Genomic DNA, 72,089 nt, shown 5'->3' on the forward strand with positions numbered 1-72,089 from the left:
AATTTTTAGTAAATGCAGGGGTTATAAAATATTTAGTATTGCAGATTATTTGAATAGAATAGAAAATTTTCAATTATGTAGATTATTTGAATAGAATAGTTTTTTTAGTAATTTAGGGGCAAAAGAACCAAATACCTTTAAATATTTAGTTATGCTTGTTGTACAAATGAAATGTTAAGGTTATAAGATGTACTGAAAAAAAAATTAGGTATAGAATTTTTTTTTAGTATTGGACAATTTATTTACTTTTATGTCATTATCAATTTCGGGTTGACTTTAAGTCTGTCGGGGCTCCATACATGACATCCAAAAAACTAGTGAGCGAGAGTGTCTCCACCATATATGAGAGAAGAAGAATGCCGACTGTTGTGGTGGGGGTCGCTTCTCCTTCTTCTCCTTGTGCTAGACCTTAATTTTTTATGCACTAGGGGGAGGAGGAGTAGCGACCATCACCGACGGCAGAAAAATCAGTGAGGGAGTGTGTCCACCATATATGAGAGAGGATGAAGAATCCCGACTGTTGTCATGGGGGTAGATTCTTCTTGATTCCAAGGTGCTAGACATTTTGGTGTACTGCACTTTGGAATGAAAGGAGGAGCTACCGTCACCGACGGTCGCAAATGTCAATGAGGAAGAATCCCAACTATTGTCGTGGGGGTCGCTTCTCCTTCGTTCCCATGTGCTAGACATTTTAGTGTAATGCACTCGAGAACGAATGGAGGAGCGACCATCACCGACGGTCAAATATATTAGAGAGGGGGTGCTCACCATATACACCACGTGAGATGAGAGTTTTCAAGGAAGACTCGAAAGATCGAAAGTCAACCCGTGATGAATAATAATGATCTGTCACTACTAGAAAATACCTTATAGGTAGAGGCTTATCAGTAGCGCGGCTCCACTTAGATCGCAGACAATTAAATTTTTTATTTGCAATCAAATTGGATTTAGCCATTTGAAGATTTGGATAGCATGCCAAACATAGTTATTTTATTTGTGTGCAGGGAAGATCACCGACGTGCCGCTCGACGACACCCAGAAGATCACCGGCACCCTCGATAGTCACACAATGAGTAAATTAAGATGGTCTATTTGTTACTGTGATATGTGGAGCGGTGTTGTGTAGTGCTAGCTAGCATGTGTATGTGCTTGCCCAAGTGCTATCTTGGCTTTTATTGTTTGCAGCGAAACTCCAAGTGGCCTATGTTTTACCGGAGTGTTGATTAATTTCCATTCTGGTAAATTTTAGGCGCTCTATATGTCCTTTTTAGCAAAGGTCATGCCGGATTTTTTCGTGAATTTTGGCTTGACTTGTGCTAGAAAGTAGGAAATATCGAATGCTCCATTTTTATGTCATTGCTCCATATATGTAATGGGTTGACTTTCAATCTGTCGATGCTACTTGAGTGTCCATCATATACTCTCGAAATATCAGAGAGAAAGAATCATGACTGTTGTCATGGGGGTCGCTTCCTCTTCCTTCTACTCGTGATATACCTTGGTAATGCACGAGATAAGGAGAGGAAGCGACCATCACCGACGGTCAAAATAACTGTGAGGGAGTGTCCACCATATGCATTAGATGAGAGTCAAGAAAAGGCTCGACAGACCGACAGTCAACCCATGATGAATAATAATGATCTAATTTAGTTTTTGTAGTACATATATTGAATTTCAGAAGTTTAATCTTTGAATTATGAACATAGGAAATGTCTGACGACGATAGGATCCCTGAGTGCGAGTACTGCAGTGACGACCGGGGTCTGTGCGACAGGCCTCACCTGGAAGATGGTCGGCGCTTCAGTATTAAGCTCGACAAGACCTTCGATGTCTATACGGTAAGCAACGATGACAAGTCTTTTTTTTAATTAAGCATGACTTCTGCTTCTTCAACGTGTAATTTCTGCTTTCTACAATTTGACTAGTGCATCCCCTGCCATGCAAGACGTTATGTCCTGGAGAATCTGATTTTGAAGATCATGTGAATATGGAGATAAAGAGAGTTCACCTTAGGACCCATCTTGGTTATTGAAAGGATCGATATGGCTGATGATACATCTCCAACGTATCTACATTTCCAAACATTTTTGCCCTTGTTTTGCACTCTAACTTGAATGATTTGAATGAAACTAATCCGGACTGACACTGTTTTCAGCAGAACTGATGTTGTTTTATGTGTAGAAAACAAAAGTTGTCGGAATGACCTGAAAATCCACGGAGGCAAGTTTTAGAAAATATAAAAAATACTGGTGAGAGAATCAAGACCAGGGGGCCCACACCCTATCCACGAGGGTAGGGGGCGCGCCCACCCCCCCGGGCACGCCCCCTGTCTCGTGGGCCCCCTGAGGCTCCACCGACCTCAACTCCAACTCCATATATTCCGTTTCGCGGTGAAAAAAATCAGAGAGAAAGTTTCATCACGTTTTGTGATACGGAGCCGCCGCCAAGCCCTAATTTTTCTCGGGAGGGCTGATCTGGAGTCCGTTCGGGGCTCCGGAGAGGGGGATTCGTCGCCGTCGTCATCATCAACCATCCTCCATCACCAATTTCATGATGCTCACCGCCGTGCGTGAGTAATTTCATCGTAGGCTTGCTGGACGGTGATGGGTTGGATGAGATTTACCATGCAATCAAGTTAGTTTTGTTAGGGTTTGATCCCTAGTATCCACTATGTTCTGAGATTGATGTTGCTATGACTTTGCTATGCTTAATGCTTGTTACTAGGGCCCGAGTGCCATGATTTCAGATCTGAACCTATTATGTTTTCATGAATATATGTGTGTTCTTGATCCTATCTTGCAAGTCTATATTCATATATTATGTGTTATGATCCGACAACCCCAAAGTGACAATAATCGGGATACTTCTCGGTGATGACCGTAGTTTGAGGAGTTCATGTATTCACCATGTGTTAATGCTTTGGTTCGGTTCTCTATTAAAAAGAGGCCTTAATATCCCTTAGTTTCTGCTAGGACCCCACTGCCACGGGAGGGTAGGACAAAAGATGTCATGCAAGTTCTTTTCCATAAGCATGTATGACTATATTCGGAATACATACCTACATTACATTGATGAATTGGAGCTAGTTCTGTGTCACCCTATGTTATACCTATTACATGAGGAATCGCATCCGACATAATTATCCATCACTGATCCAATGCCTACAAGCTTTTCACATATTTTGCTTCGCTTATTTACTTTTCGGTTGCTACTGTTACAATTACTACAAAACTATTATCTTTACTTTTGCCACTGTTACCTTTATTATCATACTACTTTGCTACTAAATACTTTGCTGCAGATACTAAGTTATCTAGGTGTGGTTGAATTGACAACTCAACTGCTAATACTCAATAATATTCTTTGGCTTCCCTTGTGTCGAATCAATAAATTTGGGTTGAATACTTTACCCTCGAAAGCTGTTGCGATCCCCTACACTTGTGGGTTATCAAGACTAATTTTTGGCGCCGTTGCCGGGGAGCATAGCTCTATTATTTGAGTCACTTGGGATTTATATCTGTTGATCACTATGAGGAACTTGAAAGACGAAAGAACCAAGATTTTGCCCTCAACTACGAGGGGAGGTAAGGAACTGCCATCTAGCTCTGCACTAGATTCTCCTTCTGTTATTAGTAAGTTTGCGACACCTAAAACCTGCTACTGCTATGAATTCTGATATGTCGCATGTTATTGATGATGCCACTTCTGCTATGCATAATACTTATGATGAAACTACTTCTGTGCGTGATACCACTTTGTCATTAGGTGAATTTCTTGATGAGAACTTGCTAGGGTTAGAGAGAATGAAATTATTGAAGATGTTATTATTGATGATAGTGATGATGAAAGTTCTACCCTTGATTATGAATTACCTGTTGTTCCTGAGGATTATGTTATGGAAGAGGAAGCTGCTAGAGATATCTTTGCTTGTAAAGATAGATATTATCTTAAAAAGTTATTAGCTAAATGGAATCAACAGTCTCTTAATGCTAGAATGAAACCTGACCCTGCTTTTGCTACTTCACCTACCTGTGTTACTGATAAGGATTATGAATTCTCTGTTGATCCTGGGATTATTACTTTGGTTGAATCTGATCCTTTTTATGGCCTTGAATCTGAAACTGTTGTGGCACATCTTAGCAAGTTAAATGATATAGCCACCCTGTTTACTAATGATGATAAGTCCCGTTATTATTATATCCTTAAGATATTCCCGTTCTTATTAAAGGGTGATGTTAAGACTTGGTTTAATTCTCTTGATCCTGGTTGTGTGCGTAGTCCCCAGAATATGATTTATTACTTCTCTGCTAAATATTTCCCTGCTCATAAGAAACAAGCTGCCTTGCGGAAAATATATAATTTTGTGCAAATCAAAGAAGAGAGTCTCCCACAAGCTTGGGGGAGGCTTCTCCGATTACTTAATGCTTTGCCTGATCATCCTCTTAAGAAAAATGAAATACTTGATATCTTTTATAATGGACTAACCGATGCTTCCAAGGACTACTTGGATAGTTGTGCTGGTCGTGTTTTCAGGAAAAGAACAGTCAGACGAAGCTGAATTACTATTGAATAATATGTTGACTAATGAAAATAATTAGACTCTTCCTGGGCCAATTCCTGAGTCAATTTCTGAACCAATTGAGCCAACTCCTGAGCCTATTCCTAAACCCACTCCGAAGAAGAGAGGTGTTCTATTTCTCAGTCCTGAAGATATGCAAGAGGCAAGGAAATCAATGAAAGAAAAAGGTATAAAAGTTACAGATGTTAAGAATTTACCACCTATTAAAGAAATACATGGTCTTAATATACCACCTGTCGAAGAACCACATTGTCTTGATAACCCGACACATGTAGTAAAGGTAAATTCTCTCTATAGATATGATAAAGTTGAAATTCCCTCTACTAAATTTCATAGCCCATGCTTAGATGAATTTGATGACTTTATGGCTAGACAAGAAAGTTTTAATGCTTATGTTGGTAGAGAATTAAAGAACAATGCTTTCGAGATAGGACGTTTGAGTGCTTATATGGCTAGAGTTAAAGGTGAACTTAAACTCATTAGCAAATATGCTTCTATGGTTGCTACTCAAGCTGAGCAAGTACTTAAAGCTCAAAATGATTTGCTTGATGAATTAAATAATAAACCTGACTTTGCTGTTAGAGTGGCTACTAGAACTGGTAGAATGACTTAGAAACCTTTGTATCCTGAAGGCCACCCTAAGAGAATCGAGCAAGATTCTCAGAGAAATAATTTAGAGGCACCTAGTTCTTCTAAAAAGAAGAAAAAGGAAAATGACAGGACTTTGCATGCTTTTAGTGAACCCGTTGTAGACACTCCTGAGAATTCCAATGATATTTCTATTTCTGATGCTGAAACACAATCAGGTGATGAACATGAACCTAGTGATAATGTTAACGATAATATTCATGTTGATGCTCAACCTAGCAAAAATAATGAAGTAGAAGTTGAACCTGTTGTTGATCTTGATAACCCACAATCAAAGAATCGACGTTATGATAAGAGAGATTTTGTTGCTAGGAAGCACAGTAGAGAAATAGAACCATGGGTTCAGAAACCCATGCCCTTTCCTCCTAAACCATCCAAGACAAAGGATGATGGGGATTTTGAGCGCTTTGCTGAAATGATTAGACCTATCTTCTTACATATGCGCTTAACTGACATGCTTAAAGTAAATCCTTATGCTAAATATATGAAGGATATCATTACAAACAAAAGAAAGATACCGGAAGCTGAAATTTCCACCATGCTTGCTAATTACACTTTTAAGGGTGGAATACCAAAGAAACTTAGAGATCCGGGGGTACCAACTATACCATGCTCTATTAAAAGAAATTATGTCAAAACTGCTTTATGTGATCTTGGAGCCGGTGTTAGTGTTATGCCTCTCTCTTTATATCGTAGACTTGAATTGATTAAGTTGACACCTACTGAAATATCTTTGCAAAAGGCTGATAAATCAACTGCCGTACCTGTCGGTATTTGTGAGGATGTGCCTGTTGTGGTTGCAAATGTCACTATCTTAACGGACTTTGTTATTCTTGATATTCCCGAGGACGATAGTATGTCAATTATCCTTGGTAGACCCTTTTTGAATACTGCAGGGGCTATTATTGATTGCAACAAAGGCAATGTCACTTTTCATGTTAATGGTAATGAGCATACGGTACACTTTCCGAGGAAACAATCTCAAGTTCATAACATCAATTCTATTGAAAAAGTTCCAACTATCATTATTGGAGGTTTCGAAATTCCTCTCCCTACTGTCAAGAAAAAGTATGATATTCTTATTGTTGGAGATGTTCATATCCCTGTTGAGGTAACTTAGTGTTATTCGAAATTTCTCCGGTTCCATGTTATTTGGAATGAGCTTGTTAACAAGACTTGATCAACCTTGTTAGTGGATTCATTTTGATGATCATGAGATGGATGAAACTAGAAGGCACAACCTTCTGTACCCTCTTTTTACTTATTGTTATTTGGATTAAATAAAGCAAAAATAGTATTATTCGTCAGTTTTCTGAATTATCCGTGCATAAAAAAATATCTCGAAAATAAAAGTGCTCCAAATGCCCTGCAAATTTAGTATGATTTTTTATGGAATATTTGAGGATTTTAGGCACTGAAATCACTGTAGGAGGGGCAAGCACGAGGCCACGAGGGTGGAGGGTGCGCCCACACCCCCTGGGCGCCCCCCTGTCTCGTGGGCCTACGGTGGCCCACCTCCACTTATGCCAGCACCCACACACTCCATCTTCTTCCCAAAAAAATCCCCATCCAGCTCAAGCACGAGTTCTAGCTCATTTTGCTGCGATTTTCGATCTCCTTGCTCAAAGCTCCATTCACAAAACTGCTTTGGAAGATTGTTTCTTGGTATGTGACTCCTCCACTGGTCCAATTAGTTTTTGTTCTAGTGCTTTATTCATTGCAAATTTTTACTGCATAGATGACCCTGTTCTTGAGCTTGCATGTCAAATTTATGAGGTCCCAAGTAATTCTAATGCATGATATAGGCTCTAGGCATTTCTAGGAGTAGTTGCTACCAATCTTGTTTAGTTTTATTCACTTTTATTTTGAAATTACTAAAATTTTCAGAAATATGTCTAGGAGAATGTACCAAGGTGGTTCCTCAGTAAAGAAAGGACCCAGGATTGCTATACGTGAGCAAGACGATGAACTACCGAGGGACGCAGAAGTACGAGCTTGTGAGTAGCCATCCGACGATTTTATGGTCGAAGCAGGCTTTAAGGAGGAATTTGACGCGTATGTGCGTAATGCCGATCTGGAGGACTTCTTACAAGATAAGTGTCCTCAGTACTATCAATTGACTGATTCATTTGTGTGAATGTTTAAATATAAATGTACACGTAATTCTCTGAGTGTCCTATTTAATATCTATGATACATCTTATACCATGGACTTATAGAATTTTACAACTGCTTGCAAACTTCTGCAGTGGGGTAATATTAATGATCCCCACAAATCTGAATTTAGAGATTTTTGCTAGTATTACTGTGGGAGAATCTAGGGACATAGCACAAGCTACTATAGGGAGCATTTATTTTCCTGCTATACATTATTTTGCTCTTTTTATTGGTAGATGTATTAACGGTAAAGATAAAGCATGTCATATGTGTGTCCCTGATCTTTGTGTCCTCAAGAGTGCCGTGTTAGGTTATAAAGATTATAACTTGGGGGCAATAGTTGCACGTAGGTTGCATAATAATGGTAGGGCTGGAGATTTATTTGGAGGAATTTACGCGACCCGTGTGGCCAATTATCTTGGTATAGCCCCTCGAGAGGGTGATATGATGTTGCCTCCCACTTATTTAGATTAGGACGCTATGGTCAAACATCATTTTCTTAAGAGGAATGAACAATTCCTCCAGTATCGACTAATCTTTGACAGACATGGCTTTGTCCATGTTACTCTTCCTGCTCTTTTCCTTTTTGATTACCAGTCAAAAGGAAGATATGTTGTTACCAGGAAGGAAGCAGCTGAACATGAGGGGAGAGCGGAGGTGGCTCGCCAACATGCCGCAGCTCAGGAGGCATTTGCTGCTGCATCTCAGTACGACCCCAGTTACAACTACGAATATCAATCAGGCTACCCATGGCATTAGACCAACTTAGGCCAAAAGCCTAAGCTTGGGGGAGTACGTATTTCTCACCGACTTTACATTCATGTTCACACACCATTCTAGTCGTCGGTGCTCATACTCTTTCATTATATTATCCATGTTAGTTTAATTTTCTTTTTCTTGCCTTTTTCTTGTGTGTTTGTTAAACCTTGAGAAAAAACCAAAAAAATTAGTTAGTTTAATTTCATGCTTGTAGTAGTAATTAAATTGAAAACCCCAAAAATATTTCTCGTTCTTCTTCTTACTTGTTGGGAGCTTTCCCGTGTAAATAATTTTATTTTTCTTTGGGGGTCAAGAGTAGAAGACCATATTGAAAATGTTTAGTGGCTCTCATATGCATGATTGTTTATTTAACTTAAAGCCCATATTACCTTGTCTTATCTCTTGAGTTGAATGCTTGCAGATTCTAGCTTAGTCCAATGCACGTGCACTATTATTATTATACACATCGTTCGGTCGTGCAAGTGAAAGGCAATAATGACGATATATGATGGACTGGTTGAGATGAGAAAAACTGGTATGAACTCGACCTTTCTTGTTTTTGTAAATATGATGAGTTCATCGTTCCTGGTTTAGCTTATTATAAAGTAAACATATTTGCATTGACATTTAGAGATTATAGTTGCTTGTGCCATGCTTGATTAGTTATGAGTTATAATGGTTTTACCTTGCGTGCCAACATGCTATTAAAATGATTATGATGTGGTATGATGGGATGGTATCCTCCTTTGAATGAATTGAGTAACTCGACTTGGCACATGTTCACGCATGTAGTTTAAACAAATCAATATAGCCTTCATGATATTTATGTTCATGGTAGATTATATCCTACTCATGCTTGTACTCGGTGTGAATTAATTTTAATGCATGTTTATGACTGTTGTCGCTCTCTCAATTGGTCGCTTCCCAGTTTTCTGCTAGCCTTCACCTGTACTAAGCGAGAATACTGCTTGTGCATCCACAATCCTTAAACCCCAAAGTTATTCCAATGAGTCCATCATACCTTCCTATATGCGGTATTTACCTGCCGTTCCAAGTAAATTTTTATGTGCCAAACTCCAAATCTTCAAATGAAATTCTGTTTTGTATGCTTGAGCAGCTCATGTTTCGACTAGGGCTACCTATATCTTCCATGCTAGGTGGGTTATTCTCTAGAGGAGTGGACTGCGCTCCTCATTCACGAGAAAGGGTTGGTAACCGGGATGCCCAGTCCCATGATCCAAAAAGATCAAAGCAAATCGATATAATTAAACAAAACTCCCCCAGGGTTGTTGTTAGTTGGAGGCACTCGTTGTTTCGAACAAGCCATGGATTGATGCTTGTTGGTGGTGGGGGAGTATAAACTTTTACCATTCTGTTTGGGAACTGCCTATAATGCATGTAGTATGGAAGATACAGCCATCTCATAGTTGTTGCGTTGACAGTGAGAGTATGCCACTCAAAATGTTATTCAATCTCTATTTTAAAATCGAGCTCTGGCACCTCTATAAATCCCTGCTTCCCTCTGCGAAGGGCCTATCTATTCACTTTTATGTTGAGTCATCATCCCTCTTATTAAAAAGCACCCGCTGGAGAGCACACTGTCATTTGCATTCATTACTATTGGTTTATATTGGGTATGACTTCACTGGATCTCTTTTACCATGAATTACAATGTCCAGTCAGTCCTTGATCTTTAAAGGTGCTCTGCATTTATATTTTGCGGTCTCAGAAAGGGCTAGCGAGATGTCATTTTGTTATATCATGTTATGATTGTTTTGAGAAAGTGTTGTCATCCGAGTTTTATTATTATGGCTCGCTAGCTGATTATGCCATTGATATGAGTAATTGTGAGACTGAGGTGTTATTGTGAGTATGGTTAGTTCATAATATTTGTTGAAACCTAAATGCTGGCTTTGCATGTTTACAACAACAAGAGCAAACAGAGTTTGTAAAAGTTTTTCTTTATCACTTTCAGTTTATCAACTGAATTGCTTGATGACAAGCAAAGGTTTAAGCTTGGGGGAGTTGATAGGTCTCCAACGTATCTACTTTTCCAAACACTTTTGCCCTTATTTTTGACTCTAACTTGCATGATTTGAATGAAACTAACCCGGACTGACGATGTTTTCAGGAGAACTGCCATGGTGTTGTTTTATATGTAGAAAACAAAAGTTCTCGGAATGACTTGAAAATCCACAGAGGCAAGTTTTGGAAAATATAAAAAATACTGGCGAAAGAATCAAGACCAGGGGGCCCACACCCTTTCCACGAGGGTGGGGGGCGTGCCCACCCCCCTGGGCGCGCCCCCCTGTCTCATGGGCCCCCTGAGGCTCCACCGACCTCAACTCCAACTTCATATATTCCGTTTCGCGGAGAAAAAAATTAGAGAGAAAGTTTCATCGCGTTTTACGATACGGAGCCGCCGCCAAGCCCTAATCTCTCTCGGGAGGGCTGATCCGGAGTCCGTTCGGGGCTCCAGAGAGGGGGGTTCGTTGTCGTCGTCATCATCAACCATCCTCCATCACCAATTTCATGATGTTCACCACCGTGCGTGAGTAATTCCATCATAGGCTTGCTGGACGATGATGGGTTGGATGAGATTTACCATGTAATCAAGTTAGTTTTGTTAGGGTTTGATCCCTAGTATGCACTATGTTCTGAGATTGATGTTTCTATGACTTTGCTATGCTTAATGCTTGTGATTAGGGCCCGAGTGCCATGATTTCAGATCTGAACCTATTATGTTTTCATGAATATATGTGTGTTCTTGATCCTATCTGCAAGTCTATAGTCATCTATTATGTGTTATGATCTGACAACCCCGAAGTGACAATAATCGGGATACTTCTCGGTGATGACCATAGTTTGAGGAGTTCATGTATTCACTATGTGTTAATGCTTTGGTCCGGTTCTCTATTAAAAGGAGGCCTTAATATGAGTGAGGGCTTTTGGTGGCCAGGCTACAGGCAGGCCGCAATCTCGTCCCTTCGAATGGGCTTTGGGATTGGAGATTCGTCATTTCACTGCTGTGAGGTGGCAGGCCTAGTGGGTGAATTACGGTCCGTGATACAGCTAGGCTTCAATAGGCGTATTGTGTTCGGCCCATCACCCGTTCCTGTACCCCGGCCCGCGGCATGACTCGGTGGCCTGGACAGCAGTTTTGGTACAGAGCGATCTTTCGAAACAGCACATGTATATGGGCCCGGTGACATGTGTGGAGCAGGTGGATCCATGCGTGTGGGTTTCCTCGGCATTACCCTCTCCTCCACAGAAAGCTTGCGTCCGCGGCTGCTCTCTTTTTCCACATGGGCGCGCTGCGGCGGCTATTCCCCACCGGCGAGATGTCGACGAACGGACTGGAGGTCAACGGGCATGTTCTTGTTCCTCCATGTTCTCTCTCCCCCTAGTTCCTCCCTCCACTTTTCTTTGCAAATCCATTCATTGATGGCGCTAGGTTTGACTGCAGGAGCGGTGGAGCTAACATCACCGGATGGAAGAGTGTTGTGTTCCCGGTGGAATCCCAAGATTCCATGAGTGCTCCAGCCCTAGAGCTCGAGAAGGACGAAGAAGCAGCGGTGGTTGGAGATGGGCAGAGATACGAGGTGTGCTCTGAAGCTACAAGCGGCTGGACGAGGAGGTGCGATTTTTTCTGTCCCCCATCATGCTTCATTCGCATCTGTCCAGCTTAAGAGATGCATTCTCGACATACCCTGCTGGTACAATCCTGTGATGGATTATTTAGAAAGACCAAATAACAAACAGTTAAGTGTCTGATTTGTGCTGTTTGAGCCGTGTCCGTAGTAGGAGACACAGAGAGTAATGGTTTCAGGTTGTTCGTTTTAGATCTCTGAATAGCTTTCTGGTTCGTTTTTTGGATTCTATGATTAATAAGACCAACCTATCATTGACACACAGTATCTGTGATATTTGGATTCCTAGCATGCTCTGTTGGATCTTGAAATTATGGGTGTTTTTTGTGGATGTAGCAGGCTGCAAAAATAGATAGAATGAGTTATGCTAATCATGGGCGTGCATATTTGGATTACATAACTAGAGCTGCTTTCTAGTGGTGAAATACATAAATGCAAATTAGTAGGCGATACTGAACTATGTAGTTTTTTGATTTTAAGCGTGGCGTCTGACATTTAGGCAAGAGTAAGCGAGATAACTTTTTGTTGTGATTATGGCTGGAGTACTGAGACTCACCGTGCATGCAGACACAAAATCTGTTTTGTTTGGATTCTAGGATGAGTGTGCTGGACCTTAAAAAGATGGCTGATTGTGTATTCAAAAAATCTGAAAAAAAAAGGATGAGTTATACCAATTATGGTTGTGGATTTGGCTTCTGTAAGTAGAGCTGGTTTTCGATGGTGACAGGAGAAATGCATTTTTTTCAGCTAATAGTGAGCTGGATATGTGTATGTGATTTCTACCGTGGCGTTTGATATCTATGCAGTGGGGAGCCGTATTTCATTAGTTTTTTTGGGGTTTCTCTAGTCTCTTGTGGTAGTAGGTATCTTGATCATAGGAAGTTTTCCGGCGCATACAGATCATTTGCTGTTATTGATTTATGCTAGTGATATACCATGAATAGATCACTAATTGATGGTTGTTCTTTTTTATGCGGGCGCAGGGTGAGGCTCGGGAAAGCACCTGATGAGAGGGACATGAACCCCGACAAGAGAACAGCGCTTGAGCTGTCTGTCCGTGCTTATGCTGAAAAATGTCCAAAAAGACCTGGTTATCTGAACATAGCGTGGACTGTTCTTACTAGGTTATAAATTCTGCTGAAATCTGTCAGCATAAAAGTTCGAATTTGGTAGTTTTTCGTGTTTATGAGCCAAAAAACATTTTGTAAATTAGATGTGCGAGATCTGAATGTTAGGATATGTATGGAAGCTCATGGTGCATGTGTATTTGCATTGCATATGATGGTCGTTAAATCGGTTAGTGCAACCACGGTTTTGTTTCTTTTTAAATGCTATTGGCATAACTGATTGCATTTTTGGTTGTCATGTGCTTTGGACACATGTGCCATGTTGCCAAGCTCGGCGTCAGGAAGGCTGCTGATTTGATGTGTGCTCTGAAGCTGCCAATGGATGGTCAAGAAAAAAATTCAGATCAACCGCTTGTGTCTTGCAATGTGCTGCTGATTACCAAACAGAAATCTTGGTTTTGGCACGAGCTGCTGAAAGTTTCTTCCTGGTAAATTGTGAAATGTATCAACAGTTTTGGACTGAAATCTGCCATCATATAGATACGCATCTGATAAGTTCCCTGTCAGCGATCCATTTGACTCATTAGGGTGTATGTTTGTAAATACTGTAATGTATTTGTACCATTTGTGAACCATATCTAATTGCTAAGGTGGGTGATGGGTATTCCAATTATGCATTGTTCCTTGTTCTGTACGTAGAACATGATGTGTGTATTAGTAAAAATCAGCACATGTTGTGTGTTAGCTTAAGTTATTTTGTCAAAATGTGTCGATTTTCAATTCAGTTCTAGTGATAATGGTTTGTGTTGTCTCATCAGGGTGAGAGTGGGAAAAGCATATATGGAGAATTTGGAGAGGGAGGCCTGACCGAAAAAGTGCTCGCAAGCTAACTGCAAGCTGGTTGGTAAAGAGGGCTTGAGTGGGTAATTAAAAAGATGACTTAGCTGTCAATGTAAGGCAGTTGATATTTCAGTCATTTTCGAGTTCGAATCAGTTGTGGTCTACATGCTAATCTGTGCAAAATCAAATACATGTGATATATCCTGCATATGGTGATGGTACATTGGAGTTAGGAGGTGATCAAGGGTCCAAAATATTTCATGGCACAAATGTGTGACTATGCTTTCGATTGAAAAATGTTGTGCCAGCGATTGGTAATCACAAACAAGTTATGGAAATGGATAAGCAATGTGCATAGTCATCTGTGGAAGTTAATACTGAGTTTGAACTAACATTAGATATTTGTCAGTAAATACTACTCCCTCCGTAAAAATATATAAGAGCGTTTAGATTACTAAAGTAGTGATCTAAACACTTTTATATTTCTTTACAGAGGGAGTACCAGTTAACTACCTTGCTATCATTACATACACTCTGATGTGTAAGCCCTCGTCCTGTTTACTCTTTAATCCAATATTGTAATCGGGAGAGCGGTTAATTTTATTTGCCAGTACTCATGGCACAGTCGGCGCGCGTGTGGAGCAAAGAACTTGTGCCAGTCGCTTAGAGCGTACTGGTCAGTTCTGTACACGTGTTCATGAAACCTTGTAAACATGTTAGTGCGTGGCTGTTTATACAGGTTAAATAAGTTAACAGCATTGGGATTAATTTATCAAACTCGGGCCTACAGGTCATGGTTCATCCACGTGCACGTTCAAACTTCTGGTAGACTAACGAGTGTAGGATGTCAAATTGATTCCCAGATTAAACATAGAAGTTTTCACACTAACGGGCTGAACTTGAGGAGTTTTATTTGTGCAGCCGCAAAAAAGAATTAATCTGGATGCGCTTAATCAAGGGTGGCTAATGAAGAACAAATCTTTTTTTTAGAACGAAGGCTCAAGGAAAGCCCGACTTTGAATTAACAAAGCCATCAACCGGCCAGGGATTACACAAGGCCACCAATACAACCAACGGAAAACAGAAAGGAAAATAAACTGCAGGTACACGGTGATGCCGAAGCAGCTTACAAGCACCAAAGACTACATGCCCTATAGAAGTAAACAGAGAAGCACTAGCAAGTAGTCAACGGAGTCCTCCAAGCGGACTATAGGCAGTAGGACAAACAAGGGGAGCTTCGGGCAGCCATTGCCCAACGTCGATGGACCGAGCCCTCATCTACCCTGGAAGGTGCACATCGAAAACCAAGCCGCTCCTCTCCAAATCCGGAGGGGACCCCTGCCCCTCGCCTTGGCTCGAAAGGCGTCGGACCGCCGGAAGGTGGAATTGCCCTCCCTAGAGCAAGGAAAGGGCATGATTCTGTGCACCAAGGAGATACTCAGCTCGACACGCCGCTGCACGAAGGGAACCAGAAGAGTCCACACCGCAGCCCACTGCTACAAGCACGAAGAGGAAAAACTGCACAATGAAGCTGTCACTGAACAAACAAACAACAAGGAGAAATGGAGCCTCCATAACTGGATCAGATACAAAGCATCATGCTCCAAATCCCTCGCCGAAGACGCAGCCACCCAGCCACCACCGCCCAGCACCACAGCACACTCCCACCTTGCCCAAGCCGGCACCTTCAAGAAGGAGGCGGCGCACGCTGCACCGTTGTCGACCTGTCTCGGCAAGACATGGGATTTCTCCCGGGCATGGAGCGGGAGGGAGAGGGCACGAAACTCGACGGCGCCTCCAAGGAGGGGAGCGGCACCGGCCGGTGTCGCCGCCGTCGTGGTTAGAGCACCCCAGCCAAGGATTTCTCCCGATTCGAACCGCATCTCCGGGCAGCCCAACGCCGGATCCGGCGGCCAGAGGCTACCGACGACCAGATCCGGCGGGGCAAAGTGCTGCGTGGGGGAAGGGGCCGCCTTCAGATCCAGCCGCGGGCGAGGGGAGCGCCGCACCCGCCGCGACCGGCGACAACTCCCGCCGTCCCTCGCCACCCTCGCGGCCAAGGGAACGGAGGGTCACCACCTGCGGCGCCGCTTGCAGGGAGACAGCGCCGCCTCGCCACCCGAGGCCGCCGCCTCGGCGTCCGGAGCCCTCCGGTCGGGAGCAGCAAATCCTCGCCGCCGCCGTCCTTGACGACCCCGCGGGCGGCGCCGAAGATCCCCTCGGGTAGCGGCGAGGGGGGAGGGGGGAGGCGGGAGGGGAGGTTCGGCGGCTAGGGTTCGGCGCCCCCCGAGTCGCCCCAAGCGGAGCGACGCGGGGGCCGGGGATCATGAAGAACAAATCTTAAGAGTCAGCTGGCCGGCATTGCTCCACGATTCCTCTAGTCGGACTTGTGGCCAGCCATGGAATCCGGTCACGTACAGGTCTGCGTCCTACTGTGCATGGCTATGCACTGAGCTCGACGCGGTGTGCGTACATGTCAGACCAAGTGATGGAAGTCTAGATTCGTTTGCATGTGGTGGGACCTACCTGGCTGCAACCAAAGTGAAGTCGCAGACGTGAAGCGCTATTGCAAATCGGCCATTATAGATGAACATGGCGTAATTAGTCAAGACTAATACTGCTGGATCTATCGAATTCACCATTAGGATGCACATGTGGCTAAGCTGTTCCAATTTTGTAGCGTGTAAAACAGATAAAACTCAAGTCCAAGTTTAGTGGTACTGGCTTTTAAACACAAACGGCAGCGTAACCATGCTGCATTTGCTAGTCAAAACGGACAGACGAATTAACATCAAACAAAACAAACTTGCTTAGTTCGTGGAGAGCTAATGGTGAACGAACATGCGTGTTCGCTGGCCGCCAGTGCTCCACGTCCGCCCTTGACCAGCTAGTGGTCTCCGCTGGCCAACGATCCTCCACGGCATGCACGCACAGGTCTACAGCTCGCACAGTAGTGCGTACATGTCACTTGTCAGGGGCACGTCTGAGTCTAGATGGCTTTGCATGTGCGTGGGGCCTCTCTAGTTCTACACGGGCGCTCTCCTCTGGCCATCAATCGACCACGACGTGTATGCACGGGTCGTACAAGTCTGCACGCGCATGGGGCATCAGTACTAAAAAAAGCCCAACACTGTGCGTACATGTCAGTTGAGCGTAAGAGCCCTAGGTGCTTTTGCATGTGGGTGGGCCAGAGCTGGTTGAATACAAGCTAAAAATAAATGGGATACAGGCGGTATACACTGACAGCAGGAATCCCAATGCTGACCAGACGGTAGGGATAGCGGCCTGCCTGTAGCGCGGCCACCAAACGCATTTTCGGCCTTAATATCCCTTAGTTTCCGCTAGGACCCCGCTGCCATGGGAGGGTAGGACAAAATATGTCATGCAAGTTCTTTTCCATGAGCATGTATGACTATATTCGGAATACATGCCTACATTACATTGATGAATTGGAGCTAGTTCTGTGTCACCCTATGTTATAGCTATTACATGAGGAATCGCATCCGACATAATTATATACGAGCTTTTCAATGAGCTAGTTCACTATGTCACCCTATGTCACGAGGAATACATGAGCTAGTTCACTATGTCACCCTATGTCACCCTATGTCACGAGGAATACATGAGCTAGTTCACTATGTCACCCTATGTTATCACTGATCCAATGCCTACGAGCTTTTCACATATTGTGCTTCGCTTATTTAATTTTCCGTTGCTACTGTTACAATTACTACAAAACTATTATCTTTACTTTTGCCACTGTTACCTTTATTATCATACTACTTTGCTGCAGATACTTAGTTATCCAGGTGTGGTTGAATTGACAACTCAACTGCTAATACTCAATAATATTCTTTGGCTCCCCTTGTGTCGAATCAATAAATTTGGGTTGAATACTTTACCGTCGAAAGCTGTTGCGATCCCCTACACTTGTGGGTTATCAGTTGACTAGAGGGGGGTTGAATATGCAACTACCAATTTTTAATTTTTCTTAATAAATTAGGTTTAGCAACAAGTAGGTGGTCTTGATGTCAAACTAGGTGAGTGATACGTCACCAACATATCTATAATTTTTTATTGTTCCATGCTATTATATTATCCATCTTGGATGTTTTATATGCATTTATATGCTATTTTATATGATTTTTGGGACTAACCTATTAACCTAGAGCCCAGTGCCAGTTTCTATTTTTTCCTTGTTTTTGAGTTTTGCAGAAAAGGAATATCAAACGGAGTTCAATTGACCTGAAAATTTATGGAGATTATTTTTGGACCAGAAGAAGCCCATGGAGCATCGGAGATGGACCAGAAGAGTCCCGAGGCCACCATGAGGGTGGAGGGTGCGCCCTACCCCCTGGGAGGGTGCCCCTATCTCGTGCTTGACTCGGAGACCCTTCTGACTTGTTCCCAACGCCAACACCTCTTATATATCCCAAACTTTCAGAACAGAACCTAAATCGGGAGTTCCGCCATCGCAAGCCTCTGTAGCCGCCAAAAACCAATCGGGACCCTGTTCCGACACCCTGCCAGGGGGGAACCATCACTGGTGGTCATCTTCATCATCCCGACGCTCTCCATGACAAGGACGGAGTAGTTCACCCTCGGGGCTGAGGGTATGTACCAATAGCTATGTGTTTGATCTCTCTCTCTCTCTCTCTCTCTCTCTCTCTCTCTCTCTCGTGTTCTCCATATGGCACATTCTTGATGTACCACGACTTTGCTACTATAGTTGGATCTTATGATGTTTCTCCCCCTCTACCTTCTTGTAATGGATTGAGTTTTCCCTTTGAAGTTATCTTATCAGACTGCATCTTTAAGGATTTGAGAACACTTGATGTATGTCTTGCGTGGGATACCCGTGGTGACGATGGGGTATTCTATTGATCCACTTGATGTATGTTTTGGTGATCAACTTGTGGGTTTCGTGACCTTGTGAACTTATGCATCGGGGTTGGAACACATTTTCGTCCTTATTCTCCGGTAGAAACTTTGGGGCACTCTTTGAAGTTCTTTGTGTTGGTTTGAATAGATGAGTCTGAGATTGTGTGATGCATATCGTATAATCAAACCCGCGGATACTTGTGGTGACATTGAAGTATCTAGGTGACATTAGGGTTTTGGTCGATGTGTGTCTTAAGGTGTTATTTTACTAAGAACTCTAAGGCTGTTTGTGACACTTATAGGAATAGCCCAATGGATTGATTGGAAAGAATAACTTTGAGGTGGTTTCGTACCCTACAATAATCTCTTTGTTTGTTTTCCGCTATTAGTGACTTTGGAGTGACTCTTTGTTACATGTTGAGGGATTGTTATATGATCTAATTATGTTATCATTGTTGAGAGAATTTGCACTAGTGAAAGTATGAACCTTAGGCCTTGTTTCGAAGCATTGCAATACCGTTTTCGCTCACTTTTGTTACTAGTTACCTTGCTGTTTTTATATTTTCAGATTACAAAAACCTATATCTACCATCCATATTGCACTTGTATCACCATCTCTTCGCCGAACTAGTGCACCTATACTATTTATTGGGTGTGTTGGGGACACAAGAGACTCTTTGTTATTTGGTTGTAGGGTTGTTTGAGAGAGACCATCCTCATCCTATGCCTCCCACGGATTGATAAACCTTAGGTCATCCACTTGAGAGAAATTTGCTACTGTCCTACAAAACTCTGCGCTTGGAGGCCCAACACGAGTCTACCAGGATAAAGTTGCATAGTAGACATCAGTGAGCAACCTAGATGATGCTAACAACCACAACAATAAGTGCAAACAAAGGATATAACACAATAATAGCTTTGCACCAAGTAAGAGATAACCACAAGTGTTGCCGGTGGAGACAAGGATGTTTTACCGAAGTTCCTTCCCTTTGAGGGGAAGTACATCTCCGTTGGAGCGGTGTGGAGGCACAATGCTCCCCAAGAAGTCACTAGAGCCACCGTATTCTCCTCATGCCCTCACACAATATGAGATGACATGATTCCACTAGTGGTGCCCTTGAAGGCGATGACCGAACCTTTACAAACAAGGTTGGGGTAATCTCCACAACTTGATTGGAGGCTCCCAACAACACCACGAAACTTCATCACAATGGAATGTGGCTCCAAGATGACCTCAACAGTCTAGGGTACTCAAACACCCAAGAGTAATAAGATCCGCAAGGGATTAGTGAGGGGAATCAAATTTCTCTTAGTGAAAGTGTAGATCGGGGCCTTTTCAACCAATCCCTAGAAGATCAACAAGTTTAATTGGCCAGGGAGAGAGATCGGGCAAGAATGAGTTTTGGAGCAACAATGGAGTTTGGGGGAGGAAGAGGTGAGTCTTCTTGAGGAAGAAGACCCCCTTTTATAGTGGGGAACAAATCCAACCGTTATGCTCTTCTCAGCCCGCACACAAGCGGTACTATCGCTTCCTACAGTATGCCAAGGAGAAAGACGAAACAGGGGAGAACAGAGCGTCGAGCGGTAGTAGCAGTGTTGGTAGGGGCGGTACTACCGCCTCTACTGTCGCTCCCACTTCCGCTCGTCCTGCAGGGTCTAACGATGATGCACGGTAGAGACCTAGAGGTACAACCGTAGAATCCGACACGAAAAGTCAAGACCACAGCAGTGAGCGGTACTACGGCGGAACTAGCAGCGGTACTACCACTGCCGCTCGCGATGCTACCGGTTGCAGCTCTCCACCACTTCTTCAGCAAAACAGATGGACTACTCCAAAGAAGCGGAAAGTGGCGATGGGTGCAATATGAGTGTGTACGTGATGATTCCACCCAAACCTTTTCGAAGCGGACCCCCTCTTGATAGTACGGTTTCCCCTACAACTCAAGTCCACCGAAAAAGAAATGCGAGAAAGAAAACCGTCTTCACCTTGAAACTCCGAGGGGCTCGAATCATCTTGTGCCATATGTTTGATAATCTGAAATGCTCAATGCACACGATCAGTCCGCGAATATATTGTCCTCAATCACCAAAATCACTTAGGGAGAAATATGCCCAAACAGTTATGCTTTTGACATAAAGCTATACAATGCGGTGACCTACTCCCATTTTGGTTGCTCGAATTGGGCAACACTATGCAAGGCGTATGGTTTTCAGGAGGGTATACATGTCACCTTTGATCTTGGTGATCCTGAAGATGACATCGACGAATATAATATCGACATTTGGGTCGATGTTGATACGCTTTCACTTCTATCTCTATGTGAGTTTCTCAAACATATTTAGTAAGTAATTTATATTGTTTATTTAAAAATAGTTGACAACTTATTTCCATTGACAACTTATTTTCATTCTTCAAAAATGTACGAAAAGTAGTAGACAAAACCTACTACACTGATGGCCCTGAACTAACTTACATCTTATCTCATTTATTATTGATGTGGAGACTTTCAATAAGAATTATAAATTCCTCCACATTATGATCAATACGTGCCACTAGTCCATGTGTTAAACTACGACAACATCCTTGGAGATGGCATGGTAAGATTTTTTACTATTATGACATCAGTGCATCTTTTGCATACATTCTTCTAATTAAAACTAAACTATGCTTACTACATTATTATCCATCAGTCACTAGCCAGTAGCCACCGTATACATGAAGCCAAGTTTTATTCTGAATTTATCTAGCCTCTTCTCCATGAGCTTGGTCTCAGGCAAGAAAAGGATGGCAGGAGGCCGAAAATTAGTTGGCGTGGACGAGCTAGCCTGCTCGCGTTATCTGTAGGCGTCGGTCCTCGTCGGGATATGAAACCCACGCCGTATTCCAGCTCGTAGACGGCAACTCATTTAATGAGTGACGCGGACGGGAAGAGACAATTTCTATGGTGGGGGTGACGGACGTTGAGGCGCTAGCGACGGCGGTTTTCATCCTGTAGCTAGACTGAATTCCCCTCGGGTTAACCTACCAACTCCATTAAACTCCCCATCTTTCATCGACGTCGGCTCAGTCTATAATAGTCCATCCCCGAATCGAAAGAACAAACCCTAGTTGCACACTGTTCCTCAATAGACCCCCAAATCGGAGCAAGGAACAGCACCTTGATTTGCCATCTTTTCTGCGGAATCAAGGTGCTGATCCGGCGACACTTCCAATCGTGTCTTGCCCGGACTGTGGCAGAAATGTAGTCGCCTACATTGCTCGTTGCGGGCAGAGCGCCAGCGAGCGATTCTACAAGTGCCGCAATCACAATGTAAGTGTCCAGTTTTTGAATAGATTTGTTCAACATCTCTTGTCTGAACCTTCTTCGCCGGTCAACGACAGCCGTCAGGTGGTGGATGCGATTTCTACAAGTGGCAGCAAGCGTACGTCAACCGCCTCGCGTCGCTTGGTCCAGCCGCACCCCCATTGGCGCAAATCGAGCAAGGATAAGAGCAAGGCGGGAGACGGCCAAGCTTTGCGAGTTCAAGATCTACAGGTGCCGCACGCACCACAGGGCAGCAGAACGGCATGCCGGAGCGCACCCAGTTCGTTTCTTCAGTCAGCGCCGCTGCAGGACACATGCTCGCCGCGCTTCCAGCTGCTGGGCGCCAGGGAACCATTGGCGTTGACGCTGCATCCATCAATCTGGTGGTCTCCGTGGCCAACCTTGTCACTGGGGTGGCAATCCTTGTTTTGGTTGTGGTCATGCACGTGCTTGGTTAGGCACCAGCTGCGAATAGAGCACCGCGTACCATTTGTACCTGCAAATCAAGTATTATGATGTTTGAATCATTGGTTAGCAGCCAAGTATGTAATGGTGCAGGCGCAGATAGGGTGTTGCTGATGGCGTACTTTTGTAATGTTCAAGTTTAAGCCGTGTGATGTAGTCTCGTTTGTGCTTCACTGACGGATCCCTTTCAAAGAGTCTGAAAATCGAACTAACAGGATTCCAACAGACAACACGTACTTCACTGACGGTTATTATTACAACAAGAGTCTTGCGGTTAAAGTTAACGGCCACAGACCCTCAACAACAAAGAACAAAAACACTGAATCTAATGAAGTCACCCACAAATTGCATTTGGCTCTAAGGTAGCATTTTGAACATGGAGTACAACCCTAGGCTTGCTGCAGGTGTTTTTCCTGTGACCACCGACGCCATAATTCGAGCATTTTGACGCTTTCCTTTCTTTTTGAGGGAGATCACCTCTTTGTGGACATGTGGTGCTCTTGTGCCCTGGTTCTCAACATATACTGGAGAAGCGAGTTCGTTTAATTACTTGTCCCGCATCCATTTCCAGCTTGTGCATTTGCTGTCAGTCTATACTTCTTGCTTTTTGCACCACGATCATCATATGAGGTTTATCCCTGTGAGTGATTGGTCGACCGGGCTTTCGCTTTTGTTCTGGAGCTTTTAGCCCCATGAAATTACCAATTGCACGTGCCACTTGCACCAACGGTGAGTCGTGTGTGGCATCACTTTCTCTATTGCTACTTCCAGCGCCTTGCATTGATCTGCAAATGCAATTCAACATTCATTTTATTGAACTAGTATACTGAAAAAGAGAGAACATCACAAAGAGTGTGCTAGCAAGAATGGTAAATCAATACACTAGTCATCTCACCGAAATCATGTGAGTAGCTGAGTGTGAATTATGAACCTGGATGAAATTTTAAATTTTGAACACATCATTTTTTGTTCACCTGTGAGCACGGTTTCTAGATGTTTGTCGCCCATCATGCGGGTAAATTCAGTGAACACCCATTGAAAAGTTTCCACTGTCCGATCTCTTACTAGCACACCACCAAAAATCATGATATGGAAGTGATTATTGACTCCCACAAGCAGCCCAAATGGCATATCATACAGGTTTGTGTACCACTCACGCCGCGTCATGTACCAAGGGATTTACTTTATACCTTCACTGAATGGCAGCATAGCAGACCTGTGTGTTCGAAACTAGAACACTCACATATCAACTCATTCCCTTCGTCAGCAAGTTCTACTTTGTAGACAATCCTGCACCAACAACAACAACAACAACAAAGCCTTTAGTCCCAAACTAGACAATCCTGCACCACTTCTCATATTTTTCTGGGTGGTATCGTCGCACCAAGTAGGTTTTCTGTCTAGTCACCTCCTCTACTCTGTATTGACCTGCTTCGTATATAATCTCACCAGATTTTTAGAACATGGCTTGTGTATAGACTCTGCTTGCACGCAGCTCTATTGGCGTGTTCATTTTCAGTACTGGGGCTACCTATTTGTGTGGAGAATGCATCAGTTACATAGCACACATCAGTCACTAAGAAAGATATGATATTTCGAGAACTTACTATTTTTGTGCGCCTCCTCTCATAGTTGTCACTTGCTTCCCTATCAAAAAGAAGTCGCATGTACTATCAAACAAAGAGATGCATGGGGCAGCTTGCTGGAACATAACCCTTGAGCATATGGTTGGCACTCTCGCTGCGCTGTGTGCTTGTCATTTTGGCACAAAATTTACCTTTGAAGTATGGTTCAGCCCATTTTGCTCTTGTTTCATAGATGTGAGTAACGTAAGGATGTTTTTCCAAACCATGTGATTCTGTCAGTTGCTTCCATGCAGTTTCGAATTCCTCCACCGTCAGCATGTGATGTATTATCTTGTGGAACTCTGACCTGAATTTGTTGCGCTTTGTGTAGGGTCAGTGTTAGGCGCCGGTGCGCCGGCCCAATTTTTTCGGCCGGTCACATGCTAGCCGTCGAATTAATCGCCCCCTAACCCTCAGATCTGGTCAACGCTTGTTCTATTCTCCGCCCAGGTCGCTTCCTTCGCTGGTGTGTTGCGTCCTCCAGTGAAAAGAGATGGTCGTCGTGGTCCGCCGTGGTCCACCAGGCCGCGCGTGAGGTCGCCGCCCATCCATGATAGCACGGTGCCGCCGGCCTGGCTCGTCGTCGTTGACCTGCACCGTTCCAGCAAAGAGCCCATCTCAACTAAAAAACAGACTTCAGTGGTCACTTGAAGCAAAATTAAAAACTGGTTCCAGCAAAAAAACATCCATTTCCAGCAAAACAATCTTAGCAACTACGAACTCCAGTAAAAGGTTTGAAGCAGAAATTCACTCTGAACCTAGACAAAAATAGCTCAGGTTCAAGCTAAAAACATGTTCAGCAACAACAGAACCCTGTAGCTTCCAAGAACGTTGTTGGTCATGTTAGAGGATCCACTTCCCTTGGTCAGATGAAGCAAAACAAAAACTTAGTTCCAGCAAAAACAAACTACAGTTCTAGCAAAAATGACACGAGCAACTAGAACTCCGGTAAAACATTTGAAGCAAATATTTACTCAGGTTCCAGCAAAAAAAACTCAGGTTGTAGCAAAATTCGTGTCAGCAAAGAAAACAACCTTGTAGCTCCCCAAAACGCTGTTGGTCAGATGAAGCAAAACCAAAAACCAGTTCCAGCAAAAAAAAACTACAGTTCCAGCAAAAACGACACGATTAACTAGAAACTCTGGTAAATGTTCGAAGCAAAAATTTACGCGGTTCCAGCAATAAAAATCTCCGCTTCCAGCAAAAAACTCGCATCACAAAGAGAAAAACCAACCTTGCAGCTCCCAAAAACGACGGTGGCAGCTCCGGCGTGCACAGATACAACTCCGTCGTCGAAGGGCACAGCTGATTGCAGCGCTGGTTGTGGCAGCACTAACCCCATCGCTGAGGAAGTAGGGTTGCACGGCCGCGCTGCGCAGCTTGCAGTACTCAAACGTCAGGCACCGCCGCGGCTGGTTCACCGGCGATGGAAAACAGAGCTGCGTGCCGCGCCGGCGACTGTGTAGCAAAAGAAAAGAAGGAGCACGGAAGTGTTTGGGGGCAGAAGAAAATGGGTGGAGGAGAGTGCACCGTGATTAGATAAGGTAACGTCAAGCAGTGTGTGGGTCCTAACGCTTTGCACTGCGCGAGCCAAGCGACCGGCGCAAAGTTCAGCCGGCGCGCCGACCCGAAGCGTTTTCCTTTGTGTAGTATGGTCCCAGAGATTCCTTTGCCTTCTTCAGCACGTGCCACTTGCACCAGAGGTGAGTGGTTTCTGGCATCACTTTCTCCATTACTATCTCCATGGACCTGCATTGATCTGCAAATACATGAAAGGAGAAGCGCTCTTAGGCAAGTAACTCAGTGAAAGGAGAGCAATATATCAAAAGAAGTGCAAGTCGAGTCTAATGAAGCAATTTTTAAGGCATAATCAGGTGAAGTGAAATGTAGGTAATTGAAGATATAAGCTATATGAAAATCTAACTACTAGATATAATGTCCCTTTTTACCTGTAAGCAAAGTTTGTGGATGTTTTCCGCCCATCATGCAGATGAATTCAGTGAATACCCACTAAAAAGTCTCGACTATCTCATCTCTTACTAGGACGCCACCAAATATCACGGTCTGGAAGTGGTTGTTGACTCCCACAAACAGGCCAAATGGCATGTCATAGAGGTCGGTATTGTATGTTGTCTCAAATGTTATTGCATCTCCAAAGAAGTGGTACTGGGCCCTGCTTGATCCAGTTGACCATAACAAATTATGTACGCGGCTATCCTCATCCGGCTGCACTCTGTAGAGACCAGTATCTTTTGCTCCCAACTCGACAAAAACATCCATTGTCTTCCCGCCATCATCGCCTGCTTGCTCGAGGCTGATCTTGCCACATAGCCCCCTCAACGCTCTTTTGGTGAATAACACATTGAACATTGAACCAAAGAAACTACCAATTATATTGTAAACCTTGCCAATGGTATTGTTATTTTCGCGGAGCTGCTTAACCACATCATGTGTGTATATATCGATATGTTTGTGTGACGGCTAGTACACCTTCTCGCCACACTTCTCCATTAACGAAGGGTTGTGTGATGGTATGAACTCACTTATGTACCATCCATTGTCCTTTGATCGGAGCAATCGTATGAGCGCGGGGCACCTGCACCGGCAAGTCCGAGTGTTGCTTTTCTTCGGAATCCCCTGCAAATGCCACAAAGAAACAACATTTTTTTTGGTTAGTTCAGACTCCCTTGATAGGCAGTAACTATATTTTTTTGTTGACACAACATCTGCCATTGCCACACAACAGTCAACTGAAAATCAGTGCTTACCGAGCAGCCACATACTATCTCTTGCATGCATTTTGTCCTTTCAACATTAAGCCTGTTCTTGCCATATCTTACCCCAAATCCAATCACTCAGGAATACAAATTGTAATAGTCATAAGCTTCTCCGAGTGAATCAAACGTGCTTCCTACTGCAGGCACTATTACCGTGTCAGTTTTCTTCTCAGCATATCTTCTCAACGTTTTTCAAGAGCACTCATTCTGCCGGCACACGGAGGGCGTTCTTCAGGACTTCAGGTGCATGCCCAACACGCAGTCTGCACAACGCAACATACATAATTCAGAAAAAATGGGCTAACTAGCTTAGATTCGGGAAAATACATCGTAACAACATTTAAATGTGCCTGTCTGCTTGTACATCGTAAAGACAAGCATAGATCGATATGATACAGGAGGAAAAAAAATTATCAGTCCAGTCGACTTTACAGGTTTACTGAGCCTATAAATGTGGTGTATACCTCTTGGTACAGCCCGGCGCCTGAAGATCGCTTTTGCCCGTCGACTGCTCTGAGTTGGGCGCCGAGAGACCACTCCATTGCATTCGCTCTACAAATCTAGTTCCAGTGTCACTGCCGCATCGCCCACATCACCGATACTGAATTCGGTAGCCGTGCATACGAAAGTTTGGTTGCCTCCGCCGGTCAGCAGTGATTCGCCGGCGGGCGAGATCTGGCAGAGGAAACCTACGGAAACGACGGGCGCGCACTAATAAGATGCAAGTCTGCTTACATCCGCCGGCGGCGAGAACAAAAAACGGCGGCAGCAAAAGATACCTGTCAACTGGATCCGATAGGAACTCCAAGCCCTCGCCTGTCGCCTCCGCCGTCGTCATAGCTATGCGTCCCTGCCGTTGTGCAGCGTCTCGAATGATAGTTTTTTTTTTTGCAGAAGCGTTGCCGCCGGAGTATGGAACCACAATGTCATAGCACGGCCATCCCCTTCTGTTTTTTTCCCGGAGGAAGACGCTTATCCAATAAGGTTACGCCATTTTTGCGCGGTGATTGATCTGACGACAGGGGTTATGTACCGTGGGTAACAAAAATGAGCAAGCGGCACATATGCAACTCGTACCATCCAGGGAACTGTGATCGTTGACGGACCTGTCTCCGTATTATACTGCTTAGTTGTCGTATCTGTCGCGCCTCTGACCGAACGCACTTAATACACACCTCAACGCGACAACGTTCCATTGGTACACATACCGGGAGCGCGCGAGCTCGTCCATACCATCGCCACTCTCGAGCAGGAGACCTCCTTCTGGATCTCCTATGTATACATTTTTTTGAAACGGAAGGATCTCCTATGTATACATGAAGCCATACGAATGGGGCACTTTCCTTTTGCCAAAAATAAAAGAAAAGAACGGAGCGTGCAAATTTGCTGGAACAGGCATGCTTAATTGCGCTAGGCTGTTTAAGCCCATAGACCTCCATGGAGAATTTCTCAGGGCGATACAGTTTACGTCCTAACCCAAGAATGACCCTGCATGACGAGTCCTGGCTATTTTGCCATGGCTTTGCCAGCGAGTCTAATCTCGAAACTGATCCTTCTCAAGTCAGAGAACTTGGCAAACATATTTGTCCAGTGCCACCGGAGTTTGGTAATATATGACACACTTTATACCTCCACAAGATTGCCAGTTACGGAAGAAATAATGGTACATGAAAATAAGTTACCCGTACATAAGTCAGGTCGTCTGGCAAGACAAATTTTTCACAGGAATCATGGTGTATATACAGCAGATAAACTGGTCGGAAAGTAAATTCAAGGTAAAATAGTGCTCACAGGGATTTAAAAAAAAAGGTACAGCAGAAGTCTACACTCAGACCAACAACTGGATGATACTTCTCTTGCGCAGCGGCTTATTTCCTACAAGAACGGCTGTAGCCCGGCAGGAACCAACACTAGCGTACCCATGCACAGGTCGACAGCCGGTGTGATGATACTCATGGAGCCGATGCCTTTGCTGAATCCGAGTTCCGCCCAGCTGCTGCCGCGTTGCGTGATCTGGGCACTTTGCTAGCCGCGACGTGCAGATGTTGGCATAGAGGCCTTGGTGCCCCGGTTTCCCTCTCGAATCCCCGCACACAGACAAATCCTGCACCACAGCATCACACTCTCTTGTGAGGGAAACTCCAGATAAATTATGGAGAAAGATCATCCCTTTCCACCCGAATAAGTTCACAAGCAACAGAAGCAATCCTTTGTAAATGCAAAAAAGATGAGGCCCATATAAGAAAAAGGAAAATGCAAAAAGAAATCCTTTGGAGCCATAGCCTTTGGTTGTTTGGAGAGAACAAGAGGCTTCCACTATTTTTAACTTGAGCCTGGAAATTGCTTTACACCACAGTTGGTGCATTTCAAAGATAAATTCCAGTTTAGTTAGTTCAGTGCTGTATTTCATACTGATGATCTAGCAGTTCTCAGCATACGGTACATGGGCATGTCTGTTCAAGCATTAATGCATACCCTTACTCATAAAACAATGGTTATATCATGTGATCTTCATTTTGCAAATTGATGAACGACAAGAGGCAGCAAGATGTTCCCCCATGGTAAAATGCATTGGCAACCTAACTGAAACGTATTGTTCTTACCTTTCCAGAAGCACTGCTGTATTTCTTCAGTTGTTAGACCTGCAGAGGAAAATAAGAGCTGTTGGTAATTACAGATAATTTGTCTGAATTGGTGATGTATGTTGGTCACGACCTTTGAATATGGAGGGCACTGAAGTTCCAAAGTAGACCATTCGTCTTTCCAACTTCCATAACTGCTCCCTTGCAACGTATATGGGATCGTAGCTAGATTTGTGGTCTGCAAATACCTGCGTCAATAAATTCACAAAAACATTGAAAATCAACTCTGTAGAGGGGAGGCCCATGGCTCGCAGCTTATCTCTACCCTATTCATGAGGAAAAAGAAATATGTGGGTCTATGACATACCTCATTAACTTGAAAATAAGTGCCGTTCAGTGGGAAACTACCCTTCGTAGCTGTTCGACACGGAACCTGTTAATGTTCCAGTAACTCGTCATTAGTAGACTGGAGAAGCACATGCAATTTTGCAGACAACAATGAATTATTATATTATTAATAAACCTCAAGTATTTAGTAGCTCACTAATAATATTATTTTGCATAGATGGAATGGCTAAGAAACTCACATTTATGCAACCCTTTTTCAGCGCCAGTACTATAGATTATTCTCATGCAATAAATACTCCCTCCGTTCTAAAATAGATGACTCAACTTTGTACTAACTTTAATACAAAGTTGGGTCATCTATTTTGGAACGGAGGGAGTACAAGTTAAATATAAAGAACAGAAGTGCATTTGATCGACCAGCAATGAGTTATTCATATAATTCTTAAAATGTTAGTGTGTATTATGTTATTATGTAGCTCACCAATATATTTTTAGTACACCTGGACTGGCCCAGAAGGTCAAAACATACACGGATGTTCTTCTTTTGAGCAAAGACTATAGATTATTATCATGCAACAAACACAGGCTAGATACAGCACAAATGTGTATTTGAGCAAAGATATAAATTAAACACACTATGTTAACCTTCAACTTTTCCTTGAAGTAAAATGCTTTATGAGTTAAGAGATTGACTAACAACTCTGTTATTTTATTTTATTATGCAAATTCAATAATTCAGGAATTTATATGTGGCCTACTTCTAGGATGGCTTTGCTCACGTTACATAAACTAACATCTCTACTCTAAACGGTATTCAAGATTGCCAGGTAATTATTGCTTTACCAGAATGGTGGCTCTGACATATCTAGATTGGTTTTCCCGCTCAAGCACACAATACTGGCACTTCTCATTATTACAAAATCGATCTTCCATCGGAGAGTCAGAACATGGTTTGGGGGCCTTGATCATTTCATTTATGTCATCTGCATTGAGCCACAATATCCACTTAAGATCAACTTACAAGTGCAGTCAAATTACATGTGCAGTCATGCATTCTCAAATAAAATAAGCTTGCCTTGCATCCATATCGTCAATAGGTAAGGGCTTGGATCGCCAGTTTCCCGTTGATCAAGTCCTAGCTGTAAATCATTTTCTGGGTCAGGAACAATGTTTTCAAAAGCTTAAATGTAAGTGACAGTATCTAACCTGCTGCACAAGGGAGTGTGAATCTGGAATTTCGTAACTGCAGGGAAAATCTTACTTCAGTGATGGAAATCGAAGAACTGAGCATTTTCTAGATAAATAATATTATTTACATTGGAAAACAGTAGCTATATAGTAAGTGTAAAGTCATGCAAGTTTAAGCCAAAGCAAAATCAGATCACTGCTTACACATAGTGTTCTGTCCGAAGCCTGCGCACGTTCTTTAGTTTAGGGACAGGAATTGAAGCTGATCCAGTGCTAACAGCAACAAGTGCTTTCGCGATATCATCAGACCCAAGATCCATATTGCTTTCTTTAATGCAGTTTTCCAAGTTCTGAGCAAAAGCTTGCAAGTTAAGCTTAATTAGTGGGATTTCACCAGTATCTGGATCGTAATCTTCAATATCATTTTCAAGAGTTTCTGGACATTCTTCCCGTGCTGGACTTGCTGGCTCCTCAATAATTGGCTCTGAATTGTTAGTGCAAAAATCCTGTCCCTGGGCACTTCCCTCAAGCTGAGGAAGCACAGTTGAGTATGGAGTTGGCATGCCACCACTCTGGAAACTGAATTGATTGCTCGACATCACCAAACTTTTCTCCTGAGGTGCAGGAAGTGCAAGCCGTGCACTTCATTAAAAGGAATCAGGAAAACAGAAGAAGATTCAGAAGGATAAGAAATTCACAAATCAATAAGTACGCAGAAGTAAGAGCTCCCAGTTAAGACCAAGAGTCCGAGATAGGTGTCACATAAGTTTTGGTTGCACAAAAGATAAGAAATATGATGTTTGTAACGAAACTAACAAAACCATCTGATTAGTAGCATGTTATACTCTGAATGGAACTAATGTATCTCACAAATCTAAACCAACAGAAGGCAATTGGTGCAAGAATCAATTATGCAAGTCCAATCAGTGCTAATTTTTTTCAAGTCTCCTGGTTGCTTCTTAAGATTCTTGTTTTTTGCTCATTGAATGTAGGTTACTATTTCTTAAAGAGTAAAAACTGTGATAATACCTTGCGAAGGCACTTGCGAAATGCCTGCATTCGCTTCTCATTGGACAAGCATTGCAATTTGGCTTGTTTTTTGTACAGAACACCTGCGATGATTGGAAAAAAAATACTTATTACCCTTTCTAGGGAATATTTGTCTACTAGTTCCAAAAGAGAACAAATTCATCTGCAGATCCTAATAAAGTACCTTTCCAAAAGTAATCATATGATAATGCAGCTCATACCTGTGAAAATTGTTAAATCTGTTAACTACTTTAGTTATTATGAGTACATGATTTACAAAAATTGCAATTTACATGGAAAGAATAACATATCATTTACCAGTAAACTGATATTAATATACTCACAGTGTTTTTTGATCAAGTTTACACAGACGAGGCCAAAGGTACTTCTGTATAGTCTCCAAGACAGGATATCTTTGACAAGAAATCGACATAAACAAATATTAACTGAAGATACAAGATGAAATAAATGTTTAGACAATGGAGGACCCTTACAGCTCGAGGAGATGTAGCTGCAGAGATTCTGGAAGGGGTTGAATAGGCACCCATCCCAGTCTTACACATATGCGGCCAACATTAGTGTCAACCTAGAGTGATCAAAGCATTGTTGGGTAAATATGAAATTGATTGCAGGTGAATTAAAACTACTCCAATAGCAACTTACAGGGAAAGCGAGATGATGTAATGTCAGTAGACGAACACATTCAACACTTTTGAGCCCCAGTCCACGTATGCTAAGCAAGTAGTCCCTGAAAAGTACACCAGATCGTTTTTTTAGCAGAAAAACTTCTCATACTGCATGGGGCTCATTTTCCTAAAACTAGACAAATCATTCACTACTTTAGTCAACTGCATCACATTTTACAACCTTTTTGTTCCATTCACATAACTTGTACATTAGCAGTTCAGCACATAGTGCTCAGTTTTTAGATATTAAATGCAACATCCAACTTGTTGGGCGTCTTGATCCATCTCATTCCTTCACACTAGGTTATAGTTAACTTCTCATTTCAAACACTAGAAAATGTCACCAGCAGAAGGTAAAGTGATATACTGAGTATCTTACTTTGCTGAGTCAGGGGGGATATCTCTTAACCATTCAAGATCAATGCTTCCATGATCCCTGACCAAGCGATTCAGGAATTCCTGAAAACAGCAATTAGTGTGAGCATAACTGGAGGCATTAGATATCTCAGTGCTACAGAAGAATTTAATCCAGCGTCTGCTATTTCAACAAAACATCAAACAGTACATACAAAACTAGTAAATCATTGGCTCCTAGGTACTATGTACTATTAAACCGTAAGGTTACAGTCGCCTTCCCAGAAAGAGAACATATGTAACTTTGAAAACAAAATCAAGCAGTGCAAACAGAACTTATTAAATCCCACTGTTCAGTTTGTACCTGGATTCGTTCTGACAAAACATTATTCATTCCTCGTTCCCGGATGGCCTGAGAAATTCTTTGTACATCTGCACATCGTACTGCTTCCCAATCAACAGAGTCTCTTCTTTCAGACTTCCTTTCTTTCATGTGGCCATCAGCAACGGCCTGTCTCCGAAATTTGTCCCAGTCGAAGTTTTCAGTATTTTTTTTTCTTGTGGTTCTTGTTTTCTTTGGACTAGCTGCTTCTGCTGCTTTATCTGGTCCTCCGGCAGTAGATTCATCCACCCTGTTTGCTGTTTCTGCTACCGTTCCACCAGTGACAGAGTGTGATTCATGCTCCTGGAAATCTGTTGCTTCAAAACTAGTCTGCTCGTCATAGTGCGACTTGACTGCATGGGCATCAACATTTTGTCAAGCAACTAACAAAACTACATGTCAACAAAAAAGATGGAAGAGATGCTTGCTAACCTGGAAGATCCGTGCTTGTTTTTGGAGCATTTGGTGTTGAGATAACAGTCTTGCTATAATTCATTTGTGCTATATGATTATCAAATGGCACCAAGAGAGGAAGTTCCTTCTCAGTTCTGTCATTTTTTAAGTGCAATGATGCAGAACCTGAGGAACTATTAGAAGATGTAGGCAGAACATATGATTCATTTGTCATATCTAGTTGTTGATGATCAACTGAGATAAATGGATAATACATAATGGAAGTAGAGGGAATTCCATGCTGACTTGCACTATCATCATTTATTGCTGTTGTTTTGATTCTTTGGCATTCAAGTTCCTTGGTTGAGGCATCGTTTCCTGCTAATGAATTTTCACCATCGAAATTGCTTCCAAGCTGCTGAGAAGCTGAACCACCGCCGCTGCCAACAGAATCTTTAGGTGAACAATTTTTCCCAGAACTTGAAGACAATCGAGATTGAAGAATAGTTTCTGAAACTGCAACACTTTGAGAAGATGACATATCCTTCTGGAACTGCATTGCTCGTGAGCTTCTTTCTGATGTTATTAACTCGATGAAGAAATCTGGAAATTGTGATGCTTTGGGGTCTATTTCTGTCTCTTGCTGGTCGCAAAAATCTCCATTTGGTTCTTTGGAGTAGAAGGAATAATCTTCACCTTTAGTCAACTCATAAGCACTAGAATTGTTCTTTGTTTCTACATGTATGTTCTCATAGTTTGTTGAAGGCTCCTCAAAGTTCTCTCGTAGATCTGGTCTTGCACCGTTGTCAAAAAGGTCAAATGTGCTTATCCCTCCTACTGCACTCGTGCTAATTATTTCTTCATAGTCTTGACTGATAATATCATCCTTACAATTGCTATTAACTGGCCCTGGAGGAAAACTTGCAGCAAGGGCCATATAGGCAGAGCTGAAAAATTAGCAACCATAACCAGAGTTCGTAAACAAGAGTAGTTCATTTATTTTAGATTGTATAAGAGTATTGACTATGGCTATCATACCTCGAAAGATGGTCAGCTACATTCTGAGTGAGGAAAACCCCTACTACGGAGTCAACTACTGATCCTTTCCATGGAGAGAAGTGTCTGTCGCCTGATAAACATGCGGGTCAACATAAGCTATAAATTTCAACCATCGGTTCATGGAAATTAAAATTTTAAAAACAATACAATTAACATTTTCACACCCATCTTTCATATATACTGCAATTTGTTGTATTCAGAGATCAAACACGAGCCTAAAGGTTACTATCATATTCTTCCACCGGTGTTGATGGAACATGAATGTTTCCACATTTACCATTCATGAAAGCCAAATCCAGATTTTTGGAAGCAAAGCGCAAGCTTCTCAAATTGCAAACTTTGAACATTACCTATTATAAGTTGCTGCAGTAGAGAACTACTGATCGCTTGCTAGAGAACTACCAGCCACCACACTGAGCAGAGGGGTTACTTCAGCATTAAAGGTTTTTCAAATTAGGATGCCCGATAATAGTTAATGTGGATGTTTCAGTAACTATATCGAACAACTCTTTCATTGGCAAACCCTTGAGATAGGTGCCAGGCGGTAAAAAGGGGTAACAAGAATGTTCAAGAAAAACTGAATTCAGCATAGCATGAATGTTAAAATTGATTTGAAATCTTAATGAATTTACGCCTCCAACAAAGTACCTTGAATTAGTCGCATGCGTGATACAAATGAATTAGCACGGCCTTGAAAAACCTCTCTTTCTTGTTGCCACCATTTCTCTTTGTCAACATCATTCCCATCAACAGGCACATCAGTTGCTTTCCCCATCAAGAGGTTCCAAACTCTTGTTGTCTCAAAATCCAATTCAACTTTAGCTCGAGGGCGCTGCTTCTTGACTAAATGCAATGGCATCTCATATGGAAAGATCATCTGACTACCAAATGGTACAAGAGAATTTGATAGGCTGCATGTTGCTCCAAAAGGGACAACAGCTGATGTAGTCAGAGATGGATACATCTCATTTGTATGCACAGGCTCGGTGTTCAAATCAAGATATTTCAGCCCTGATGCAACTCTTTGAAGGAAATCCATATATGGAGTTGACTTATATTGTGAGTTTTGTGAGCTTTTTTCTGTTGCTTCAGAATAAACATCATGATAGAATTTTCTGTTTTCTATAGGCTGAAAAAATCCATCTGGTCTGTGGTAATGGCGTCGTACCCTTCGTGAACGTTTCTTGGTAAAAAAATTAAAACCAGGACTTTCATACAGGGCCTCCAGGCATGACTGAGATAACCGTGGCAGTACTTGTGCCCTATTCATCTCAATATTCATTATAGGAACATACGAACTCCTGCGGACTCGGACCGTTCGCTTCTTTTTTACCCCACCAGCTTGACAAAATGCTAGCATCTGAGCAGCAGTCCTTAAGATGATCGAGTCCCGTGAGCCAGCTAGGGAGGACTCACTCTCTCTGCGCTGCTGACGTTTCTTTTTCTCCACTCTCGACACCTTAGTCTGACTTTCTGTGGATGCTGTTTCAGGTATAAACGTAGCTGAGCAATGCATAGCAAAACCAGCTTTGCTAGAGTCGTTTGCCTCCAAGCCCTTGTTATACCCTTCCATTACGGCAACCCCGATCCTTGTGGCATCAAGACCATGAGTTCTTCGTGCACTGTCTTGTTTTGTTGTTGGCTTCCTGCTAAAACATCCAGAAGTTTCAGGCGGAACTTCTTGTGTACAGTTTGTTCCCATCTCTGGCAAATGTATGTACTCATCTAACAGTTTGTTCATCTTGCGACTCATGCCAAAAGCTAATCCTCCTGGTGAAGTGTCCATGTCCACATGTAGTCCATGTGCACCCTGTGCAGTTGATACAGTGGCAGTTGAACAGAAAGAACTTTTAGCATGAATGAGTTTCTCCTCAATGTGGAGACATGAGTTGCCAGCTGATGATTGGTCTCCCAGCGCTCCTTGTTCACCAAATTCCAACTGCAACCTTCTTCGGACTGATACAGCTCTGCTTCTAACAGCGTCTTCTGCTCCCCTGGAGACTGATTGGTCGCTAACAGGTCCCGGGCAATTCTCCAGAGAGCTGAGATTTCTTTTCTTCCGGACATAACTTCTCTTGGCTTTCTGATTAGTTCCTTCTTCTGGCGTTGTAACAGCAAGCTTTTGCTTCTTGATTTGCTTGTTAAGTTTCTGATTAGAGTCTTCTTCTGGCGTTGTAACAGCACGATTTTGCTTCTTGATTTGCTTGCGAAGTTTCTGATTAGATTTTTCTTCTGGCATTGTAACAGCAGAGTTTTGCTTCTTGATCTTCTTGTCTTCACGGATTACCTTCGCTCTATGTTTCTTCCTCCGAGGCTTCACTTTTCTTGCAGGGGCCTCCTCAATTTCCTTGAATGCAGCTGCTACTGACAAAACTGTGTGATCATTCAGCTGACTTTGTGTCTTGAGCTTTTCTGGTGTCTGCTGAGATGTTTGCATGTTCTGATCAGTCACACCTTCAGGAAGCAGTGAGGCCAATTCATCAGTATTTGCAGGAATAGCCGATTGCAAATTACAGTGGCTGTCAGAGATACCTGGTGATGATGATGACGATTGTTGACTATCATCTGCTTGAATCCCGGTTGTGGGTGCTTCTGCATCTACACCATTTGGCTGAAGCTGTATTGGTGGATGTTCAGAACTGCAATTAACTGGAACTGCTAGCGTTGAAGGATCTATGGCCATATCATTGGCAGCAACATCTGACTCCCTTCCAAGTGACAGGAAATCTCTTCGAGCAAACTGGATAGAAGCATCATCTTCAGAATCTGTAGAGAAAATACAGAAAGAAGAAAATTGCAGTCAAGTCTTCGTATTCAGCCCAAAGATTCGAGGAAGCTAACATAAAACCTCGGAAGATGTCATGTTGCCATGAAGAGGAAACGGTCACCTCGTGCTACACCGAGCGGAGCAGGAACTGGAGTGGCCGTATGAGGTGGTGGTGGCACAGGCCTGGATGCCCTCCTATGGAACACCACGATACTTATCGGCACCTGCGTGCAGCACCCTGCAGGCAGGTTACAGGGCGGCCGGACGGAGGACCCAGCATCTTGTTGGGCAGCGCCACTCATCGGACTGGCACCCCCGCGCATAGCATTCACCATCGCCGTGGTATGGCTGATCCCGGGTCCAGCAAGATTTTGCCAGCCTATGGTGGTCGCCGCATCGCCCTGCAGGAACAAGGGCGTGTTGCCAGGAAGGCTTGGAGCGCCGCTCTCCGGCCACACGCCCGGGGCCCAATTCTCTTGGTTAATGGCAGGATTCGCCTGCGGATTGAGCCCCGAGGGCCCCATCCGTGCTTAATCCACAACCTGCGCATAGAAGTAGAAGATCGAATCGGAGAAAAAGCAACAAATAGCACGCGAAAGGGAGAAACGGGGCAAGGGGTTGCAAAACCTCCACAAACCCCTGGAAACAGAGCAGATTTGGGGGGTGGCACCCCGCCGTCCAGTCTGCCGGAGAAGAGATTGATCCGGCGAGGGAGGGGAAGGGCGCGAGCACAGGGAGTGGGAGAGGCAGAACTGGAGGAGGGGAGGGAGGGGCTGGGCGGCGGAGCAAATGCGGGGAGTTTGTTAGACGAACACGAGGGGCGGCGTTGAGAGGAAAAAGGAGAGATACTGCGCTCTCCTCCGATCTCTCCGTACCTTAACCGCAACCAAGCGCAAGAATCGGAACGTACACCCTCTATCGTTTTGAGTGAGTGGACTCCTCCCGCGCGACGGCGCGAAGCCGACGCGACGGAGGAGTTTTTGTCTGAAAGACCGCATGATCAAAATCTTTACTATTAAAAGAAAGTTTGTCGTTTGTTTCGTTCATTTTTTTAACATTGTTTTGTTCATTTCTTGTATCAACTTTGACGCTATATTATTCACCTTTTATTCGTTTTGGTCGTCAGTTTACCCTATGTCCGTTCATATTCATGCCAATTTGTTTGCAATGCACGCAACCGGCTGACCTATTTGATCCATTTGGCCAGTGCGCTGACACATTTATCCCTCGGTCGTTTATTTTCAACTTCCATATTTTCATAATCAAACATTAGATAGCAAAAGAAATAATTTTACTCCCTTCGTTCACTTTTTGTAAGTCATTTCAGACAACTAAAAATGAACTGTTGTGCACACTGTCTGAAATGTCTTCAAGGACTTATAAAAGTGAACAGAGGGAGTAGCATTTTTGCATAAAACCATATGCCATGCCGGCGGGGAGGGTCAACCCCCTCCCCCTCCTCGTGACGCGCCGGCTCGCGCGCCGGCACTCCTCTCTTCCCGCTGCCTTTCCTCCTCCTTGTCGCCACCGGGCGGCGTCCGCCGGGTGAAGCCCGTGGGATGCGGGCGGTGACGGGGCCTCTACTTCCCTCCCCTGTTCGTGATTGCGGCGGTACCGGACAGCTGCTCGGCGGCATGGGGCGCGAAGTCTGACGAGCTCCCGGCGGCGGGGATGTCCATTCGACGGCTGCTAGGCTGGGAGGCGATGGTGCATCGTCACGGCGCCGGTGGCGGAGGTTCGGTTGGGGTTGGCCTGATCTGGATCTTGATTTGCGGCGTGCGGTGCAGCCGGTGGTACCGGTGGGGGTCTCGCCCAGCAGGGGTAGTCTGGTGGGGGGCAGACACGGCTAGGAGGGTCGATGCTTTGCCCCTCCTCACGTGGGACTCGCCGTGATGGAGCCTGCTCCAGCCCAGATCGGGGTCAAGTAAGGTGCGCCGACCAGGTGAGGGGTCGCACCGAGGGGGTTGTCGCCGCCACCTACCTCCTGAAATGGCACGGCCTAGGAGTCGGTAGCCGCCTTGGACGGCCTTGTGTCATGGGCTTGCTGCCCGAGGTCATGCTGCCCAGTTCTCGATAGCATGGGGTCGGGTGTCGGACGGGCGACTATGACTAGGGGTCAAGGCAGCCGGCGTCCGCTCGTCTGTACGTGGTTCTGTCACCGGCCTAGGGCCCGGGACGGCTTTACCTAGTTGGCTTGACAGAAACCGGTGGTTTTCTGAGGCGGTTGATTTTTCGTCCTCGACATGGTGGTCATGTTATAGTGGCTAGGTAGGATGGTTCGGCGAAAGAGGCGTAAGGCCTTGGCCGTCCTTAGCGACGACGATGTCTATGGACGTCGTTTTCCTCCTCGGTCACATTGCTTACAGTCCATCCTCCCCAGGCAATCTGACTTCCTCCCTATTGCAGCGTCCTCCCGTCCCTGACATCTTCTTCAGTAGTGTTCATCTGATTTATCGATACCAAGATACCTCTAGTGGCCTCTTGTCGCTGATAACGTACCTTGATGTGACCTTGGTCTATTTTAGATGACAGACTACTTGGTGTGCAAGGTCATCCCAGACCAAGGGGTTGTTGGGATCGGTGTCCTGCAGGTAGGCTGTCAGAGGTATTCTTTAGTCAAGTTGCATTGTGTGTGGTTGTCAGTTACTAGTGATGCTCTCTCGAGTTGGCTGGTGGGGCGCCAATGAATGTCGTGCTTGACCTTGTCAGACCGACAACGACGACGTCCATGGACGTCGCTCTCCTCCTTGGGGGCGTTGTTTATTGACCCTTCCTCCGTCAAAGTGATGGTATCTTACTTCGCCTGGCCTGTCGATTGAAGTGTGCCTAGGATTGGTGGCATGCATGGTGAGGTGTGTTGAGGAAATCCGGAAAAACTTGGGCTTTTGACTACAAACAGTAGGGTAAAACCCCAGTTCAACTTTTATTAACAATAAGTAAGAACAAAGGTCTTAGAAATTACATGTGGGCTTGAGCTAAGCCCTAACGAAAAGAAAAGAGACTACTCTAATCTAAAATAAAATAAAAATCTACAAAAAAGAAAGAAGAAAAGGAGAAAAACAGAGAGAAAAGAAGAAGAAATAAAAAGGGAAAAAAGGCAAATAAACTAAGCTAAGTAACAACAGGCTGTCAAGCCAAGCAGTAAATTGAGTGGCATATTTGCTTTCCATCTTGTATCTTAGTAATTTGAGCTCTTCAAAATAAATGAATTTTCGGCCAAGGAATGAACGTGTGATGTTTTCAAAAATCTTGTTGTTTCTGGATATCCAAATGGCCCTTGATCCAGAATTATGAGCTCCATTAAGAAGGGATATCTGAGTTTATCTTTCAAATCCTGAAAAGCCTCCAGAGTAGATAAGTTAGCATTTCTGGAGGGGCAAATGAACTCCTAGCATTGGGCAGCAAAAGAGCACCCCCAAAACAGATGGTATAGAGTTTCTTCCTATTGATAGCTATTGACTGCACAATTATAAGCCTCAAGTTCAAAGCTCTTTCTTCTCAATAAGTTTGTTGTGTTTACCCTGTCATGGAGAAGCATCCAGAAAAAAACCTTATGTTTAGGCTGGCAAGGGCTTTTCCAGATCCAGTTAAAATTGGGGGGGGGGGGCTACTTATGGCCAATTAACACCTTATATGCTTTGATTGAAAAGTAGAATTCATTTCCCCACATGTAGCTCCATGTGTCCTGATACATCTCCAACGTATCTATAGTTTTTTATATTGCATGTTATTATAGTATCTTGGATGTTTTATGCATTTACAAGCAATTATATCTCATTTTTTGGGACTAGCCTATTAACTTAGTGCCAAGTGTCGGTTGTTGTTTTTTGTTTTTTTTAGAATATTAATACCAAACGAAGCCCAAATGCCACGAAACTTTTTAACAATTTTTTCTGGGCAAAAGAGACCCTGGAAGGTTTGGGAGAAGACCAGAAGACGAAGGAGGTGCCCACAAGGTACCAGGGCGCGCCCAGGAGGGTAGGCACGCCCTGGTCTGTTGTGGGGCCCACGTTCAGCTTTTTTACCTAATTCCATCTCTATAAATCCTCTAAAATCGGGAAACCAACAGAGAGCCACCCGAAACCCTTTTCCCGCCGCCACAAGCTTCTGTTCTTGAGAGATCCCATCTGGGGCCTTTTCTGGCACTCTGTCGAAGGGGGAATCAACCACGGAGGGGTTCTACATCAACCTTGCTGCCCCTCCAATGATGCTGAATAGTTTACCACAGACCTACGGGTCCGTAGTTAGTAGCTAGATGGCTTCTTCTCTCTATTTGATCTTCAATACAATGTTCTCCTCGATGTTCTTGGAATTCTATCCGACGTAATCACTTTTTGTGGTGTGCTTGTTGGGATCCGATGAATTGTGAGTTTATGATCAGATTATCTATGAATATTATTTGAGTCTTTTTTAAACTCTTTCATGCATGATTATTATAGGTCTGTATTTCTCTCTCGTCTATTGATATGATTTGGACAACTATATTGATTTTTCTTGCAATGGAAGAGGTGCTTTGTAATGGGTTCGATCTTGCGGTGCTCAATCCCAATGACAGAAAGGGACATGTCACGTATTTGTATCATTGACATGAAGGATAAAAATATGGGGTTTATTCATGCGTGAGTTTACTTTGTCTACATCATGTCATCTGGCTTAAGGCATTACTCCGTTCTTTATGAACCTAATACTCTAGATGCATGCTGGATAGCGGTCGATGTGTGGAGTAATAGTAGTAGATGCAGGAGGGGTCGATCTACCTCTCTCGGACGTGATGCCTATATACATGATCATTGCCTCAAATTTCGTCATGATTATTCGATTTTCTATCAATTGGCCAAAGTAATTTGTTCACCCACCGTATGCTATTTTCAAGAGAGAAGCCTCTAGTGAAAACTATGCCCCCCCGGGTCTATTAAATCATATATCAAAATCCAAAAATATATTGTTGCACTTTTACTTGCGTTACTTTATTTTGTGTTTTATTTTTCTTTCACTATGAGATTTGATCCTTGCAATTGACCGCCAAGGGATTGGCAACCCCTTATTGCGTTGACTGCAAGTATTTGTATTTTGTGTGTAGGTGCTGCTAATGAGTTGTTGCGTGATTCTCCTACTGGATTGATAACCTTGGTTGCTTTTTCGTGTTTGCTTGCTTGTCTTAATATTATGACTACCATAACTATCCCTCCCTTGTCACCGGATTTTGAAGTTCTCTACTTCAAGTAGAAACAAGGAGAAAATTTGAAAGATGCTTGGTATAGATTAATAGAATCTTATCATGTTTGCACTATAAAAGGGGATGTAAAAAAATATTCGCAATTTTTATATAGGTTTAACCATGGCCCATATACAACTCTTGGATTTTGTTGCAAAAAGGAATTTTTTAGAGTGATGCTAATACTGCTTACGAGATAATGGAGTGTATTGGGAATTGCACCTTCATAGAAAGGATTCAATTATACTCAAGAGGGGATCCCAATCCTAGACGAACTAGGTGATATGTAGAAAAACTTGACTGTATTGTGATAACCCACAAGTATAGGGGATCGCAACAGTTTTCGAGGGTAGATTATTTAACCCAAATTTATTGATTCGACACAAGGGGAGCCAAAGAATATTCTCAAGTATTAGCAGCTGAGTTGTCAATTCAACCACACCTGAAAGACCTAATATCTGCAGCAAAGTATTTAGTAGCAAAGTAGTATGGAAGTAACGGTGACGGTGGCAAAAGTAACAGTAGCGATTTTGTTGCAACTGTAAGAGTGGAAACGGAAAAGTAACTAAGCAAAGATCAATATGTGAAAAGCTCATAGGCAATGGATCAATGATGGATAATTATGTCGGATGGCATTCATCATGCAATAGTTATAACCTAGGGTGACTGTCGGTGTCAAAACCGGCAGATCTCGGGTAGGGTGTCCCGAACTGTGCGTCTAAGGATCGAAGGTAACAGGAGGCAGGGGACACGATGTTTACCCAGGTTCGGGCCCTCTTAATGGAGGTAATACCCTACTTCCTGCTTGATTGACTTTGATGAGTATAGGGGTTACAAGAGTTGATCTACCTCGAGGTCGTAATGGCTAAACCCTAGATGTCTAGCCTGTATGATTATGATTCCCTCTATGGACTAAACCCTCCAGTTTATATAGACACCGAAGGGGGCTAGGGTTGTACATAGTCGGTTTACACAGAAAGGAGTCTTCATATCCGAATGCCAATCTTGCCTTCCATGTCAAGGAGTCCCATCCGGACTCGGGGGAAAGCCTTCTATTTAGTACCTTCACGGCCCACCAGTCCGGCCCATATCACATAGTCCGGACGCCCGAGGACCCCATAATCCAGGACTCCCTCAGTAGCCCCCAAACCAGGCTCCAATGACGATGTGTCCGGCACGCAGATTGTCTTTGACATTGCAAGGCGGGTTCCTCCTTTGAATACTCCAAAGCAAATTTGAACAAAAGAACTGTATTCGACGCAATATCCTACTTTTATGTCTTCGGTTCTATTAGGTGTGCCCTCCATGATACTCCGGACAGCTTCGGCTTCACATTAAATATCATATCCCTCAACTTTTTTGCTACCATCGCCTCGGATTCCACGTGTCATACGAATACGAAAGGTCCAAGTGTTTTTATAGATAACACCCTGACGACGCAGGGAAGGCGTCTATTTAAGGAGATTGGATCTCAAATACCATTCCAAACCAGGCAAAAATCCTTAGAGCTGGCAGCAGAGAACCACGCAAACATGGCTGGCACTCCCAGTTCTTCCTCACGCCCTCACGACCCTCAAAAAGGTGATTGGGAGAGTTGCTCGGTCTCCCATGCCCAGGTGACCAAGCTCCAGACGCAAGGATATCTTCCTCCCGCGGATCTCGTTCCCGTTTGGGCAGGATTAACTTCCATAAATGGCGAAGCGCTGGCGGAAAATTTCCCAATCCTACTGAAGGGGAGAGAGTGTGCTTTGTTTCCTTCCTACTAAGAGGCGTTGGATTTCCAATCCACCCTTTCCTCCGAGGTCTCCTGGAGTACTACGGCCTCCAGCTGCACAATCTCATGCCTGGCTCCATTCTGCACATCGCGGGCTTCATTGCTCTTTGTGAGCTGTTCCTAGGCTGCGAGGCCCATTTTGAGTTATGGAGAAAACTTTTCTGCCTCGTCCCCCGCTCCCAAAACAGATACATATTCGAGGTGGGCGGTGCCGAAGTATGGCGTATAGCCGGGATAGGATACATGTCCGGCACTCCGAAGAAGGCATTCGAAGAGTGTCCCTCAGAGTGGTTTTATATTGAAGATGTTATTCTCCCAGACCCAATTCGACGGGGCCTACCTGAATTTTCCAATGCTCCATTGAAGAAGCGCCACAGCTGGCGCCCTTGGAGCCTAGAAGAGGAAGATAGTGCGGAGATTAAGAAGTTGATGAGCAAGATGAAGATACTCGTCCAATCCGGACCATCTATAATTGAGATAATGGCGATTTCAATAACGCGAGGCATTCAGCCACTCCAATCTAGAGGACTCCCCATGTGGCACTACAACGAGGAAGATGACGCATCATGCTGCGGGCGCAAGGGTCCGGACAACTTTGCCGCCTTGGCTGCCATGTTGGCTAATCTTTATAAAGGGGAGAAAGAAGATTTTACTCGCCTTAAGTGCCGAGAGGGCCTTTCCATGTACAACCCTCCTAGCTGGGTGAGCTTTTGCTTCGTAACCTTACTCAATCCTCTTCCTGAGTCGCACCTAGTTGAACTTAATCTAACTATTTTTAACAGGAATTGAGGAAGGTTGTCGCGGGGATCTATAGCCCCACTCCGCAGCCGGAGGACCATATTCGAGACCTGGATCCTGGTTTTTAAGAGGATCCAGATATATTTATAGAGATTAAGGAGGGGGTCTTTTATCAGGCAAGCTACGACGACACAGAAGTGGCCATCACAACTAATTATCCCGGCCTTCTCCCCTCCTCCCACGCAAGTGTCCAGGAGACATCTTATCAACAACAGCCTTCCCATTGCGCCTCACCCATCGCACTATCTCATGCTCCAAAGGGGCGGCGCTCGTCCCATCAAACCACATCGAAGGCGCCCTCCAAGAAGGCAACGCCTGTGCAGGGCAAGTCCTTGAAAAGAAAAGCGGGTAGTGATACCATCGAGCCTCCTCGTTCACCGAAGAGGTATAATTTTCAACCTGCACTTAGCAAATAGGCCAGATTCTAATGCGCTCCACTATGTTATATTTCAGGAAGTGCATACACCGGGCCGTATCCGGGGATCCCACTGGCCATGCATCGGTCAATCCGGCCCCGAACCCTACCACTAGTACAAGGGTTCGTACAGGTGCCATGCCGGATCGTCACCTCCACGAGGATTCGGATAACGTATCCATCACCAATTTCGAAGTAGAGAGCGCGATGGTCCATCGGCAGCGAAAATAAGCCATGCGTGATCCAAGCTTCACCGAAGAGGTGTTCAATGCCCTCAGCTCTGCGGATGCATACATCCGCGCTGCTCGAGATGGACTTGCCGGTGCTACCCATCAAATTTCAAAGGATATGCGGGTAAGGCTTTGTGTAGATTCAATAATCCTGTGCACCAGTAGCCCCCGAGACTTGAAGTAGTTGGCACAACTGATTTGAGGATTGTTGTATAATTAGGTACTCCCGGAGGCTATGAGTTGGTTTGGAACTTGGCATCGCGTGTATCTGACAGGGCTTGTCGAGCCATTCATCAAGGACAGTTCTGAGTCCCAATAAGGGCTTAATTTTCCTTTCCGTGAAGTAATGATCAGGTGCCCCGTAAGGGTACATCCTTTTTGCCCGACCGGTGGGTGGCTTAAAGGCCGGTGATTCCCATCGAGCTGTCTGGGCTTTTCACGTGCTTTCCATTGCGCAATACTTCTGTACTATGTGTGCCAAATCTGCAAAGTGTAGTACACGATGCCGATTAAGGTCATTGATGATCCCCTTGTCTGTACAGTTGCGACAAAAGACTGATACCGCATCATCATCGCAACAATCTTTGATCTTGTTTTTAGCAAGTAGGAATCTAGCCCAAAAGTGGTGGACTGTTTCCTGAGGTTGCTGTCGTATGTACATTAAGTCACATATGTCTGGGGAACCGGAATTGCTTGGAGAGTATTGATTGTGGTGGGCGGGTGGGCTTAAATCCGAGCCCTAGCCCACCGCGAAATCTGGATTTTAAAAAAATTCTAAGGTCGTTGGCCCAGGATCCGGAGTGTCCTTGGGGCTGGGGGTTCTTAAGTTCGACGCCTGATTCCATCCTCGGAGGACAAATGATCTCTTCTCGAAGATGTGTGTCCGGCTCGTGGGGCTCGGAGATCCGAACATAGCTTGTTTTTAGCATAGGAGGAGTAGTATCCTCAACTTGCTCTTCCACAACAGTCACCAGGTGGGTGACTAGTGGGGACCTGATTTCCCTCTGATCGGGTTTAAGCCCAATCAGATCATAATCCGTTGTGACCCCCAGGGCGACAATGTGATCTAGAAATTCATTTAAAGATGAGATATCTGCTGGATCCATCTTATCGACGCTTTCGGGTTGATGCGGAGATGATTTTTGGCAATCCGGGGGACCGCCTTGGGCTTAATGGTCGGGCGGGCGCCTATGGTGAAATTACCGATCTGGAGGATCTGCCCAAGAACTAGGGCCCTTACAGAGGTGATTTTTTCATTGATGACAAGGCGAGCCATCAGTCCTTCTATCGACAATACGGAGGAACTCTCAATGAAAGCACCAATGTCGGTGTCAAAACCGGCAAATCTCGGGTAGGGGGTTCCGAACAGTGCGTCTAAGGATCAAAGGTAACAGGAGGCGGGAGACACGCTGTTTACCCAGGTTCGAGCCCTCTTCATGGAGGTAATACCCTACTTCCTGCTTGATTGACTTTGATGAGTATAGGGGTTACAAGAGTTGATCTACCTCAAGATCATAATGGCTAAACCCTAGATGTCTAGCCTGTATGATTATGATTGCCTCTATGGGCTAAACCCTCCGGTTTATATAGACACCGAAGGGGGCTATGGTTGTACAAAGTCGGTTTACAAAGAAAGGAATCATCGTATCCGAACGCCAAGCTTGCCTTCCACGTCAAGGAGAGTCCCATCTGGACTCAGGGGGAAGCCTTCTATTCAGTATCTTCACGGCACACCAGTCCGACCCATATCACATAGCCCAGACGCCCGAGGACCCCATAATCCAGGACTCCCTCAGTGACACGGTACTAGCTCCAATTCATCAATATAATGTAGGCATGCATTCCGAATATAGTCATATGTGCTTATGGAAAAGAACTTGCATGACATCTTTTGTCCTACCCTCCCGTGGCAGCAGGGTCCTAGTGGAAACTAAGGGATATTAAGGCCTCCTTTTAATAGATAACTAGACCAAATCATTAGCACTTAGTGAATACATGAACTCCTAAAACTACAGTCATCACCGGGAAGTGTCCCGACTATTGTCACTCCGGGGTTGTCGGATCATAATACGTAGTAGGTGACTATAACTTGCAAGATCGGATCAAGAACACAAATATATTCATGAAAACATAAAGGGTTCAGCTCTGAATTCATGACCCTCGGGCCCTAGTGATAAGCATTAAGCATAGCAAAGTCATAGCAACATTAATCTTAGAACATAGTGGATACTAGGGATCAAACCCTAACAAAACTAACTCGATTACATGGTAAATCTCATCCAACCCATCACCGTCCAGCAAGCCTATGATGGAATTACTCACGCACAGCGGTGAGCATCATGAAATTGGTGATGGAGGATGGTTGATGATGACGACAGCGACGATTTCCCCTCTCCGGAGCCCAAAACGGACTCCAGATCTGTCCTCCCGAGGAAGAACCAGAGGTGGCAGTGGCTCCGTATCGTAAAACGCGATGCATCCTTCTCTCTAATTTTTTTCTCCCCGAGCGTGAATATATGGAGTTGGAGTTGAGGTCGGTGGAGCTTTGTGGGACCCACAAGCCCAGGGGGTGCACCTAGGGGGTAGGGCATGCCCCACCCTTCTGGACAGTTGGTGGGTCCCCGTCTGTTGATTCTTTCGATAATATTTTTTATTAATTCCAAAAATATTCTCCATGAAGTTTTAGGTCATTCCGAGAACTTTTATTCCTGCACAAAAATAACACCATGGCAATTTTGCTGAAAATAGTGTCAGTCCGGGTTAGTTCCATTCAAATCATGCAAATTAGAGTCCAAAACAAGGGCAACAGAGTTTGGAAAAGTAGATACGATGGAGACGTATCAACTCCCCCAAGCTTAACCCATTGCTTGTCCTCAAGCAATTCAGTTGACAAACTGAAAGTGAAAAAGAAAATCTTTTACAAACTCTGTTTGATCTTGTTGTTGCAAATATGTAAATCCAACATTAAAGTTTTCAGCAATGATTATGAATGGCATAATCAACTAACAAGCAATAATAATATATCTCGGATGACAACACATTTACAAATGCAGAGCACCCCTGTAGATGGTATCTCGCTAGCCCTTTCTGAGACCGCAAAACATAAATGCAGAGCACCCCTGAAGATCAAGGACTGACTAGACATTGTAATTCATGGAAAAATAGATCCAGTCACAGTCATACTCAATATAAATTAATAACAATGCATACAAATGATAGTGGTGCTCTCTAACTGGTGCTTTTTATAATAGGATGATGACTCAGCAATAAAAGTAAATATATAGGCCCTTCGCAAAGGGAAGCATGGATTTGCAGAGGTGCCAGAGCTCGAGTTTTTGAAATAGAGGTGAATAATATTTTGAGCGGTATACTTTCATTTTTCAACATAACAACTAAGAGATCTCGGTATCTTCCATACTAGATACATTATAGGAGGTTCCTGTCGGATATCGGGTTCTGGCAAAACCCTTAAGGTTCGAACACTGGGGTGCGCGCAAAGATCTCTCCCTACCGAAACACGCCCACAACCTCGCCGTCTCTAAGCTAGCACGATGAACAACACAAGAGACACAAGATTTATACAGGTTCGGGTCACCGCGCCTGCACTCCGCGCCTGCACTTGTCCCCTTTGCACCAAAGAGGAAACAAGGACACTGCATGGGCTGGCGCCGGCCTGGTCTCGATCGTCATGGCTTGCGTCATGAGCACCTCGCGAGGTACCCCTTGCCTTGATTTCTCCGCCTCCTCGCGAGCCTTCCTGGTGAGGCCACTCCTGAAGAGGCCTTGCATCGTCCGCTCCGCGAGGCTTGGCCCCTCGCGAGGGTCTTGAGAGTTGGTTGATGAAGACGGGCCATACTGGGCCACCGATTGAGCCAGGCTGCAGGCTGCAGGCAGGCAAGTCTGGGGACCCCCGTTCCCAGAACGCCGACAGTAGCCCCCGGGCCCAAGGCGTGCTCGGGCCTGGCTTAGCAGCGAATCCAAAGGACAAGTGCGGAGCGCCGCGGGCCCCAACAGCCTGCGGTCGTGGTCGCGCGTGGCAACTGATTGCACGTGGGCCTCTCCACTTCCCCATGCTACCTCAGCAACTGCCCGACTGACAAAAGGCTGGCTTGGGCAAGGCTTGCCTTCATTGCTCTCCTTCATCTTGCTCCAGGTCCCCTTCCTTGCTTCCTTGCTTCTGAAATATCCAGATCCGCTCCACTTCTTCCCTTTCAACGAGCAATGGCGCCCCGCAAGGTCAAGGTCGACGCGCTGCCGGCTTGGTATTCGCCAGCCCTGGATGCCCCCAATATGTCGGAGAAGAATCTCGCCGCTACGCGCCTGATGACGGCGATGAAGGGCAGCGAGATGGGGAGACCAAACTCCGGGCTGGCTCCGTCGAGCCGGAGGCTAAGGGGAGCACCTTCTACCCCTTCTTCATGAACGCCATCTTCGCCGGCCTAGTTCCTCCCTTCTCCGACTTCTTCTACGCCGTCCTTTGCCATTACAGGTTGCAGGCCCTTCATCTCCATCCCTACTCCATTCTTATTTTGTCGATTTTCGCCTACTACTGCGAGGCGCATGTTGGGGTGATGCCATCCGTGGCTCTACTGTGCCACTTCTTCTCATTCCGAATCAATGGCGAGCACGCCTCAGCATGTGCCAACTTCGTCGCGTACGCCAAGGCCAACACGATCTCGAAGACCGGGAAGAGGGCCGACAACTTCTGGAGAAAGTGGATCATGGTGGACGCCAGGTGTATCCACCCCCGGTTGGTGTTGCCAATGGAGATGCCCCAGCCTGACGAGGGATAATCTCACGCGAAGCTTGCCGATGATAGGGCGAAGTTGGTGCTGGAGAAGATGAATGCCGACTTGAAGCCGGGCAACGTGAAGGCAGCGAAGCTGACGGGGGCCACACTCCTGAGGGAGTTCCTGACGCAGTGGGTGGCTCCGCTTCAGGCGCACTCGCGCCCCTTATGGACGCTTGGGGGTGCAGACGACAAGCTCCGCCTGAATTCGGCGGCTCTAGCTGACGATGAACTGGCCTCAACTCTTCGCCTCTTGGTTGGAGACGACCAGGAAGGTCTGGAGGGTGCCCTTGCCCCCTTGTTCCTCCGTGAGGACCGGCAACATGTGGTGGCTGCTATGCCCACCTTTGATGGCCGCAGCCTGGTGCCGGCGGCGTGTCTTGTGGCCCAGGGGGCGATGGCGTCGGTGGATGTGTCTTTAGGCAACTCCCATGGGGGAGGAGAGGGAGAAGAGAAAGAGGAGCGCGACTCGGTGGCGACCTTTGAGGGGGTGGGGGAGACCTCTCCCCTGTGCAGGTCCAACATCCTCTGTACCTTGCCGGACAACGACGAGGCCGATGCCACGCGGGAGGAGGGGGATCCACCTGCGATCCTGAAGAAGGACAGGTGGGCGCTAATCTCCCGAGAGGCTGCTTCTGCCCAGGCACCGCCTGGAGCCGCCTCCAGCCCTTCACCTGCGCCCCGGGCCACGAGGCTCTCGGGCTTCAAGCTCGACAAGAGGACGGTGAACTATCCTGCGATTGACCAGTAAGTGCTCGAACTCCATCTTGTTCTTGATTATGCCGCCGGGGCTTGATGTTCTCCATCAATTGGCTAGGCCGCTGCTTGTGGCGAAGAAGAAGAAGGGGGATACGGTGACTCCGTCTGGGGCAGACTCATCTGCCGCGGTCGCGCCTTCATCCGTGGGAAGGGGAGGCGATGACATTCACACCTCCCCTGCCCGATCATCCTCGCGAGGCCTGGAGGAGTGCCCTGGCGGGGCGCCAGCCCTCGTGCCCTGCTGGCTCTGGAGGTGCCAGTGCCCGATGCTGCTGTTGAGGTACCCAAGGCTCAGGTGCCCCCAGTCTCCCGAGCCGTGGTTACGCTGCCGCCTTCTCCTCCTGCGCCGCTGGTTCTGGGTTCTTCTGCCTCCTCTGCTGTCTTGGACCGTCCCCTTTCCGAGTTGGGCCAGCTACGCGAAGACCTCCAAGGCACCGACTCCCACTTGGTAGCCTGGCGCCTGGAGCTGGTCTCCGGCTGGATTCATTCCGATGCCTCCGTCCAAGCGGCGCTAAGGCGGGTCGCGGCTGCTTCTGAGGAGGAGAGGCAAGCCGCCACCCAGGCTGCAGCTGCTCGCGAGGTGGCATTGAAGGATGCCGTGGTCGCCCAAGACTGCTGCAAGGTGCTGGAGGCCGAGCTGCAGGGTTTGCGTGATGAGCACGCCAAAGAAGCTCGCGACCGCCAGGCAAACAAGGAGAAGATGAAGGCTCGGGAGGACGCCGTCAGGGACCGTGACACCGAGCTGACCGCTGAGTGCGGCTGGCTAGGGACACTGGAGCATAAGTTGAGGGCAGAGAGGGCCGAGCTGGACGCCAAGGAGAAGGTCCTGGCCGAGAACCGTGTGGCCTTCATGCTCCTTGAGGAGAGGTCTCGCAAGGAGCTGAAGACGCTGTCGGATATCGGGTTCTGGCAAAACCCATAAGGTTCGAACTCTGCGGTGTGCACGAAGATCTTCTCCCTACTGATCCACGCCCCAAAACCTTGCCGTGAATCTAAGCTGCACGATGAACAACACAAGGGACACGAGGTTTATACTGGTTCGGGCCACCATTGTGGTGTAATACCCTAATCCAGTGTGTGGTGGGGTGGATTGCCTCTAGGGCAGATGATGAACAATACAGAGGAAGAACAGCCTCGCGAGGGGTGTGATTGAGTTGGTGCGGTGTTCTACTTGGAAAGGATCTGATCCCTTTCTACTGTGGTGGCTATCTCTATTTATAGGGGCCCTGGTCCTCTTCCCAAATATTGAGCGGGAAGGGAGCCAACAATGGCCATTTTGAAGGGGGACAACTAGTACAAGCTATCCTGACTAAAGTTGGTCTTCGACTGCCAAAGGCACTGGCGATGACGCTGTCTTGGGCTCCACGGTGACCTCCGTCCTGCCGTCCTGCTGGTCTTGGTCTCGTTGCACCGATAGGGAAACCTTTGCTTGACGCCTCGGTACTCCACGCCTGCGCTTGCCCCCTTTGCACCAAAGAGGTAATGAGGACACTACGCTAGCTGGCGCCCGCCTGGCGCCCGCCTGGTCTTGGTCGTCATGGCTTGCGTCACGAGCACCTCGCGAGGTACTCCTAGCCTTGATCTCTCCGCCTCCTCACGAGCCCGCCTAGTGAGGCCGCCCCTGAGGAAGCCTTGCATCGTCCGCCCTGCGAGGCTTGGCCCCTCGCGAGGGTCTTGAGCTTGGGTTGATGTAGACGGGTCGTACTAGGCCACTGCTTGAGCCACGCCGCAGGCTGCAGGCAGGCAAGTCTGGGGACCCCCATTCCCAGAACACCCACAATAGCCCCCGGGCCCAAGGCGCGCTCGGACTTGGCTTAGCAGCGAAGCCAAAGGGCAAGTGCGGAGCGCCACGGGCCCCAACAGCCTTTGGCCTTGGTTGCCACGTGGAGGTTGATTGTACGTGGGCGTCTCCGCTTCCCCAGGCTGCCTCAGCAACTGCCTGATTTGACGAGTCCCTGTTGCATGCAAAAAGAGTCATGATTACCTGTGATCGTGGAGGCCGACAGTTGGCCTCCCTTGGGCTATACATGTGGAGGGGCGCAAGCCCCCGCTGCACATCTCCCTTACCCCCACCTACTTCTTCTTCCTCCTTTCTCTGGTTGCTTGCCGTGTACCATGGTGCCCAAGAAGAGGTTCTCGGTCGCGAAAGAGGGGAAGGCTCGCCAGGAAGGGCCTGGCTCTCCCTCACCCAAGTGCGGCCGTGGTCGTCCCCGCAAGCACCCCGCGACTCCTGCAGTGGCTCCTCGTGGTCGCGGTGGTGGTCCTTCGCGCGATGATGGCCGTCCAGTTGGTGGGGGAAGATGCACCATGGCTGCGCGGCCTCCCCGACCACGCTTTCATTTGGCAGAGGTGCTGCCGGAGTTTGTCGTGTGGTCGGCAGATCCAGCCGGCAACTGGCTCCAGCTCCCCTGCTTCTTTGCCAGCGAATTGTCGGCCGATGGCCCTGGTGGGCTCTGGCTGCAGGCTGACGATTGCTGCAGCAGGGCTTCCTGGGTCGTGGTGGAGATCTCTGTCGCCGGGAATGTGGCCCTGGCCCGTGGCTGGCAAACGTTCGCCCGCGCGTGTGGCCTGGGCCGGCGGTGCACCATGCACTTCAAGTTCGACGGTGATGCGACCCTCTACGTGAGGGTGTTCGGGGAAGACGACTGCCGTGCTGGGTGCTGCCCCGAAGACGACGACGACGATGAGGTGCTTGGCCTTGGCGACGGCCGTGACGAGGGCGAAGGCGAACCAGCTCCTGGCGGCGTCCGCAGCTCGCCGAGCTTCAGCGGCTCCTCCTCCGGTGACAGCTCCTCCAGCAGTGGCCGCGATCAACCACCACGTTGCCGCGCCCGCTTTGAGGGCGGTAGCGGGTCGTCCCACCGCCGCGCCCCAGTGAAGCGCGAGGCGGAGTCTGATTGAGCTCGGGAGGATGGTGCAGATCCCTCCTCGCGAGCCGTCCCGGAGCGCGCGCCGTTTTTATTTTGTTTTTCTCCTTTTCCTGCATTGAGAGAGAGAGAAGTATGGAGCCCCGTGGGGGCGTGGAAGACTATTATCCCTAATTATCATGCTATTTCTATCGTTCTCGTGATGTGTTATGGTGTTGCGGCTATGTGCTTGCGCGTAGGAACAACTTAGCTCGGGATGTTCACTGCAGTTTTTGCCTCGCAAGGTACTTGTGTGAGGCCTCGCCGGGTGTCTTAAGGTCTACAAAGATCAGTCAAGAGAATAGTTTTCGAACCTTTGTCATGATGGTGACCAGCTTAGATCTGGCGCTTTGCGTCCCAATGCCCGTGGGGCATGGACCGGGAGGGGTGCTCCATTGTGAACTTGAGTGAGGGAGCCTCGCGAAATCAGGCGAGAAAGGGCTCACGAGGGCGCTCGCGTAGCCCCCTTGCAAGGCTTGCGAGAGAGAGAACGATCCAGGCGAAAACCAAAGACAGAGAACAGGAGCAAGGGACGACAAACAACACTAGAAGCAACTCCAATAAAGGTTCAAACAAGGGAGAACAAGCCAACTGCGGAAAGCAAATGAAAAGCCGCGTCCGACACCTAGTCTAGTCTTTGACGTCTTCTCACCAGCGCGGAGCTAAGTGCTACCACTGGGTGTGGGCGGGAGCCCCCGAGGCCCGAGGGCGGCACTCCGGAGACTCCGGGGCGTGTACAGCCCCAACTCATTATTACGTGAGAGTGTCACGGGTGGCGAGCTTCACAGGCACTGGTCCTTCTTCACAGGCACCGGGCCTTTCTTAGGGCGGAGAGCTTCATAGGCGCCGAGCCTTCTTTACAGGCACTGGGCCTTACTTCATATGCACTGGGCCTTCTTTACACGCACTGGGCCTTACTTCAAGGGTAGAACCTCCGGAGGTGCTAAGTGTTCCAAGGGTTTGGAATGGGCACCCCTTCCTGGGTCTCCAGGCGCGCGGCGCCAGGTCTGGAAACATGAACAACCTTGAACGGTACCTCCCACATGGGCGAGAGCTTGTGCAGCCCTTCCCTGGAGAGCACCCGCCTGAGCACGAGGTCACCTACCTCAAGAGTCCTGGGGCGGATGTGGTGGCAATGATACCGCCGCAGCGCCTGCTGGTATCTTGCTGCTCGTAGTGCAGCCTCCCTGCGGTGTTCCTCCTGCAGCACGAGGTCCATCCCCCGCATGGCGTCCTGTTGTGCTTCATCAAACGCCAGGACCCGCGCGGAGCGACACCTGGCCTCGTGATGGAGGACCACTTCCGCTCCATAGACGAGGAAGAATGGGGTCTCGCTAGTCGACTTGGCGGCGGTAGTGCGGATGGACCACAATATGGACTGGAGCTCATCGTACCAGCCCCTGATGCATGCCTCCAGTTTCTTCTTGAAGGTCCTGGTTTTGAGGCCTTTCAGGACCTCTGCGTTGGCATGTTCGGCCTGGCCGTTACTCCGGGGGTTTGCCACCGAAGCGTAGCATATCTGCGTTCCAAGGTTAGCACAATACATTTTGAAGAGATTGCTGGTGAACTGCGAACCATTGTCGGTGATGATGCGATTAGGGACCCCGAATCGGCTCACGAGGCCCTTAATGTACTTGACTGCAGAGCCAGCTAGGATGGTGTGGACGGCTTCCACCTCTGCCCACTTGGTGAACTTGTTGATGGCAACATAGAGGTAGCGGTAGCCCCCAGGCGCTCGAGGAAACGGGCCCAAGATATCCAGCCCCCAGACCATGAACGGCCACGGGAGTGGGATGGTCTGCAAGCCCTGAGTTGGCTGATGAGTCTGCTTGGCATGGAATTGGTAGGCTTCGCAAGCCTTCACCAACTCGATTGCGTCGTTGAGTGTTGTAGGCCAGTAAAACCCACTGCGAAACGCCTTGCCGATGAGGGTCCGTGATGATGAGTGGTGTCCACAATCTCCACCGTGAATGTCGGTCAGCAACTCCTTCCCCCGTTCCCTAGAGATGCAGCGCAGGGAAACATCATTTGGCCGCTTCCGGTAGAGCTCTCCGTCTTGGACGTAGTAGGCCGTGGCCTGCGGGGTCACGCATTCCGTGTCCTCCTCCTTCTCTGGTAGTGTCCCCTGCATTAGGTAGTCCTTGAATTCCGTAGTCCAGCATCCCCCCTGAGGTTCTAGAGCCAGGAGCAAGCGTGCTCCCGAGGTTGGGCCACAGGCGGGGTTCCTATGGCAGGTGGCTGAGGGAGCTCTTCCCGAGGTTGGACTGTGCTTGACAGTGATGGTGCCGCTGAGGGCCCTAAGAGCCATTCCTCGAAAATGCCAGGCTCCTAAGGCAGCTGCCTGGATGCCCTCCTGGCGATGTCATCAGCCTCTTGGTTGGTGCCGCGGGGCACATGCTGCAACTCCACCCCCAAAACTGCTTTTCCATCCTGCGTAGCTCTGCAAGATACGCCTCCATGTGCTCGTCCTTTGGCTCGTACACTTTGTTGGAGAAGTTGATGAGGAGCTATGAGTCGCCCTTGATGACGAGGCACTTCACCCCCAGTGCCGATGCAGCCTTTAAGCCTGCTATGAGGCCTTCGTATTCTGCTATGTTGTTGGAGACCTTCTCGCTGTGCTGGAAACAGAGTTGTACCGCTTAATACAGCTTGTCCTGAGTGGGGGATATAAGCATCGCGCCGGCCCCCACACCATGTCGAGAGAATGCCCAATCGAAGTACATGATCCAGCCGTCCGGTGCCTCGCTTCCTGGGGAGAGTGACCGATCTTCACCTGCCTCAAGTGCTAGTGCTTCTGTCCATTCTGCCACAAAATCTGCAAGTGCATCCCCCTTGACGACTCTGGTCGTGCTTAATTCCAACTGAAATGCTTGCAGCTCAATGTTCCATTCGGCGACCCTTCCAGCGGAATTGGGGCTTCGGATCACCCTTTCCAATGGGTAGGCCGAGACAACCTTGATGGGATGACCTTGAAAGTAATGCCGCAACTTACGCGAGGCCACCAATAGTGCGAGCAAGAGCTTCTAAGGCATGGGGTATCGTGCCCTTGCATTCCACAACACCGTGCTGACGAAATACACAAGATGCTCGACGAGGGTGGGTGTGCCAACGAAGCCCGTGCCCTCCGGAGAGTTAAGCGCCTCCTGAAACGTCGAAGCCCCCCAGCTCCTGGCTGCTTGGTAAGGCCCCTTCAGCCCCGGGGGTGTCTTCCTGTTGAGGCGGGTCTCCATCTGCCGAGTCCATGGTCTTCGCGAGGCTTTCTTGGTCTGGTGCTGCCGCGGTCGGGGCCGCAGTCGATCGTGATGCGGCCTTGGCCTGGCGCTCTTCCCGAACTGCCACCAGAGCTACGCTGGGGAGTAGGGCGTGGCGGCGAGGTAGAGCACCAAAGGCTCTTGAGGGCGTGGCCCCACCATCACCGGAGGGCTGGTCAGGTACTTCTTGAGGTCTTGAAACACTTCGTCGGCCTCTTGTGTCCACTCGAATGGGCCCTTCTTCTTCATCAGCTTGAAGAAGGGCAGGGCACGTTCCCCCAGCTTGGAGATGAAGCGCCCTAACGCAGTTACGCGTCCGGCGAGCTTCTGCATTTCCCCGAGAGTTTACGACGGACTCATGTCTTCGATCGCCTTGACCTTCTCTAGGTTGGCCTTGATCCCCCTATGGGACACGAGGAAGCCCAGAAGCTTGCCAGAGGGAACACCAAACACACACTTCTCTGGGTTGAGCCGCAGGTCCACTTCACGAAGGCTCGCGAAGGTTTCTTCTAGGTCCTGTATCAAGATCTTCGCCTCCCGAGACTTCACCACAATGTCGTCGACGTAGGCCTCGGCGTTTCTCCTGAGCTACCGGCCTAAGGCGATATGCATCAGTCGCTGGAAAGTTGCGCCCGCGTTGCGCTACCCGAATGGCATGCAGGTGTAGCAGTACAACCCGCACGGGGTCAAGAAGACCATCTTCTCCACGTCTTCTATCGCCATCTTGATTTGGTGATAGCCCAAAAAGGCATCTAGGAAGTACAGCAGGCCGCACTCAGCGGCGGAGTCGACAATTTGGTCAATGTGGGGGAGTGGGAATGGATCTTGAGGGCAGGCCTTACTGAGGTTGGTGAAATTGACGCACATGCGCTCCTTTCCTCCCTTCTTTGGCACAACCACAGGGTTTGCCAGCCATTCGGGGTAGCGAACCTCGCGAATGACACCTGCAGCTTCCAGCTTGCGGGTTTCTTGGACGATGAAGGCCTGCTTCTCGGTGGACTGCCGCCTTGCTTTCTGCTTCATGGGGCGTACATTAGGGCACACATTCAGGTGATGCTCAATCACCTGTCTTGGGACCCCTGCTAGCTATTTGGGTTCCCACGCGAACACCTCCTTGTTCGAGCGCAGGAATTTCACCAGTGCCTTCTCCTGGTCGGGGTCGAGATTGGCACCTATGGTGAAGGTAGTGTCGGAGGACCCATCCTCATCAACTGGTACCTACTTGGTTTCTGCCTTGTCTTGGTTGAGCAGCTGCTTCTTCTTGGTTGGTGCAGCCCCCTTGGCCTTGGAGGTGTCAGTGCTGGTAGGCTGCGCTGCTGCAGCCGTCTTGAGAGCGAGCTTGAGCGCCTACAGAGCATCTTAGGTATCTCCAGCCATGGTGAGGATGCCGCTGCTCCCGGGCATCTTCATGAGGTTGTAGGCCGGATGGGTCACTGTCATGAATTGGGCCAAGGTGGGGTAGCCGAGGATGGCGTTGTACGGGAGGCCGATGTGAGCGATGTCGAAGTTGACCAGCTCCATGCGGAAGTTGTCGTGGGTGCCGAAGGCCACCGGAAGGAGGATCTGCCCCAGGGAGCCGGAGGAACCGCCTCCGACGCCTGAGAAGGGTTTGCTGGGTTGGAGTCGTTCCAGTGGTACATGGAGGAGGCTGAAGGCCTCCACTGAGAGCACGTTGAGGCCGGCATCGCCGTCGATGAGGGTCCTGGTGACGGCCACCTGGCAGATGGTGGGCATGCAAAGCATTGGGAGCGCACCTGAGCAGGCAGTGTTGATGGGGTGATCATTGGAGCTGAAGGTCAGGTCGGCCTCGGGTGCCACCCAGCCCGGGGGAGCTCCATGCCGCGTGAGGGCGGCGCCAATCTGGCGGACAAACGGCTTGACGTGGCAACCCGAGGGTGGCACCTGCGAGCCGCCCAGGAGAGTTGCGACGACGGGGGGCGCCAGCGCACCGTAGTGGGCGAGGAAGGAGGCCACAGAAGCCGTCGGCAGGTGGAGAAGCCACATGCGTGGGACGCTGGTGAGGGCCATGGGAAGCCAGTTGGCCATAACCTTGTCGTCGCCCCCGGCCTTGAGGACGTCCTCCTCATACACCAGCAGGAAAACCAGCGGATCTGTCGCGCCGTTGTAGAGCAGCGACATCTCTGGCTTGAACCTGCGCGGCCACCGCACCTGTCGCAAGGCGGGGGCCAAGGCTCAGAGCCCCTTGGCCCCAGCACTGGCGCCGATCGTCGGAGCGGGTAGCGTGTTGTCCGCCATGAGGGTGAAGTGCGGTGTTGATGGAGAGCAGGTTGACGGAAGGGAGAGATCCGGCGCACCCCTACCTGGCGCGCCAAATGTCGGATATCGGGTTCCAGCAAAACCCTTAAGGTTCAAACTCTAGGGTGCGCACAAAGATCTTCTCCCTACCAATCTACGCCCCAAAACCTCACCGCGACTCTAAGCTACACGATGAACAACACAAGGGACACGAGGTTTATACTGGTTCGGGCCACCGTTGTGGTGTAATACCCTAATCCAGTGTGTGGTGTGGTGGATTGCCTCTGGGGCAGATGATGAACAGTACAGAGGAAGAACAGCCTTGCGAGGGGTGTTCTTGAGTTGGTGCGGTGTTCTACTTGGAAAGGATTCGATCCCTTTCTACTGTGGTGGCTATCTCTATTTATAGGGGCCCTGGTCCTCTTCCCAAATATTGAGCGAGAAGGTAGCCAACAACGACCATTTTGAAGGGGGACAACTAGTACAAGCTATCCCGACTAAAGTTGGTCTTCAACAGCCAAAGGCACTGGCGATGACACCGTCTTGGGCTCTACGGTGACCTCCGTCCTGCCGTCCTGCTGGTCTTGGTCTCGTTGCACCGATAGGCAAACCTTTGCTTGACGCCTCGGTACTCCGCGCCTGCGCTTGCCCCCTTTGCACCAAAGAGGAAACGAGGACACTGCGCTGGCTGGCGCCCGCTTGGTCTTGGTCGTCATGGCTTGCGTCACGAGCACCTCGCAAGGTACTCCTAGCCTTGATCTCTCCGCCTCCTCGCGAGCCCGCCTGGTGAGGCCGCCCCTAAGGAAGCCTTGCATCGTCCGCCCCGCGAGGCTTGGCCCCTCGCGAGGGTCTTGAGTTTGGGTTGATGTAGACGGGCCGTACTGGGCCACTGCTTGAGCCACGCTGTAGGCCGCATGCAGGCAAGTCTGGGGACCCCCGTTCCCAGAACGCTGACACACGCTCTATGAGAATGGCCTGGAGAAGCCACTGGTCGGCACCGAGGACGGCCCTGCCAGCTGCTTCCCTTCTTGGTCGAGGCGCTCGAGGAAGTCGTGACCGGCGTCGGCCCCATGGCCGAGGTAGATGCTCGCGTGCTTTCTTCTGTGGCGCTGACACGCATATTCAGCCACGTCCACCTTAGCGATCCTGACGCCAATCTTGACGAGCTGCTAGAGCCCGTGGATAGCGAGCACTTTGCTGCCACTGCTGAAGCTGTGAAGAGTCGGGTGGAAGCCTTGCTGGGGAAGTTCCGCGCCCACGGTAGGCGGCGCTGCTGATCCTACGGCCCCGAGTGGCGCCACCATGGGGGTGGAGTGTCTAGCGGGCAACGGCGATGTCCAATGGTGATCTCCTCACGGCTTGTTTCCTGTTTTAACTCCTGCAATGTGCACCATGCCTCGTGGAGGCGTTTAAACTTGCGTTTGGTATTGTGAAGACAATTATGGTTTGTAATATTTGCTTCTGGATTTGCTTCGAGATTTTGCGGTTTCCTTCCTATTTTCTTTAAGTTTTACATTGGTAGAGCCTGGCCCCACGCATACCTCTACCGCCATTAGCCCCGACCGGATCACTAGGACGGGACCAAGGAGTGAGGGGCTACGTGACAAGTTAGCCTCCTGAGTCACAATGCTCAGGAGTCCCCCTTGACGCGCAAACAACAAATAGGGAGGGAATGTAGGGGTAGATCTGGCGTTCTACGTCGGCAGGACCCGGCCCCGCGCATACCTCAACTGTTGGGGAACGTAGTAATTTCAAAAAAAATCCTACACACACGCAAGATCATGGTGATGCATTGCAACGAGAGGGGAGAGTGTTGTCCAGGTACCCTCGTAGACCGAAAGCGGAAGCATTAGCGCAACGCGGTTGATGTAGTCGTACGTCTTCACGGCCCGATCGATCAAACACCGAAAGCACGACACCTCTGAGTTCTTGCACACGTTCAGCTCGATGATGTCCCTCGAACTTCGATCCAGCCGAGTGTCAAGGGAGAGTTCCGTCAGCACGACGGTGTGGTGACGATGATGATGTTCTAGCGATGCAGGGCTTCGCCTAAGCACCACTACGATATTATCGAGGTGGAATATGGTGGAGGGGGGCACCGCACACGGCTAATAGATCTCAAGGATCAATTGTTGTTGTGTCCAGAGGTGCCCCCTGCCCCCCATATATAAAGGGGCAAGGGGGAGGGGGCGGCCGGCCAGGAGGGGGCACGCTAGGAGGAGTCCTACTCCCACTGGGAGTAGGACTCCCTCCTTTCCTTGTCCAAGTAGGAGAGGGGGAAGGAAGGGAGAGAGGGGAGGATGGAAAGGGGGGAGGCCCCCCTCCTTGTCCTATTTGGACTAGAGGGGGTGGGGGCGCGCGGCCTGCCCTGGCCGCCCCTCCTCCTCTCACTTTGGGCCCATGAGGCCCATTAACCCCCCGGGGGGTTCCGGTAACCCCCCGGTACTCCGGTATATATCCAATAACCCCCAGAACCATTCCGGTGTCCGAATATAGTCGTCCAATATATCAATCTTCACGTCTCGACTATTTCGAGACTCCTCGTCATGTCCATGATCACATCCGGGACTCTGAACTATCTTCGGTACATCAAAACACATGAACTCATAATATAACTGTCATCTAACTTTAAGCATGCGGACCCTACGGGTTCGAGAACTATGTAGACATGACCGAGACACGTCTCCGGGCAATAACCAATAGCGGAACCTGGATACTCATATTGGCTCCTACATATTCTATGAAGATCTTTATCGGTCAAACCGCATAACAACATACGTTGTTCCCTTTGTCATCGGTATGTTACTTGCCCGAGATTTGATCGTCGGTATCTCAATACCTAATTCAATCTCATTATCGGCAAGTCTCTTTACTCGTTACGTAATGCATCATTCCGTAACTAACTCATTAGCTACATTGCTTGACAGGCTTATAGTGATGTGCATTATCGAGAGGGCCCAGAGATACCTCTCCGACAATCGGAGTGACAAAACCTAATCTCGAAATACGCCAACTCAACATGTACCATCGGAGACACCTGTAGAGCTCCTTTATAATCACCCAGTTACGTTGTGACGTTTGGTAGCACACAAAGTGTTCCTTCGGTAAACGGGAGTTGCATAATCTCATACTTGTAGGAACATGTATAAGTCATGAAAAAGCAATAGCAACATACTAAACGATCAAGTGCTAAGCTGACGGAATGGGTCAAGTCAATCACATCATTCTCCTAATGATGTGATCCCGTTAATCAAATGACAACTCATGTCTATGGTTAGGAAACTTAACCATCTTTGATTAACGAGCTAGTCAAGTAGAGGCATACTAGTGACACTATGTTTGTCTATGTATTCACACATGTACTAAGTTTCCAGTTAATACAATTCTAGCATGAATAATAAACATTTATCATGAAATAAGGAAATAAATAATAACTTTATTATTGCCTCTAGGGCATATTTCCTTCAGTCTCCCACTTGCAATAGAGTCAATAATCTAGTTCACATCACCATGTGATTTAACACTAATATTCACATCTGTATGTGATTAATACCCATAGTTCACATCGTCATGTGATCAACACCCAAAGGGTTTACTAGAGTCAATAATCTAGTTCACATTGCTATGTGATTAACACCCAAAGAGTACTAAGGTATGATCATGTTTTTCTCGTGAGAGAAGTTTAGTCAACGGGTCTGTCAAATTCAGAGCCGTATGTATTTTGCAAATATTCTATGTCTACAATGCTCTGCACGGAGCTACTCTAGCTAATTGCTCCCACCTTCAATATGTATCCCGATTGAGACTTAGAGTCATTTGGATCGGTGTAAAATCTTGCACCGATATAACTCTTTACGACGAACTCTTTTATCACCTCCATAATTGAGAAACATCTCCTTAGTCCTCACTAAGGATATTCTTGACCGCTGTCTAGTGATCTACTCCTAGATCAAAATTGTACTCCCTTGCAAAACTCAGAGCAAGGTATATGATAGGTCTGGTACACAGTATGGCATACTATATAGAACCTATGTCTGAGGCATAGGGAATGATTTTTCATTCTCTTTCTATTTTCTGCCATGGTCGGGTTTTGAGTCTTACTCAACTTCACACCTTGCAACACAGGCAAGAACCCCTTCTTTGACTGTTCCATTTTGAACTACTTCAAAATCTTATCAAGGTATGTACTTATTGAAAAATCTTATCAAGCGTCTTGATCTATCTCTATAGATCTTGATGCTCAATGTGTAAGCAGCTTCACTGAGGTCTTTCTTTGAAAAACTTTTATTCAAGTATCATTTTATGCTATCCAGAAATTCTATATCATTTCCAATCAACAATATGTCATCCACATATAATATCAGAAATGTTACAGAGCTCCCACTCACTTTCTTGTAAATACAGGCTTCTCCAAAAGTCTGTATAAAACCATATGATTTGATCAACTCATCAAAGCGTATATTCCAACTCCGAGATGCTTGCACCATTCCATAGATGGATCGCTGGGGCTTGCACATTTTGTTAGCACCTTTAGGATTGACAAAACCTTCTGGTTGCATCATATACAACTCTTCATTTTGTTAGCACCTTTAGGAATGCAGTTTTGACATCCATTTGCGAGATTTCATAAAATGTGGCAATTGGTAACATGATTCGGACAAACTTAAGCATCGATACGAGTGAGAAAATCTCATCGTATTCAACACCTTGAACTTGTCAAAAAACTTTTTGTGACAAGTCGAGCTTTGTAGATAGTAATACTACTTATCAGCTTCTGTTTTCCTCTTGAAGATCCATTTATACAATATGGCTTGCCGATCATCGGGCAATTCCACCAAAGTCCACACTTTGTTCTCATACATGGATCCCATCTCAGATTTCATGGCCTCAAGCTATTTCGCGGAATCTGGGCTCATCATCGCTTCCTCATAGTTCATAGGTTTATCATGGTCTGGTAACATGACTTCCAGAATAGGATTACCGTACCACTCTGGTGCGGATCATACTCTGGAAGTCCTACGAGGTTGTGTAGTAACTTGATTTGAAGTTTCATGATCATCATCATTAGCTTCCTCACTAATTGGTGTAGGCATCACTGGAACTGATTTCAGTGATGAACTATTTTCCAATTCGGGAGAAGGTACTATTACCTCATCAAGTTCTACTTTTCTCCCACTCACTTCTTTCGAGAGAAACTCCTTCTCTAGAAAGGATCCATTCTTAGCAACGAATATCTTGCCTTCAGATCTGTGATAGAAGGTGTACCCAACAGTTTCCTTTGGGTATTCTATAAAGACACACTTCTCCGATTTGGGTTTGAGCTTATCAGGTTGAAGCTTTTTCACGTAAGCATCACAGCCCCAAACTTTAAGAAACGACAACTTTGGTTTCTTGCCAAACCACAGTTCATAAGGCATCGTCTCAACGGATTTTGATGGTGCCCTTTTTTTTAAAAAGTGAATGCAACTGTCTCTAATGCATAACCCCAAAATGATAGTGGTAAACCAATAAGAAACACCATAGATCGCACAATATCCAATAAAGTGCGGTTACGAACACGCCATAATGCTGTGGTGTTCCAGGTGGCGTGAACTGTGAAACTATTCCACATTGTTTTATATGTAGGCCAAACTCATAACTCAAATATTCTCCTCCACAATCAGATCGTAGAAACTTTATTTTCTTGTTATGATGATTCTCCACTTTACTCTGAAATTCTTTGAACTTTTCAAATGTTTCAGACTTGTGTTTCATTAAGTAGATATACTCATATCTGCTCAAATCATTTGTGAAGGTCAGAAAATAACGATACTCGCCACGAGCATGAACACTCATTGGACCACATACATCGGTATGTATTATTTCCAACAAGTCAGTAGCTCGTTCCATTGTTCCGGAGAATAGAGTTTTAGTCATCTTTTCCAAAAAGCACGGTTCGCAAGCATCAAATGATTCATAACCAAGTGATTCTGAAAATCCATCTTTATCGAGTTTCTTCATGCGTTTTACACCGATATGACCCAAACGACAGTGCCACAAATGAGTTGCACTATCATTATCAACTCTGCATCTTTTGGCTTCAACATTATGAATATGTGTATCACTACTATCGAGATTTAATAAAAATAGACCACTCTTCAAGGGTGCATGACCATAAAAGATATTACTCATATAAATAGAACAACCATTATTCTCTGATTTAAATGAATAACCATCTCGCATCAAACAAGATCCAGATATAATGTTCATGCTTAATGCTGGCACCAAATAACAATTATTTAGGTCTAAAACTAATCCCGAAGGTAGATGTAGAGGTAGCATGCCGACCACGATCACATCGACTTTGGAACCATTTCCCACGCGCATCGTCACCTCGTCCTTAGCCAATCTTCGCTTAATCCATAGTCCCTGTTTTGAGTTACAAATATTAGCAACAGAACCAGTATCAAATAACATGTATATCACATATACCTTTGTTCACCTTGCCATCCTTCTTATCCGCCAAATACTTGGGGCAGTTCCGCTTCTAGTGACCAGTCTACTTGCAATAGAAGCACTCAGTCTCAGGCTTAGGTCCAGATTTGGGTTTCTTCTCTTGAGCAGCAACTGTTGGGGAACGTAGCAGAAATTCAAAATTTTCCTACGTGTCACCAAGATCTATCTATGGAGAAACCAACAACGAGGAGAAGGAGAGTGCATCTACATACCCTTGTAGATCGCTAAGCGGAAGCGTTCAAGAGAACAGGGTTGAAGGAGTCGTACTCGTCGTGATCCAAATCACCGGAGATCCTAGTGCCGAATGGACGACACCTCCGCGTTCAGCACACGTACAACCCGGTGACATCTCCCATGCCTTAATCCAGCAAGGAGAGAGGGAGAGGTTGAGGAAGACTCCGTCCAGCAGCAGCACAACGGCGTGGTGGTGATGGAGGAGCGTGGCAATCCCGTAGGGATTCGCCAAGCACCGCGGGAGAGGAGGAGGAAGAGAGGTAGGGCTGCGCCAGGGAGAGGTGAAACTCATCTGTTGGCAGCCCCAAAACCCTCAAGTATATATAGGGGGAGGGGAGGGGGCTGCGCCCCCTCTAGGGTTCCCTCCCTAGGGGTGGCGGCATCCCCCAGATCCCATCTGGGTGGCGGCCAAAATGGGAGAGAGGGGAGGCGCACCTGGGGTGGGCCTTAGGGCCCATCTGCCCTAGGGTTTGCCCCCCTCCCACTCTTCCCTGCGCCTTGGGCCTTGTGTGGGGGTCACCAGCCCACCTGGGGCTGGTCCCCTCCCACACTTGGCCCATGCAGCCCTCTGGGGATGGTGGCCCCACTTGGTGGACCCCCGGGACCCTCCCGGTGGTCCCGGTACGTTACCGATAAAACCCGAAACTTTTCCGCTGACCAAAACAGGACTTCCCATATATTAATCTTTACCTCCGGACCATTCCGGAACTCCTCGTGATGTCCGGGATCTCATCCGGGACTCCGAACAACATTCGGTAACCACATACATACTTCCTTTATAACCCTAGCATCATCGAACCTTAAGTGTGTAGACCCTACGGGTTCGGGAACCATGCAGACATGACCGAGACGTTCTCCGGTCAATAGCCAACATCGGGATCTGGATACCCATGTTGGCTCCCACATGTTCCATGATGATCTCATCGGATGAACCACAATGTCAAGGACTCAATCAATCCCGTATACAATTCCCTTTGTCTAGCGGTATTGTACTTGCCCGAGATTCGATCATCGGTATGCCGATACCTTGTTCAATCTCGTTACCGGCAAGTCTCTTTACTCGTTCCGTAACACATCATCCCGCGATCAACTCTTTGATCACATTGTGCACATTATGATGATGTCCTACCGAGTGGGCCCAGAGATACCTCTCCGTCACACGGAGTGACAAATCCCAGTCTCGATTCGTGCCAACCCAACAGACACTTTCGGAGATACCTGTAGTGCACATTTATAGTCACCCAGTTACGTTGTGACGTTTGGTACACCCAAAGCATTCCTACAGTATCCGGGAGTTGCACAATCTCATGGTCTAAGGAAATGATACTTGACATTAGAAAAGCTTTAGCATACGAACTACGATCTTTGTGCTAGGCTTAGGATTGGGTCTTGTCCATCACATCATTCTTCTAATGATGTGATCCCGTTATCAACGATATCCAATGTCCATGGTCAGGAAACCGTAACCATCTGTTGATCAACGAGCTAGTCAACTAGAGGCTTACTAGGGACATGGTGTTGTCTATGTACCCACACATGTATTTGAGTTTCCTATCAATACAATTATAGCATGGATAATAAACGATTATCATGAACAAGGAAATATAATAATAACTAATTTATTATTGCCTCTAGGGCATATTTCCAATAGCAACTTGTTTGCCGTTCTTCTTGAAGTTCCCCTTCTTATTCCCTTTACCCTTTTTCTTGAAACTGGTGGTCTTATTGACCATCAACACTTGATGCTCCTTTTTGATTTCTACCTCCGCAGCTTTTACCATTGCGAAGAGCTCAGGAATAGTCTTGTTCATCCCTTGCATATTATAGTTCATCACAAAGCTCTTGTAGCTTGGTGGCAGTGATTGAAGAATTCTGTCAATGACACTATCATCAGGAAGATTAACTTCCAGTTGAATCAAGTGATTATTATACCCAGACATTTTGAGTATATGTTCACTGATAGAACTATTCTCTTCCATCTTGCAGCTATAGAACTTATTGGAGACTTCGTATCTCTCAATCCAGGCATTTGCTTGAAATATTAACTTCAATTCCTGGAACATCTCATATGCTCGATGACGTTCAAAACATCGTTGAAGTCCCGGTTCTAAGCCGTAAAGCATGGCACACTGAACTATCGAGTAGTCATCAGCTTTGCTCTGCCAGACGTTCTTAACGTCGTCAGTTGCATCTGCAGCAGGCCTGGCACCCAGCGGTGCTTCCAGGACGTAATTCTTCTATGCGGCAATGAGGATAATCCTTAAGTGACGGACCCAGTCCGTGTAATTGCTATCATCATCTTTCAACTTAGCTTTCTCAAGGAACACATTAAAATTCAACGGAACAACAGCACGAACCATCTATCTACAACAAACATAGACAAGAAAAATACTATCAGGTACTAAGTTCATGATAAATTTAAGTTCAATTAATCATATTATTTATGAACTCCCACTTAGATAGACATCCCTCTAATCATCTAAGTGATCACGTGATCCAAATCAACTAAACCATGTCCGATCATCACGTGAGATGGAGTAGTTTTAAATGGTGAACATCACTATGTTGATCATATCTACTATATGATTCACGCTCGACCTTTCAGTCTCAGTGTTTTGAGGCCATATCTGTATATGCTAGGCTCGTCAAGTTTAACCTGAGTATTCCGCGTGTGCAACTGTTTTGCACCCGTTGTATTTGAACGTAGAGCCTATCACACCCGATCATCACGTGGTGTCTCAGCACTAAGAACTATCGCAACGGTGCATACTCAGGGAGAACACTTATACCTTGAAATTTAGTGAGAGATCATCTTATAATGCTACCGTCAATCAAAGCAAAATAAGATGCATAAAGGATAAACATCACATGCAATCAATATAAGTGATATGATATAGCCATCATCATCTTGTGCTTGTGATCACCATCTCCGAAGCACCGTCATGATCACCATCGTCACCGGCGCGACAGCTTGATCTTCATCGTAGCATCATTGTCGTTTCGCCACCTATTGCTTCTACGACTATCGCTACTGCTTAGTGATAAAGTAAAGCAATTACAGGGCGATTGCATTGCATACAATAAAGCGACAACCATATGGCTCCTGCCAGTTGCCGATAACTCAGTTATAAAACATGATCATCTCATACAATAAAATATAGCATCACGTCTTGACCATATCACATCACAACATGCCCTGCAAAAACAAGTTAGACGTCCTCTACTTTGTTGTTGCAAGTTTTACGTGGCTGCTACGGGCTGAGCAAGAACCGTTCTTACCTACGCATCAAAACCACAACGATAGTTCGTCAAGTTAGTGTTGTTTTAACCTTCTCAACTACCGGGTGTAGCCACACTCGGTTCAACTAAAGTTGGAGAAACTGACACCCGCCAGCCACCTATGTGCAAAGCACGTCGGTAGAACCAGTCTCGCGTAAGCGTACGCGTAATGTCGGTCCGGGCCGCTTCATCCAACAATACCGCCGTACCAAAGTATGACATGCCGGTAAGCAGTGTGACTTGTATCGCCCACAACTCACTTGTGTTCTACTCGTGCATATAACATCTACGCATAAAACCAGGCTCGGATGCCACTGTTGGGGAACATAGTAATTTCAACAACTTTTCCTACGCACACGCAAGATCATGGTGATGCATAGCAACGAGAGGGGAGAGTGTTGTCCACGTACCCTCGTAGACTGAAAGCGGAAGCGTTAGCATAACGCGGTTGATGTAGTCGTACGTCTTCAGGCCCGACCGATCAAGCACCGAAAGCACGGCACCTCCGAGTTCTTGCACACGTTCAGCTCGATGACGTCCCTCGAACTCCAATCTAGCCGAGTGTCGAGGGAGAGTTTCGTCAGCACGACGGCGTGGTGATGATGATGATGTTCTATCGACGCAGGGCTTCGCCTAAGCACTGCTACGATATTATCGAGGTGGAATATGGTGGAGGGGGGCACCGCACACGGCTAATAGATCTCAAGGGTCAATTGTTGTTATGTCTAGAGGTGCCCCCCTGCCCCCGTATATAAAGGAGCAAGGGGGAGGGGGCGGCTGGCCAGGAGGGGGCGCGCCAGGAGGTGTCCTACTCCCACCGGGAGTAGGACTCCCTCCTTTCCTTGTCCAAGTAGGAGAGGGGGAAGGAAGGGAGAGAGGGGAGGAAGGAAACGGGGGCGCCGCCCCCCTCCTTGTCCTATTCGGACTAGAGGGGGAGGGGGCACACGGCCTGCCCTAGCCACCCCTCCTCTTCTCCACTTTGGGCCCATGAGGCCCATTAACCCCCTGGGGGGTTCCGGTAACCCCCTAGTACTCCGGTATATATCCGATAACCCCCGGAACCATTCCGGTGTCTGAATATAGTCATCCAATATATCAATCTTCATGTCTTGACCATTTCGAGACTCCTCGTCATGTCCGTGATCACATCAGGGACTCTGAACTATCTTCGGTACATCAAAACACATGAACTCATAATATAAATGCCATCTAACTTTAAGCGTGCGGACCCTACAGGTTCGAGAACTATGTAGACATGACCGAGACATATCTGCGGTCAATAACCAATAGCGGAACCTGGATGCTCATATTGGCTCCTACATATTCTACGAAGATCTTTATCGATCGAACCGCATAACAACATACGTTGTTCCCTTTGTCATCGGTATGTTACTTGCCCGAGATTTGATCATCGGTATCTCAATACCTAGTTCAATCTCGTAACCGGCAAGTCTCTTTACTCGTTACGTAATGCATCATTCCATAACTAACTCATTAGCTACATTGCTTGCAAGGCTTATAGTGATGTGCATTACCGAGAGGGCCCAGAGATACCTCTCCGACAATCGGAGTGACAAAACCTAATCTCAAAATACGCCAACTCAACATGTACCTTCGGAGACACATGTAGAGCTCCTTTATAATCACCCAGTTACGTTGTGACGTTTGGTAGCACACAAAGTGTTCCTCCGGTAAACGGGAGTTGCATAATCTCATACTTGTAGGAACATGTATAAGTCATGAAGAAAGCAATAGCAACATACTAAACGATCAAGTGCTAAGCTAACGGAATGGGTCAAGTCAATCACATCATTCTCCTAATGATGTGATCCCGTTAATCAAATGACAACTCATGTCTATGGTTAGGAAACTTAACCATCTTTGATTAACGAGCTAGTCAAGTAGAGGCATACTAGTGACACTATGTTTGTCTATGTATTCACACATGTACTAAGTTTCCGGTTAATACATTTCTAGCATGAATAATAAACATTTATCACGAAATAAGGAAATAAATAATAACTTTATTATTGCCTCTAGGGCATATTTCCTTCATCAACTGTCGTTAGCCCCGACTAGGATGGGACTAAGGAGTGAGGGGCTACGTGACCAGTTAGGCTCCTGAGTCGCGATGCTCAGGAGTCCCCC

General features: G+C 46.6%; 1 protein-coding gene and 1 long non-coding RNA gene across 3 annotated transcripts; both read right to left on the minus strand.

Moving 5' to 3' along the window:
• Nucleotides 1–22,547: 22,547 nt before the first annotated feature.
• LOC119345973 lies at nucleotides 22,548–27,638 on the minus strand. The gene is made up of 9 exons (XR_005167297.1): nucleotides 27,532–27,638; nucleotides 27,217–27,441; nucleotides 26,744–27,015; nucleotides 25,925–26,612; nucleotides 25,210–25,734; nucleotides 23,958–24,566; nucleotides 23,800–23,881; nucleotides 23,325–23,640; nucleotides 22,548–23,135 (listed from the first exon to the last, which is right to left on the minus strand). It is a non-coding gene; the product is annotated as an uncharacterized LOC119345973 (long non-coding RNA).
• A 765-nt stretch (nucleotides 27,639–28,403) lies between these two features.
• Nucleotides 28,404–38,406, minus strand: LOC119345982 (protein ROS1C-like). Of its 2 annotated transcripts, XM_037615764.1 has the most exons (21): nucleotides 38,168–38,405; nucleotides 37,662–38,082; nucleotides 37,306–37,539; nucleotides 35,422–37,227; nucleotides 34,753–34,843; nucleotides 33,754–34,661; nucleotides 33,304–33,674; nucleotides 32,965–33,044; nucleotides 32,563–32,647; nucleotides 32,394–32,485; nucleotides 32,244–32,312; nucleotides 32,084–32,120; nucleotides 31,900–31,982; nucleotides 31,075–31,512; nucleotides 30,889–30,925; nucleotides 30,758–30,821; nucleotides 30,526–30,665; nucleotides 29,702–29,767; nucleotides 29,468–29,582; nucleotides 29,356–29,394; nucleotides 28,404–28,856 (listed from the first exon to the last, which is right to left on the minus strand). In XM_037615764.1, exons 2-21 carry the CDS (start codon nucleotides 38,062–38,064, stop codon nucleotides 28,705–28,707), a joined length of 5,310 nt encoding a protein of 1,769 aa, XP_037471661.1. In that variant the 5' UTR covers nucleotides 38,065–38,082; nucleotides 38,168–38,405; the 3' UTR covers nucleotides 28,404–28,704. The 2 variants fall into 2 exon arrangements, with proteins under 2 accessions (XP_037471661.1, XP_037471659.1); XM_037615762.1 differs by having other exon boundaries at nucleotides 35,422–37,539; nucleotides 38,168–38,406.
• Between the last annotated feature and the right edge of the window lie 33,683 nt (nucleotides 38,407–72,089).

Source organism: Triticum dicoccoides, chromosome 1B, assembly GCF_002162155.2.
Source record: "Triticum dicoccoides isolate Atlit2015 ecotype Zavitan chromosome 1B, WEW_v2.0, whole genome shotgun sequence".
Classification (NCBI taxonomy): domain Eukaryota; kingdom Viridiplantae; phylum Streptophyta; class Magnoliopsida; order Poales; family Poaceae; genus Triticum; species Triticum dicoccoides.

What these genes read in the sequence shown, in the direction of transcription:
- LOC119345982 (XM_037615762.1), bottom strand. Translation starts at nt 38,064, where the DNA reads ATGGGGCCCTCGGGGCTCAATCCGCAGGCGAATCCTGCCATTAACCAA. An exon ending in ATATGATTACTTTTGGAAAG is followed by an intron (nt 31,983 to 32,083) that starts GTACTTTATTAG and finishes CAATCATCGCAG; the next exon opens with GTGTTCTGTACAAAAAACAA. An exon ending in CACACTCCCTTGTGCAGCAG is followed by an intron (nt 30,822 to 30,888) that starts GTTAGATACTGT and finishes AATGATTTACAG; the next exon opens with CTAGGACTTGATCAACGGGA.